The 57,958-nt window shown below is 37.1% G+C and overlaps 1 protein-coding gene across 1 annotated transcript; it reads left to right on the forward strand.

Moving 5' to 3' along the window:
• Positions 1 to 5,487: 5,487 nt before the first annotated feature.
• Positions 5,488 to 30,294, forward strand: LOC150102078 (uncharacterized protein CG3556-like). Its single transcript, XM_090400890.1, has 8 exons — positions 5,488 to 5,607; positions 14,698 to 14,881; positions 16,625 to 16,881; positions 18,032 to 18,261; positions 25,110 to 25,302; positions 25,427 to 25,601; positions 27,566 to 27,699; positions 30,149 to 30,294. Exons 1-8 carry the CDS (start codon positions 5,556 to 5,558, stop codon positions 30,211 to 30,213), a joined length of 1,290 nt encoding a protein of 429 aa, XP_090257016.1. The 5' UTR covers positions 5,488 to 5,555; the 3' UTR covers positions 30,214 to 30,294.
• The last annotated feature ends 27,664 nt before the right edge of the window (positions 30,295 to 57,958 follow it).

Below are 57,958 nucleotides of genomic sequence, written 5' to 3' on the forward strand. Positions count from 1 at the left end.
ATTGTGATTAGAAACAAATCTTATGTAAGAAAATTGTGATTAGAAACAAATCTTATGTAAGAAACACTTTTCTTGGTACTTGATTTGTAATAACATTGGATAATTTAATGAATTGTGGGTGGTTGAGAATTTATCTACATAATATGAGTCTCTTTAGCATTTTTTAAAAAGATTTGTTTTTAGAAAACTTGACTCTAATAAGGCTTCTAAATCTAAGGCGAAAAGGTCATGTCGGAATTATAGGTCGTGTCATCAGTTCAAGAAGAGTCAGTGGACTTTGCACTTAAAACTGAGGCAATGAAATATAGTCGACATCACATTCATCTTCTGAATCCCCAGAATCAGGAAGTAAGCCATGAAGAATTCAAGAAATATACAAAAGCAAACAAACAAAAATTGGAAGTTTCTCTTCCACCAGTAAACATACAGGGTGACGGATGCGCAGAGTGGCACCAGCACAAAGGAGCGGGTACCCCAGTCATATTACGAGCTAAACATAAACCGGACTGCAATCACGACTACCGTAGATCAGTAAGATTAGCTTTACTAAAGTCTAGAATACGGACGACAGGGCCCGCCTATAGATGGAAATGGTTACGGACCATCGTAGTCTTACAAAATCCATTGATGAAAGTATTTTAAAAATTATTGGTTGGGTGAAACACTCCCATTGGTTGGGCGATTTATTTTTTTAACGAATATTAATCATTAACCAATCTATGTGTTGATCGACAGCAAATACGCAAGTGCACTTTTTTCCACAACACCTCAGAGGTAGGGTATTTAGGCGCGCTTTTTTTTTTTAAGGTGGTATCCACAATAGGCCTAATCCACGGTTCTCATAAAACAAATTTGAGATTGTGGTGGGAAAAGGAGTCAATATTAAGAATTTCACGTTATTAAAAATTACCCTTTTACTAATCTGAAGCAATAAATAACATGTGCTATGATCCTAGAAACTTGGTTGTCAAGAACTTCATTATCAACCATCAAAAAAGCTCGAGCACACGTGATTCTGTCAGCAGCAGTGTTTTCACGATGTACGAATTTTGATCCTGTTTCATCTGATTAGCGATGAAATTTTCTTCATTAAATGTTCTTCTTCAAAGTCAGATGTGACCACATTTGATCTATTTCTTAGGTAAAATTATCTTTTGGTTAATATTGGGGTCATTAGAAGTTATTTTGGTTCTGAGCAGAGAACATTGCGCCTGTTTTGCCTTTTCCGCGTCATCTGAGTACTACATTAAAAATAGAACAATAAAAGAATCTGAGCTGAAATAATTATTTGAAATTGATTCCATATTTTCCCACATGGCTGTGTTACTATGGATGATTCAGCAAACTTAAAAATCGAGATTTTAAGCTCCCTCCTTTTTCTTCGTTTTCGATCTCCAGGGCCTTTTATGTCAGTGATGCCTAGAACACTGAAATGTAGGCATAAAGATGTAATGACTTCATTGTATAAAGCTTTATTCAGACCGCATATGGATTATTGTGCCAAGATTTCGTTACTTGATTTCAAATAGAGGAAGAATATGTTGTAAAAGATTCAAAGACGATTGACTAGGGCGGTTTCAAGTCTCTGGATGTTGAACATGAAGACAAATTGAGGGAATGTCATTGTAGGCTAGTGGATAGAAGAACGATGGGGATTAAGCCTTCAAGACATATAATGAGTATCGATATTTCATAGAATGGGTGGATACAGGAGGGAATAAGAGTCATACCTGGATGCTATATAAAAAGATCGTGGACAAATAGGTAAGAACTGATTTTTTTGCTTGTTGAGTTGAGGGTGGTTTAAATGCGTTGCCTGCAAGTGTAGTGGGTGCGAAGCGGGGAATACATTCAAGGCACTGTATGATGAGCTGTGTGTATGTAATGGAGGGCTTTTCACTCTGAGTTGTTGACTGCAGGGAGGTATAATAATAATAACACGTGCATGTCCGGTCGTACAACACGTTGGGTTACAGACCACCCGCCGCATAGCGAATTTCATCCTATAGTGAATCACTGACTTTTTTATCACTTGCAGAATGCATGTAATGGCTAAATAATGTTTTAAGTAGTCATATATGTGTGTGTAAAGACGTAAATAAAGCATTTATTTACGTCTTTACACACACATATATGACACATATATCGTCAGGCACGCAAAAGAAATATTTAGAATAATTTTAGAAAACCTAGAAATTATTTTGAATCGCATGGCTTAAAGGGAGGCGCCGATCTGTTACGTCATCTTTCATCCAATTGTAAAAAAAATGTGTGCTTTTTCTTTTAGAATATATATGGGACATAAAATTTACTGATCTTTATTATGGATATTCATCAGAACTTTCCACCCCCTCGTATAAATGCTTGCTACTTGTAATTAAAAGCTTCGTATAAGAGGATTGTCGTAAAGCGAAACGTCATAAGAATAATATTACAGTAATGATAATAATAACTTCAAGGTTTATTGGCCTCAAGGCACTAGCTTCCTGGTCTATAAATGCTTCTTGCGTTATTGTTAAATTAAAATATAATCACTAAAGGGTTTTGGCTTCGTCAGTTTAAAAAATAATACAAATAATAAATAAAAACTAATAAATAGCATTTTCGGCATAATGTCTTTCTAACAAGCAAACAAAAGGAGTTAGTCATTAGAAAATTTCCAAAGCAGGGAGAAATATTTATCAGTACAAACTATAAACGAAAACGGTAGTTTGACTTCTGCATTTAGTCTGCTTCTAATGGAAAGACGTTTTCCAGAATTGTATATAACTTACATCCTTTCAATCAAAAAGAAAATTCTAAATCCTCTCTTATCCAAAAATTGCAAATTTAAAATAAATTAATATTTTAAATGGTCACATTTAAAATATATTCTCTCTCTCTCTCTCTGTGTGTGTGTGTGTGTGTGTGTGGTAAGCAGATGATAGTGCCCAGTCTGCTAAGTGCTAGAGTTAGGGGAAGAAATAAAAAAAGAGATTGCCAATATTCTTCAAGGTAACTAAAGGATAAAATTTGGTAAATGATTCACAGGAGTATCGGCAGTTTTTACTTTAGAACTACTTAACTTCTTGTTCACTTTATTTCTGTGATGTTGATGTTTCCTTTTTTCTGGCTATCTCATCAAGGAGTTATTTGGGGTTCTTCCCTCCCTTCCCCCACCAAGTTGTCGGTATAAACAAATATTTTTTTTGAGCATTGCACTCTTATAAGAGTACTTCAAATTGTAAAATGGACTTCCTTCATACTCTGCAACGTATTCAGCATCCTGACTTAAGCAAGGTTCTTTGCCGATTTCTTTTAAAAATTAAGTGCTAGTTTAACAATAGTTAAACATGTTTGTTATTAATATGTAGTGCAGAGTTTAATTGCATGTCAACTTTTCAAGTCAAGTTACTGCAAAAAAAAGTTGCTTGCCAAATAAATCAATGTTCATCCTTCTTAACTAAATTATTTCATTAACATGTTTAGAAATAGAAATTAGAAACAGAAACGTTTTCCGATCAAGTCAAAGAGATATATTGTTATCCAGGGGTAGGAACGCTACAGTTGAGCCAGTGTCAAAAAGGGTTCTAGTAATATGATATTTTTCTGAACATGGAACACTGAAAGAAGGCGCCAGCTTCGAATTTGTGAAGAGTGACAATAACCAAGCTATGCTTCCGATACTTCGTTTTTAAAATATCTTAATTTTTATAATTTCTATATATCGCTGCAGATGAAAAACTGTCTTATCAATATTTGCTGATTTTTAGAGTATACTGCTTAAAATCATGTCGATGGATGCATAAACCACGCAAGTTATTTACGGTAATCACTATAAAAAAAATGTGTTTTTCTTCTTTTTTACTTCTGTTCCTTTCGTGCATCTGAAATGGTGGCGCGATTGCTCTGAATTGTCGTCACTTGAATGAATCCATATGATTTATCATACGTTGGGAGAAGAAAAAAACGAAAAATTGAAAAGCGCCTCCGTAGGGAAATTGGAATTACGTTGCGACCTTCGATTAGAAAAGGCCTAAGGTCGATTCTCGTTGTGACAGGCGGAATCTTTTTGTGGACTTTTTCAATCGAAGGTGAGTTAGTCGATCTCATACGGAAGTATCAGGGTTTTTTCTCCCCCCCCCCCCAACTCGGGTTTTTAATCCCGTACACAGGCAAATCGGCCCGTCAGAACACACGCAATTTACAGACAAAAAAAAAAAAAAATACTAGTTGTGGTGGTGTTGGGCGGTAAATGGCGTTGATGTAGAATGTAGACTCGACACGTGCTCGTCTATTAACGTGCATTGCAGTCGAACGGCATATCTCCTAGCTTATGTACGTGTACTGAAGGGTGTCGAAGTTTAGTAATGTTTTCTGCGCCATGCCGTAGAAAAAGGTGAAAGATGAGAATGCATTAATTGTCGTACAAAATCTCTCTCTCTCTCTGTCTCTCTGCGTATGTGTGTGTGCGCGTGTGTGTGTGTGTGTGTGTTCTTCATATACATATCCGTTATCTGTTAAGTTAATCTATTGACTTAAAGACTGAACAGTGTTGAAGAGAAATTTGGAAAAGGAAGTTATAACGTTGTATCAAAACTGTGAGAGGAACCACACGACATGATTAAATTACGGAAGAACGCTCTCTATGTCGTTCGGACGCCTTGACTGGCGCTGAACCTTTTTGTGACATTTCTTCTCCAAGGACATACAAAACTTCCTCATATACGATTAGAGAATTTCACAACCGTAAAAGGTTATCACGAAGAAACAGATACACGTGACGAGAATAATTAATCTCAAAAATGTTCTTAACATAAGAAAAGGCATTTACAAAGGAAAAACGAAAATCTTGAAGTTTAGGTAGGAGATCTTGAAGTGTTTATGCAGTCTGTATTACTAGCGAAGATGAGCTGCAATTGTTAGCGAAGGGAAACCGAAGTGTGAAATTATATTCGTAAATCCATCCCGCCTTGCAAAAAGTGCCGTTCATGTTGTTGACGTTATAAGCTAAAAAGTATGACAAAAGTTACATAATAATAAAACTTGGCTCCTTTGCATATTTCACGTTAGGTCTTCAGTTCTTGCTGTGTATGTGGATGGAAAGAATTATTGTGACACACACGTGACAAGCGTGTTTGCCTCTCAAATTATAATTTTTCTGATTATGTATGAAATGATCGCTTAGCCTTCGTGCGCTCGCATCGATTTCCGAGTATTTCAAATCCCTATTCCCCGTATCGAATCTATCACACGGATACTATAACCTTCCATTTTATTTTTCAAGTTGTCAAAGACACTTTCACTGCATCAAACGAAGCAAAAAAAGCTAAATTGAACACTTTTTTCTTATATTGAATTACATAACCGCCATTTTTCATGACAGCTTCATGTCTTCTCATATATCCCCACCAATATTATCCATGCCGTGCATTTCTCTCTCTCTCATTGGATCATTTACAGTCCGATGCGTGCTGCAGTCATGAAAACATTCTAGTAATGAAGGGGCAGGGATGTACTGAGGCGTATTAGTAAAGCCAGAGATTACAAGACATCGAAAGAAGAAAATCTCAACGATGAAGTTCTTGCTCGTGGTGGTGTTAAGCTTGAGTGTCCAGTATGTGTCTAGTAAGTACAAACTTTTAATATTTATGGAAGCGATTGCTCTTCTTGACCAACGTTTCTCATCAGCTTATTATTAACATGTCAGAGATGTAAACGAAAACCAAAATAAAGTTTTTGTTAAGTTCGTACGATTTGTTTTCACAGTTTTGTTTTCTTTTGTTTTGTTTTGTTTCCACTTAGAGACTTCGCACATTTCACTTTTCTGGCAGGAAACATCAAAAATAAAAATTTACTTGCAATATTGGAATAACAACTCAGCGATGCTCATTTGAGTTACTGGCCGTAGTTTTGTTGGATTTCAAATTTCTTTCCATACTCTGCACGAAAGAAGGTTAATCTCATGAAAATTAACTACTTCACACATCTCCGCAGCCTGTAGTGAGGTTACGAATAATTAAAAATAACGTCAAGACAACTGAAATGATGAGTAGGATGTCCTTTAACTGCCTTTATTATCAGCTGGTTTGCTGTTTCGCCGAGTGATTATCTGTTCTCCAAACCAACAGGCTGCAATTTTAAATTCCCCCCCCCCCTCATGTGATGCTTACATTCGTGTTAAGGAGGGAGGTGAATTTAATCTTCCTTTGAGAAACTTCGCACCACTTATCCGAAATCTTTAAGTAATTGAAAAAAAAAAATCCAAGTTTGTTCTGTAGAGCAGGGTTTCAGGATTACGTAAAAATAAATACAAATAGAAAACAATATAAAATTAATTTTAAAACAATCCTTACTCTGCGCACAGTTATAAAGTGTACTGCAAATTTACGAATCTTTGATGCATGGTCGTTTCTCTCTCTCTCTCTAAAGTAATATGTCGTTTTTATAAATATGCTCAATTCTCCTGCACGGTATACTAACTCTTAAGTATGAATTACTTTTTTATTTATTTAAATTATTTTAATCAATAGTTTTCACTCATTCCAACTTTATCATCCATACATACTAAACTGAAATCAAGGGCTAAGAATAAACAAAAAGATAGAATCATAATTCATTCAAATCCTTTACATGAAGCTCTTAAAAAGAAGTCGGAAAGAAATTAAAGAGTCTGGAGATGACAGGAAGAGAATTAGAAGAACTGTGGGAAGAAACAAAATATAAAGTCGTAGCAGCAGCAAAGAAAACTCTACGTTAAGCAACAAGAAAGAAAGATGGAAAAAAGAAGAAAATGAAACTTCAGAGAAACAAAGAAAGGGTTAACAACTGAGTGCAGATTTCTAGAGACAGGCTACGAAAGATAAGGAAAGACATCTAAACAAAACGTGCAAGGAAATTGGGTAGAACAAGAGATCCGTTTAGAAAAGTAAATGATGTTACAGGGAAGTTTATCCCTAGATTAGGAGTTGTGAAATGTAGTTCGGAAAAATGTCTGATGGAAGAATAAGCAGCAAAAAAAAAGATGGAAAGAGTATGTAGAGGATTTGTACAAGAAAGATAATAATTTTGAAGGAGAATTTAAAAGGGGAAAATTTGTTTAGGAACCCATGATAATGAAAAGTGAAGAGATATCAGTATCCACTGCTGACAAGCTCCTGGAGCTGAGTGGGGTATCACTGTCAGTGGAATTATTGAGAGCAGCTGGGAATGAAGTATGAAGTAGTCAATATATTAAGTGAAATCTGTCAATTCCAATTAAAAAAAAAATCAAATACCACAGATTGTGAGAATTATAGAACCATCCCTTTGATTTCACTTGTAAGTGATCCAACAAAGACTGGAGCAATGTGTGAATACAGAAATGCCACAAGAACAGATAGGCTTTATGAAAAGTAGAGACCAAATTAGCGAACATGAGATGGATTATGGAAAGAACCAGAGAATTTCAGAAGGAAGTATTCATCTGTTTTATTGATTATAAGAAAACTTTTGATTGTTTGGATTACAACAGACTGTGGAGTGTAATGGCAAGGATCATTGTAATTGTAGTGATGATTGAGAATACCTCAGCATTCTAATTCTGTTGATACGAGAGCTTAATGACAACCAAGAAGCTTCAGTAAAAACAGTCTTCGGAGAACCGGATTGTGTTCGAGTCATAAAAGGGATGCGACAGGGTTGTGTACTGTCGCCCTAATTTTTTAAAATATTTATATTAATACGTTATAAGAATGGCTGCTTTAGACAAAGACCCAACTGGAAGTAAGATTGACGGCAAAAAATGAATATCTAGGATATGCAGATGATATAACCCTAATAGCGGAAACTAAGGAAGATCTAAAGCCGTTGATTGCATTGGTTAAGACGGAAAGTAACAAAGCCAGGCTTAATTTAAACATCAGCAAAACAAAAGTGATGGCTTCTGGCAATTTAAATAAATTTATAATAGTGGGAGATAAAATATAAATAGTTGAAAGTTATGATTTACTGGGGTACAGAATAAATATGATAAATGTGAATATGAAATTGAAAGAAGGATAGTCAAGGGGAAAAAAGAGGATGTTAAACCTGACAAAAAAAGTTATGAAAGATAGAGGTATGATTAAGGTAATGAAAGTTAGAACTGTCAAAGCAAATGGTATTTCCAGTAGGGATGTATGGAAGCTGGATTATTAAGAAGAAAAACAGAAAGTGAATCGATTCATTTGAACTATTGGTGTGGAGGAGACTCTTAAGAATCTCACGGACTGCAAGAATGACCAATAAGTAGGTTTAAGAGAATATGAAGACAGAATGCTCCTTGGAAGCGATGATATCCAGACAGAAGTTGAGGTACTTTGGACATATTATGCGAGCTGATGAATCATTGGAAAAGGCAGTTATGTTGAAGAAGATTGGGGCACGAGAAGGAGAGGAAGGCCACAAAAGAGTTGGACGGACAACAGAAAATAACTTACCAACTTGAACTAAAGAAAGAACAAGAGGCCGAATGCGATGAAGTGTTCACAAGATCACCAAGAGCGAAAACGAAAGGATGACACATAACAACAACATGCATCGTCAAAACTTGCATTGAGGCTTATTATCAATAAAATCATTGTTTTATTCTATCTATCTCTGAGTATGTTCAGATATATTCTTATTACACTATAATAAACATGATGATAAGTAGGTGTGTGTGACACACACACACACGCACGCATGCACACACACACACGCACGCACACACACACACACACACACACACACACACACACACACACACACACACACACACACACACACACACACACACACACACACACACACACACACACACACACACACACAATGATACTTAGTGATGTGCTGATGCTTCACTTCCTAAATATCTTTTCCCCAACATGCAAATAAAGTTTACCCGTGAAGTATCTTCACAACTAAGCTACTTGTATATCGGATGACAAATGTGACTGAGAAAAATTGTTATAATTAAAAATTGGTAGGTGGGTGGATGCTTTTAGGCAGGGCACAGCGGGTGGATTTAGGTCAGTCTCCAAGGGCCAGAGGAGTTCGGTACTTGTTGGCCGCGTTTTTAGTATTTGTTTTTCGGTGAAAAACAAGCTACTTGTATATCGGATGACGAATGTGACCGAGAAAAATTGTTTAGGGAACCTATTGCTCATTTTTAGAGAAATATCCGTTCCTCTTAGTAAAAACGTTTGGTATGACTATACGGCGATAGCCTGCTTTCCGATTCTCCTACGCAAACGAAATCGCATCACGTGTTGGTTCGTACGATTCAAACGTCACCGGTATTACCTCATTATGGCGACCTGCAGTTCGCCTAGCGGTAGATTGGAAACCATCATGTGCCACCACACGAAAGAAGAGAAACTTCTATGCGAATAATTTCTTTTATAAAATTTAGAGGAGTATTTGGCTGGTTATTTGTTACATGCTTTTCTTAAGTGGAGTTTCTTTAAGTCACTTGGTTATAGTATTGTGTTTATTGTGCCCTTCTTTGTGGTGGTTGTTTTGCTGCTTTGTGTTCGCGCTATGTGAAGAATGAAGCTCATTTTTTATGATGAATGTGGCATGAGGAGGGCATGTGTGTGTGTTGGGGTTTTGTTGGGAAAGTGTTATGTTGGCGTTTGTGTGTTTTATGAGGGGACGGGAGGGTGGTTGGTTTTTAAGGGTAGGTGTGTCTTTTGGAGGTGGCAAGCAGTTTCTTTTTTTATTTAGGTGGCAGGTATTTTCTTTAGGTGGGGCACAGCGAGAGTGAGTGTTTCTTTGCTGGCGGGGATGTTTTTCGAGGTCGGTTTGAGCTGGCGAAGGTGGGTGAGTTTTTCATCATCATCATCGTCATACGTATCAAGGATTTAGGCCTAGTATGGCCTGTTCCGGCCTTAGAAGTCATCGTTGAATCGTTTAAGAGGACGTCCTGATTTTCTTTTCCCTAATGGCTTGTACTTCAAGGCTTGTTTTGGTAATCTTTCTGTTTTCATTCTTTGAACGTGTTCCATCCATTTATGTTTATATTTTTTAATTTTTTCTATTACTGGTTCTTGGTTCAATTCTTTCATAATATCTTCGTTTCTTTTGTGATCAAATAGGGTATACTTTGCAGTTTTTCTCATAAACTTCATTTCTGCTGTTGTTAATCTTTGTTTGTCTTTTTGTTTTATTGTCCAGATTTCGCTTCCATACATTAAGACCGGTAAGGCTAATGTATTGTATACTTTTAGCCTGGTTTGTTTTTGAACTAGGTTTGGTTTAAATATAGAGTTAATTACTCCTGTTATTTTTAAATATTTTGCAATTTTTATGTTTATATCTTTTTCATTTTCATAAGTGATCATACATCCTAGAAAGTTAAATGAATTCACCTGTTCTAAGATCTTGTTATCTAATACTATTTTAGTTCTTGCTGGATCCTTTAAAGGCCATAGTTTTTGATTTTTCCGTTGATATTATCATACCATAATCTTTGGATATCTCATTTAGATTTAAAATAGCTTTCTGTAAGTTATCTTCAGAATTTGTAATTATTATTTGGTCTCTGCAAAGAGGAGAGTGTTTTAGTTAACTGTAGGTGAAAGTTTAATTCCTTGATGTAAATGTTTACTCCATTTTATTATTATTTCATTTAAGTAGATATTAAAAAGAGTTGCTGAGAGGGGACATCCCTGTCGGACCCTTTGGTTTATCTCTCTTGTATATGATAGCTCATGATTTAATCTTATTTGTATTTGATTATTTTCATATATACTTGTGACAGCTTTTAGGATATTATTTGGTATTTGTCTTTCTTTTAATATATTAAATAATATGTTTCTTTTAACTTTGTCAAATGCTTTTTCAAAGTCAATAAATGCAATATGTGTTTCTAAATTATATTCTCTTCTTTTCTCTATTGTTAATTTTAGGCAGAAGGCTGGGTCTATACATGATCGTCCTTTTCTAAATCCATTTTGTACCTCTAGAATAAAGTTTTCGGAATATATCATTAGTTTGTTATTTAAGATTCTGCTGTATATTTTGTAACATGAATTTAGTATACTGATACCTCTATAGTTTTTAGGGTCATCTCTATTACCTTTCTTAAAGATAGGAATCACAATTGCGTTTTTCCATTCTATTTGGGGGATACTAGTTGAGTAAATTTTATTTAAAAATAATAAGAGTCTTCCTTTGAATCTTGTTCCTGCGTATTTATATAGTTCTGAACCTAGCTTATCTTCTCCAGGTGATTTTCCGTTTCTTGTTTCTTTCAGACTGATTTCTAATTCTTCTTCAGTTATTTCTTTTTCATTTTCGTTAATTGTTTGCCAGTTGTCTTTTTTAAAATATTTGTCTGTCCACAGTTCTGTAGTAATTTAGAAATTCTTCTAATTTCAATTCAGTGTTTCATTTTATGTTTTCTGTGGTATCTGCATTTAGGTGTTTCAAAATCTTATATACATTGGGTCTTATTTTATATAAATCATGTTCTAAATTAGAAACAAATTTATTCCATGATTCTCTATGTCTTTTTCTGACTTCTCTTTTAGCTATGGCTCTTATTCTTTTATATTCTATTTCATTTTATAATCTTTTACTGCTTAACCATTTGTGATAGGCTTCTTTTTTCTTTTTTATTATTTCTTTGATTGTATCATCCCAGATCTTCAGTTTTTTTCTTTTATTGAATTTTTTGGTCTTTCCTAAGTTTTCATTTGCTGCTGCATTTAGTATCGTTTTTATATTAAGCCATTCTATTTCTATTTCTTCATTTTGTTTTATTTTATCTAGATACTGGTTAATTCTTTGTTCATATAGCCATTGTACATTTGTGTCATTCAATAGTCTAGTTTTATAAACACATGTTTCAATTTTTCTTTCTGTTCTTGTTACTTGTAGCCATTTAGGTGGTAATCTTAATTTTATTTTAACAAGGAAGTGGTCACTGCTTATTTCATATCCTCTGTGAACTCTAACATCTAGTGAAAATTTTGATGTCTTTTCATTTAATATGAAGTAATCTAATATTGATTTCCATCCTCTTGCTGCCCAAGTATATTTATGTATGTCTTTATGTTTATAGAAGGAATTCATTATTTTTAGGTTATTATAAACTACAAAGTCAATCAATTTTTTACCATTTCTGTTTAGAGTGTGTTCTCCATGTATTCCTATATTATTATTAATTTTCGTGTTTCCAATTCTTGCATTTAAGTCTCCTGCTAAAATTATGTAATCATTTTTATTTATTTTGTTATATATGTTTTGTAGCTGATTATAAAAATCAATATTATCCTGTTCTCTTCCTTCTTCTGGGGCATATAAACCAATTATTGTTAAATAGCCTCTATCTATTTTTATTCTAGCTTCTATTATTCTTTCATTCCATAATTTATAATCTTTTAACTGTTTTGAAAGGGAGTTATGAATCCAAATCATGACTCCTGTTTGTGCTCTTTGGTCTCTGTCGACTCCACTGTATATCACATTAAAAGTTTCAGTTCTCATAGTTCCTTTTAATTTCTTTTTTGTTTCAGTGATTACTGCTATTTTAAAATTTCTTTTATTTAATAACTGGTCTAATTCTATTTCTTTATATGCTATTCCTCTTACATTCCAGTTTGCTATGTGTATTATATTTTGTCGTTTCCATTTTCGTTTTCCCTTTTCCATTCCAGGGTCGTTTCCCATAGATTCAATCCGATTATCTTTTTCTGTCAGCTTACAAGTATGGTTATGTTCTCCATGTCAGGAGACTAGCCTGACGATGGAATAGTTCAGTGGTAGGGCTGCTACCTTAAGGCTTCTGAACTCGCCTTCTTCCGAATTTAAACCCATAGGAGGAATAGGGTATATTGAAGGGGAAAGGGTAGATTATAGAAGAAATATAGTAAGGTTTATAGAGAGGACATAGTTGTAAGGCCAGAAATGAAAAGACCCCATGGCCCTCGAGTACTCTAATAGCACAAGGGTCATAAAGTAAGAAGAGTTGGCTGATAAGGCCTTACAGGAAAGATTAAAGTAAGTGGGTCTTCCTCAAAGTAGAAGAAGGAGAGGATAGATCCAGCTAGGGGTCCATGGGAGTGCCGCTTCCCTTACAATCAAGATGATTGCCCCTTATGGCCCTGTTGGTCCACGAGTCCTTATTCAGTATATTCGGACCACCCCACCATATATATATATATATACACACACGCACGCGCATGTACACACACACACATGGTGGGCTCCCCTATTCGCCACCCAGGGGACGCGCTCTCTAGGGGTTACAGGGTCCCCTGAGAGGGTGGGTTTTTTATGGGTTTTATGGGTGGAAAACCGCTGGTGGAGGTATTTTTGAAATACTATCAATGGGGTATTTTTTCAGGTTGAAATGGATATAGGAGGACAGCTTGGTGGCGCTGTGGTTGCTCAGTGATACAATTTCCACAAGTTTTGGGCTCAAGTGGTAGGTGGGTGGATGCTTTTAGACAGGGCACAGCGGGTGGATGTAGGTCTGTCTCCAAGGGCCAGAGGTGTTCGGTTCTTGTTGGCCGCGTTTTTAGTATTTGTTTTTTGGTGTTTTTTTTTCAGTGGTCAGGTTATTTTTTGAGGGCGGCTCTCGAAAAATAACCTGATCAATTGAAGTCATTAAAACGAAGAAATCAACACTTCAACATTCACCAAAAAACATGAAACAACAACAACAACAACAACAACAACAACAGAAATGCGGCCAACTACAAATTTGGTGTTTGGGTTCATTTGAGTAAGTTGTGTTTTCTTTCGTTGGTTTAGTTTTGTAGTTGTGAAACTAGTATTAATTTTAGTGGACTAACATCTGTATAAGCCGAAAATGCTTCTGCTCAGCTTTATACCCTTCATACTACATTAACTTAGTATTCAATTTAATTTGGAAGAAATAACAGCTGACATTTCCACATCAAGGGAAATCCGAGGGAATTGAACATTTTAATAAATTATATGTTAAGTTTCATTACTGGATGTGAATAAATACTGCCAGTGATATCTTCATCAATAACTGTATTTAAGATAACGGCCCTCACTAGGAATCCATCATCGTGTTCTCATTTCCTTGCCAAGACGAACTCTTTTCTCCACTCAGCAGCAATCTACACAGCTTCTCACTGCCACTCAAGTTGAGATGCAAGACATTTTTAACATCTCTCTTACCCTCAGTTTTATGCTGTAGAACAACAAACAGTTTATATACAAAATTATTCTATTTTGGTTTCTAAATTTTATTATTGGTCATAAGTTTTCATGGCTACCAAAGCCACCGATACTGAGGAAATAAATAAACGAATGTTGCTTCTAAATATTCCTCCATTACAGAACAAATTTCCAAAGGTAATATCGATCCTGAACCACGGATAATATCTAATAATGCTGGCTGAAAAACGTACATCAGTACAGATGTGTATTTAGAATAATGTTCTTAGTTTATTGAATTTGAAATTGAAAAGTACCAGTCGTTCCTTTTGGACTGACTTTTGTACAGTCGTGAAGAAGGTTGTCCTAGAGTAGGTTAGTGTTAGGTTACTAATGATTGTTCTACGGAACGACAAAGTTGCTGTATTATGATTCCTAAGGAAGAACTCAACATGACTGGTGCATACTTCGTGATGTGTGTATTGATATAAACTGCAATTTTTATTTATTTTTTTATTATTTCCTTTTATGGTATTTGTGCGGGTGGCTGTGCATATATCTTATTTTTATTAATTTTTACAGTGACTAGTCCACAGGAAATATCAGAGTGGTTGCTCAAACAACGACATCTGATCCGTGGATGGGGGAAAAATACACCAAGGATTATCGTCGCACTCTACCTAGAAAACAAAGAACACTTCGTCAGTAATAATATCGAAACATTAGGACATCTTGTGGAAGAGAACATTCTGGTGGACTTAGCAAAGTAAGAAGTCAACTCAGTTGCTTGTATTATATTTATCCAAGAATTGTAATTTCTGTAAAGTGTAAAACTGAGAATTTATTGAAATCGCGTTACCAAAAATTGGATAACTGCATTATGACAGTGCGGTACTGTATAGATCAACGTGGGGCGTACTCCCCACAGGGGGGCAATTTGAATATTTTGGGGGCAATTAGAAACTGATGTTGCATTCGTCACCTCATCACTGATATACTCAAAACACTCACCATTGTCGGCAAGGAGGGCCATCAAAATCTTCGAGGCGTTGAGGTGGGGCATGAAATTTTCCAAATTTTCCAAAAAAAGTTGGGAAATACTGGTAGAGAGACATTTTCTGTGGTTTATTCAAATAAAAAGTGGACGGCATCTATATCTTGTATATGATCGAGTAGAGCACAGGGAAGTAGGTGTATGAAGATAGGTGGGATACTCCGGAACACTAAAGTTATTCATAACATAGTTATGCAATTATTTGGATGTGGGATAAATTCAAGTTAGACCACTGCCGCGGAATTTATCGAACTTTAACGTACAGTAATTGGTTTCTGATGACGGAAATCATGGAAAGATAAACTCAATCTGATATTTAAATGGTTTGGAAGACAGAGTGAACTGAGGACTGTTTGGGAAACAATAGTGCATCCTCAATGCGCTAAATTCTGCAACATGTGACCAGTATTAAGAGCAAGTTGAAACGTAGTCGGTCTGAGCTACCGCTCTCAAAACAAAGCCAGTGATCGTTGACTATAAGTACCCTCGATTATTTGAGTCGTAGTGCAGATCCTGAGTGTGTATCAATGGAACAATAGCAAACTATATTTTTGTGAAAACTATTCGCAAAATTAGTGACAAGTTAACCAGCTGTGACACCAGAGCGTAAAATCATCTGGTACAATAATAACCACTTTCGCCTTACGATTGGCACCGATTCAAGCCTGCAATGAAAGTCAAGATATAAAGGTCTTTGGAGGAATGAGAAATAGAAATCAGAAATGCAAAGGAGAAAGGTTTTGTTTTCGGCATATTCAGCATCCATTACAGTATGTTCTGGCGCATGTCTCAACAGGTGTCGAATTTAACTGCTTATATTTTACAATAAATGTTTATATTTTACTTCCAACTTATTTACCGTTCAACCGAATGATCGTATAAATGCCACCAGCGGAAACGTTTAAAGGTCTTCAGAAGGCTCTGAAAGTACAGTATCATATGCCACTTAAGCTATCGACTCCCTTGTAATATGCACTAATAAATTTAGCTGCATTTCAAAGCATATCGTTTAATATATAGGGATAGATATTTCTGATAAAGCTCTGTAAAATTTCATACATTAACATATGAATATTCATAGCTCAGTTGGCTTCGACGGAGACTTCGAATGCCCGTCTTTTTCATCTTTGAAAAGCCCTGAGGGCGCGAAGGTCCTTTATCAGGGATTTTCAAAGATGAGTTAGCCGGGATCATACGGAACTGGAGGTATTCTCCTGGAAACTTGAATTTTTCATCCTCATCATAAACAAACAGTCCCGTGAACACATATCTGCACGCATAGAATAATATTTGACAAGGAAAAGGGAAACCATCTTGTTCTATAATAATTCCCTAGTAATGTAGCACTACACACACACACACACACACCGACCCACCCACACACACACACACAAAGTAGAAATTTAATTACAAAAAATAGAAGAAATTTGTGACTTGGTTTTCTATTGTTTTCAGAAGGGACGAAGATCCCCTGACTTCTGTGAGGTTGTCTCATCACATTCGAGCCCTGTTGGCCACTTGCCGTGATCCTCATCGTTTCCATGGATTCGACTTGGTGAAGGATCTGAAGAATTCTTCCGGGAGTGAAACCACTTTCTTCACAGCCCCGATGATAACCCTTACCCTTTGTATTGCAGGAGAAAAACCAAGCCCCAAACAAATGGACTTGCTTCTGAAAATACTAAATTCCGAAAACAAGGACTCTTTAATAGGTGACTATCACTACTTTAATCAGTTTTTAATGTATTTTTAACGCGGTGAACATTTATGTTAACGAGAATCAAGTGAACCATGAAAAACATCGTATGCGCGTCAAAGTACCGAAATAACTCTTGAAATTTATGGCATATAAAAATAAATTTCTACTTTTTTGAATATGTTTACTATTTGTGTTCTAAGAATAAATGAAAAGGTGTTTAAGTGTCCGAAATGCAAATGTCAGAAATGAAAAAAAAGAAAAAAGAAATGCAAGTCAAATCCACAAAGATGCAGTTTTTCCCTAGAATCAATAAATAGAAAGGGAGAGAGAGAGAGAGAGAGAGAGAATATAAGTAGCAAATATTTAAGAGGACAAGGTCATGAAGATCATTGGAAGAATTATAGGAAACAGGAAACTGTAATGAGGAAAGAAAACGAAACAAAAGTAATGAATTATTGGAAACAATTCGACATATAAAAAAAGATGGAGTGCTGGTAAAATGTGGCGGACTGTAAGTTAGGTTGTTCTGAATTATAGCTGAAGTAATAGCTAAGCGTTTCTTCTGTTTTTGGTATTATTCATATAATGTGATTGGTAGGATAGATTTAAGTGTTGTTTGAGGCAAAATCAGTAGAAGGCGCTTTGCTCTTCACAAACTTAGGATTTACAGGTTATTATTATTATTATTATTCCTGATACCTCCAAGGAGTCCGAAGACTCATCGCGGGAGGACACCTACAACTGTCTCAACTACTCAACCTCTACTACGAATCATCTCCATCAACGCCATCTACTGGCCACCTCCACCACCACCACCACAACTAGTATATTTTGTCTTCAATTGCGTGTGTTCTGAAGGGCCGATTTGTCTGTATGCGGGATGAAACACCAGAGTTTCTGGGGGAAAAAACCTTGCTACCTCCATATGAGATCGGCTAAGTCATCTTCGATTGAAATCGTCTAGATAAAGATTCCTCCCGTCGCTACGAGAATCGAACTTAGGCCTATGCCAATCGAAGGGCGCAATATACCGTTGTTCTTCCAATTGCGGTACGGAGGCTATCAACTGAAATAAAATAAAATAAATAAATAAATGCATAAACCGAACTGAACATCCCCACATATGTTTAGGGTAGTGTCATAATTATAACTGTTTCTTTCAGACTTGAAGCTGCTGGCGTTGTTGTCTTTGGCTTGCACCGCAGACAGGAAAATTATCACTAACAAGATACCGAGTGAGCCTTCATTAGCATTATGGTCAAAATTTCCTCGGGATCATACCAAGGAGGAGAGCCCAGAAGACATAATACTTCGAGCCCTTCCTTATGTTAGGGGATTACAAGAGATTGACGGAGGATTCAGGAATGTGTACACCACAGCAGTGGCAATGCAGGTGAGTTTCTGTATTGAAGGTAGATAGTTTCTGTATTAATTGGAGTTCGCTGGGAAACATTATAATGCTGAAACACGCGAAAAGCTAAAATCTTGGGATTGTCGAAAACAATAGCAAAATCACTCGGGGAAGATCATTAAGGTTAACTTTGATACACTCTTGCTATTTCATAGATCCATTTCCGATGTAAGCAATGCATCGAGTAACATAAATCGGACTCGATCGGTTAACTAGCTTGTATTTCATTTCAGCTGTTTTGTCATCGATAAGTTTGATATTCAGTATTGTTCAAGCCGAAAAATATTAACTGAAGGGAAAGTAACTGAGGTTAGATCAGTTTTAAATTAATTAATTTAATTATTTAAAAGAATAACACGAAATTCTTTTACATCATATAGTATGAGTCAGAGGCATAAACAGTAATAATTAAAAAGCCATTTATTAGAAGGTGATTTTTTATATCTCGAGTCCAATATAAATTAACTTTTGCACTTTCAGGATTGTATCATGGATCGTGTAGTAGGATAAATCTGACTTTGCGGGAGAAACCCTCCTGCAATCTGCATGTAAGTGCAACGGACTCGCCTTTTACTGAAAAATCTCTATAAGGAATCTTCGAATCTCAGACGGGGTTTGAACCAACGTCTTTTTTATCCTTTACAGAAGTGCTTATCGGCGAGACAACAACTGCGTGTGGATATTCGAACATGCAGCGATTAATATGAGCAATACCTGCATCAATTTGATCCACTCTTAGAGTTGTGAAGAATACCTCGTGGCTGGGAATAGGAGAATAAATATATAAATTATTTATGTGTAGTTGTATATGACGTTATAAAAGTATGTGTGTGTGTGTGTGTGTGTGTGTGTGTGTGTGTGTGTGTGTGTGTGTGTGTGTGTGTGTGTGTGTGTGTGTGTGTGTGTGTGTGTGTGTGTGTGTGTGTGTGTGTGGAGATTATAGAAGAGAAAAGTGATCAGCAAGTTCACAAGTACTACAGAGCTCAGACAAGAAAGGTAACCAACATAATAAGGAAGGCAAAATCAAATTATGAGAGGATCTTAGTCAAGCAGATAAAAGAAAATTGCAAAGAAATCTTTCGCTATGCAAGTAAAAGGAAGAAAGGCTTTCAAAAGGATAACATTAGTGGGTTCTGATAGCACCAGCGAGGACAGAGGCAAATGCATTAGTGGAATTACTATGCTCTGTTTTCGAGTGCATCCCCTCCTTTCCAACAACCAACAGAACAACTTGGTGTAATTCATTAACTTACATATCTCCGAGAAATCGAACCCAACGCCCCTCATGAAAAGACCGCAACAATTTGCAGTAACAGTAGTGTTATAAAGTCTATCATCCAAATGAAAATATTTCTGTGTCTGATGTTGCAGGAACTTATATGAGAATTGAGGTTAACGAATCAGTACTTTGAATAATGCAGAATCTCAATGCAAATATCGTCTTGGGTTTGGATGGAATATCAGTTCGAGTACTGCGTGAATGTGCAAAGGAAATTGTTAACACTTCTTATTGGGCTCTTTAATTTAAGTCTGAGCTCTGGTAAGTTCCCAAGGGTGTGGAAGGAGGATAAAATAGTTTTTTTTTTTTTTTTGTCTCAAGGAAGCTCTAAGACAGGGGTAGAAAATCATTATCTTGGGAGTGATGGGAAAGGTCTTGGAAAAGTTGGTCAAAGACAGAATTCTGGAATGAGCGGATAAATGATACTTTATGGGGCAGCATAGCTTTGTACAAGACCGGTCTTGCATTAGAAACTTATTAACTCTTTATACTAGCATGCCAGCTGAGTTTGATAAGTGGAATGGTACGATGCTGCCTGGAGTTTGGTAAGGCCTTTGACAGAATACCTCAGAATACTGTTAAGCAAATTGGGACAAATAGGGATAGGTAGGAAACTAGTGATACTGATACGAGAGTGGCTGATGGACATATGTCAAAAAGTAGTGTATGCAGAAGCGGAATCCAGGAGAAAGCAAGTAACAAGTGATGTGTAGCAAGGCTATGTGTCATCATTGTTTAATTTGTACATAAATGATGTAGGAAATGATTTAAGGAAGACATTCAGTTGTTTACTGAGGATACAAAGTTGGGTAGCGTAGTCAATTATAGAGATGGAAGTCTGCAGGATGTTTAAATAGGCTGACAGTATAGGGTCCGCGCGGTTAGCGTAGTGGCTATGCCCTTCGCAACCATATGCCTGGGGAAGGAGTGTCCTAGGTTCGATTCCCGTCGATGACTTCAGGAGCTTAAGGATCTTTCTCAGCCATAGCCAAGTTAGCCAGTCTTGGGCGTGGACAGCATGGTTTTTTCCTCCAGTTTATCTGGGGTTTTTCATCCCGCAAACAGGCAAATCGGCCCCGTGAACACACGCGAATTACAGTCATGAACCTTAGGTTCGCCACTCCTCTTCTGCATCGCCCTTAGGGGATGCAGAAAAGGAGTGGCGAACCGGCTCCATTAATACACCAGTAACCCCTCATTAGGAGGGGACTCAACCCGTCCTAAGACGGACGAGAGGGATAGGACAGTATAGGAAATGATAATGGATATCATTTTAAAAGTGCAAAGTTACGCATTTGGGGAGTAAAAGATTAACGCTGTGTTGCACATTGATGGAACTGTATGTATGCCAGGAAACTGATGAAGCGAGAGACTTGACCTTGGTAGAGAGAGAGAGAGAGAGAGAGAGAGAGAGAGAGAGAAAGAGAGAGAGGGAGAAGTTCAGACGGCATATTGGTATTCATGGTAGCTCACAGGATCATTTGGTTATTGAAAAATTGAAGATTGCGCAAACATGCATAGACAAAGAGGTTATCATTCATCTTTGTAGGGCCTTGATACATCCACATCTGGATTACTTTGCTGGATTTCTGGAGGATGAGAAAGTGTTGGAGAAAAGATTCAGTCCTCTCCTCCATAATGATGATAGACTTTCTGTGTTGAAAAACTTGGTTGATATGCGGAAAAGAGAGACAAGAATTTTTCTCCCAACACAACTTTTCAGTTGGACAAATTCAACGCAAATTTTCGGTTGGAGAGAGTGGTGAACGAGTTGAATGCGTCGCCAGAGTCAGATATGAATGCTTGGTCAGTCAGAGAGTTCAAAGAGGGGCATAATAGATATTGAAAAGATAGTTTGGGTCTCCTGCGATGAATTTTCGAACTCGATGCATGAGCAAGAAAAATAATTTTTAATAATAACAATATTTTATTATTATATTACATATTCATATATTACATAGCAATACTCAAATTACTCAAATATTACATGAATATTATAACATTATTACATTATGTGTTCATATATTATTGGTACTAATACTATTATATTACATTCAATAATTCAATTATAGTATTAATATCATTAAGTTTGAAGTAATAATACTTCATTTTTGTTCATTTTAAATAAGATTTATAAAAGATTAAGAACTTTATTTAAATAATTAAGTGTGTGTGTGCACGTGTGTTTGTAACTCAAGTTTACGACAAAGTAAAGTAACGGAAATGATATATTTAAGAAAATGAGTTGGTGGTAATATTCGCAGTAAATGGATGATAAAGCGTTGTAATCCCACTGACTTCGAAGCTAGCTTTAGCTCTTCTGAAACTCGATTACCTTAACTGTTTTTTAGAGTTTGTTGCTGTGGTTACCCTGTTTTAAGTGACACAAATAGCAACTTTCCGTACTAAGTGTGTTGATACAATTCCCACAATTCGTCCTTTAATGTTCTGTAATAACTGTTTTAATATTTTAGATTGTATGAGAGCTCGTTGAGTGTTGTGTTATGAGATGCTCACTCACGACCGTTCCATACAAGATGTTATGATTTCTTGTTGTGTTTAGTCTTGTTGTGCGATATGTTTCTCTGTTATAGTGTCTTAGTAACAGTACGTAGTGTCGTAGGTGATTTTTGCTCAGGAGTTTGTGTTGTTTTGCCATTAATGGGTAGGTTAATTCCTGGTGTATGTTGAGTCTCCAAAGCACCGGCAAAAATGATTCTTCAGCGAAGTTTTTCTAAATTTGATAAATGTTTGCTATGTTTGCGTAGACAGTTTTACCGTACCTTAATAAACCTTGAGTTTATTATATTAAAGAATTTATTATATTATATCCTTGATTTTAATCGTTTTCCCAAGGAAGCAAAACAGTGTTGTGCTGCCTTGAAATATATTCACATCTGAGCTACTTGTATACAGAGGCTAATGCCTTCACATCATTTGACTTAAAATATATATCCCATAATGCAAAGCACACCCCCTTTCAGGCGTGTATAATGCAATGCATAATAGGAAGGGCCACTACCCAGACCGGTTTCGACCTTTCTTGAGATCTCATCAGTGGGAGCCAGATCCAGGAGAGATACCACGGTCGAAGTAATGCCGAAGTCATATACACCCCCATATACAAATAGACAAAAGGTGCGAAAGGGAGGGGTCTGTTTTCCTCAGCTCAGATGTGAATATATTTCATGCGCAAAACATGGTGTTTTGCTTCCTTGGGAGAAGGATTAAAACCAACTATATAATTTTTATTATATCTACATAACTATATAAAAAGGATTAAAACCAACTATATAAATCTTTAACAAATTACATGATATATATATATGAGTTTTTTTTTTTTTTTAGTTTGGTCGGCTCGCATATTTTGCTTCGAAGAGTTTTACAGGAATAGTGCTTAGTTTGTCATAAATGTCATAATATTCTATATGTTTAGTCTTTTTAAGGTGTTTTCAATGTATATAAACCGAGCCATTTAGCGCATGTTACGGGTATGGTTTCGGAACAGTGGCAGCTTCCATGGTTAATGCAATGGTATATGTGACTGGTAGTGGTGCAGGTTGCATAATTCTAGGATTCTTTATTATTAGTATTTGCGTTTTAGTGTTGTTTACTATAAATGAATTGTAGTAGAGGTAGGTGGTTATTGTGCTCTGGAGAGAGAGAGCAGTGCTTACGTCTGTGTGAACTGTTAGTAGTGCTGTGATGTCTGGGTATTGATATATTTGACTTTGTATGGTCAAGTTTTGAATGTCATTTATATATATGTTGAACAGTGTGGGCGATAATATTACCGTTGAAGGACTCCGTGCTGCATTTCTATTTTCTGGCTGTGTTATATGCCTATTTTTGTTACTTGCGTTCTGTCTGTGAGATAATTCCTAAACCAGGTATGTAATGTCCCTCTTGTTCCGACTGAGTATAGGTTGGTCAGCAGTAGTTCATGGTCAGGTGTATCAAAAGCTTTGTTTAGGTCAAGAAGTATGATGATGATAACAGATTTGTTTTTATCATGAGAGTATTTAGCTTGTTATGGCCTGTAGCAGTGCTTTTCGTTTTCTGGAATGTCTTGTTCACAAGTTTAAAAAGCACAGGATTTAGTTTTTCAAAATGTGTTACGAAGTCATCTATGACTCTGGCATTGTCAACTACTGGCAAAATTTTGCCGTTCGGTTTATTTGTGAGAGCATCTTTCACATGCAATTTGGATACGGAAGAAAAGCAAATCATTTGCTGTTGGCTTTGGGTTAACAGTTTTATGTTGGACCTAATGGGAAAAGTATCTTTTTTTTAATTATCTGATATTGTTTGTAAAGAGATACAGTAGTTAAATCATTCTGCGAATTCTTTCTGGTTCATCCTTTGACCAACGTTTATGGTGATAAAATGTTACAGGTGGTGGTTTTCCTTTTCGGATTCATTAAGTTCATTAAGTGCAGACCATAATTTGCTTCCTATTGGCACTGTATTCCTGGAATTTCTATAGTACTCGTACTGGTATCTTTTTGCTCAACTAATTTTAGGTATTAGTTTTTCTTGTGTTTTTGAATAATGTTTGTAGGTGAATGTTGTTGGGTGACTTTACTTCTTCCGTAGAATGTCTTTTAAAATTGCAATATAATGATTATCCCCCATTTATCGATGAAATATTTTGCGCGTGTCTCCTAGCTGCTTCGTTTGTTTTGTTGCATTTCTGTATATTTCTCTAAACGGGAGTTTGAGGCTGTCGTATAAAGTTAGCGGATCATTTATATTAAGTAGGCTGTTTCAGTTTGTGCTTTATAATGTTACCAGCGATGTTTTTTACTATGATAGTATATCGAGGTTTATCTGGTGGGGGTTTTACAGTATATGGGGGGGATGCAAAGGTGGTATATTGTGAAATAAAGTTGCGATAATAAAGTGGTCAGCGATTTTAGTGATGATTACTGATGCCTAATATAATATGCTCGTCAGGATTTATTTTAGCCATGTTAGTGTGAGAAATGGCCTAAACTTTGCTCTCTCTAGAATGTGGGGGATAGATTAAGTCTGCACTCGGAGATCGCTTAGATCGGATTCACATCAAATTACACGAATGCTGATATTTTCATCTTTTTGCATAAAGACCTGAGAATCTTGGTCCACAGAAACTTATAGTTTTATTTTTCCTGTTCTCTTCGCCTGGTAAAATAAGATTTTGTAATATGGGGCCCGGTGTTCTGTTATGTAGGTTGGAGTTGGGGGTTGCAGTTACTGAGGACTGGCGTTGTTCGCTTTGTATTGTTGTTGGCAGTTAGGATGTAATCTCTCAGGCTTTGATGAAACGAGCGATCACTAGTGGTGGTGGTGGTGGTGGTGGTCTCTTTTTATTTCCTTGTGGTCCTCGACTTACGGAGGCATATCAGTGGTTGTGACCGGTGCGCCGATCGATTGTTTTTGTTCTTTCCGCAAGACATTTGCCATTTGAGATTTGAGGTTTTCCCTTATTTTCTCAGGCTCTTCATTCTCACGCTTAAGAGTTTGCTGATTACTACTACTACTACTAATATATATTTTTTTCCTTTTTCAGTTCCTTTTTGCAGTTGGCAATTCGGAATTTGGATGGAGTAAGTCTTCAGCAAAATCGTATCTCTTACTCAACCGGAATTCAGATGGATATTATGAACAGCCTCATGCCATTTACTTCGTACTACCAGCCCTTTACGAATCCAGTTTGCTTGACCTCGCGGAGGTCGACTGTTCCAGGTTCGTCTCATATGCACGTAAGTTGCTGTGGTGTATGCGATAATCATCTCGCAATATGATTATGAGATAGAAGTGTTTTTTATTTATTTATTTCTGATTATTCTGATCCTCCTCCGAAGTAAATGAATGTCTTTCTTGCAGCTGATGAAAAGTTAGAAGATCTGCAGAAAAAAGGACCGAAGGCCCACGTGGAATACGTCATCAGAGTTGGGGAGAATGTGGACAGTGCTTACAGACAGGCACTTCTTGTTTCAACTGATACCTCATCAGTCTTTGAGTTAATGAAGACTGCTGCCGAAATGGATTTAACATTCAGGTACGAAATAATTTTTTTCTTTAGCAGTTTTCGCGGATTAAGCAAAAATTAAAACTGAGAAAAACGAATCCTTTCATCTACACAATGACTGAATTCAAATTCTTCGTTTACTTACGATAATACCAAAAAGTCCTGAATAAACAATTTAGACTTTAACTTTGCGCAGGCTTCCTCTCTTAAGCAGATCAAAGCCCTTTCATTCCATTCTAATTCGAACTATCAAAATAACTCTCTGAAGGCATTCCATAATTGGAAAAAAAAAATGAAGAACGTCATCAGTGGCTTGTGACTGACATTCAGTTTTTGTATGTGCTCATGTGGAAGCACTCATGACAGCCAGAAAATAACCAGAAACACAACGAAATTCAGATTCAAAATTATTCATATACAAAACACTTGCCTTATGTTCCAACAATAATCTACTCTTCCATTTTCTTAGGTAATGCCAACTTTAGATTCATATTTAAAAATAACGTTACTTGCCTTAATTGTCATATACGGTATGGCGCAAAAATAAAAAAATAAAAAATAAAAATAAATAAAAATAAAATAACAGCGCTGAACTTCAACATTCCCTTCAGTACACGCGGTATGAAATATGCTGTTCCACTGCATGTCCAATAATAGAAGAGCACGTGTAGAGTCTACGCCGTTACATTTAATTACTCGCAATGGTGTTGGCGTTGGAAGAAAACACGTTCATTGTTGAGCATCATTTTCCCAAGCAATAGTGTCATCATTGCCTTAATCGCGAGGTTATGATTAAGGCCATATCGGGCGTTTTCCGCCCAATGCAAAGGGCATTCTGGGAGACCGCGAACTGTTAACACAAATGAGAATAACGGGAATGTGCTGAAGCTAGTGTTACAGTCTCCGAAACGCAATCAACGCCGAACAGCAGTAAATTTTGGAATACCGAGGCGGTCACTACAGAGAATCCTTAAGGACCTTAAGGAGGTGGATACCTTTTCGTACGTCATTCTGTGTTTAACAGCAACGGATTACGGCGGGAATATTCTGCATGCGTGCGGGCCAATGTCTATGAAGATCTGTCATTCTCCCATAATGTCTGGTTCTCGGACAAAGTGCATTTCCATCTAAGTAATGTAAACAGACGAACCTTCAGGTTTCTTGGTTTCTCCAGCCCTGAAATTTTCCAAGAGGAACCTCTGCATAGCGAGAGGGTCACCGCATGTTGTGCGGTTTCCGCCATGCCATAACTGGGTCCTACTTCGTTGACGAGGGCTGTGTAACCGTGACTTTGAATAGCGAACGCAGTAAGGAGAATGTGTTGCTTCCGTTCACCCAAGAATTGCATGAGATGAGTCGTGCAACAAACCTCCCATTTTGTGCACAGGTATTCCAACAGGACGGAGCAACCTGTCACACATCTCGTGGCTCTAGTGGCTATTTATCAGAACACTCCTCCTGGAGGCTTATTTCGAGGTTCACGGAATTCCCGTAGCCTTCACGTTCTCCTGATCTCGCATCACTCAATGCTTTCGTTTGGGGTATGTTGAAGGAACGGGTAGTCCATCATGAGGCGCCTTCAAACCTCGACGAACTAAACGATAAAATTACACGATATGTCCAGCAGATGTCCCAACCGTTGTTCTTCAAGATCACAGAGAACATTCGCATGCGCTACGAAACCTGTCTTGAAAGACAAGGTGCCCATTTCGAGCACGTAATCTGCAATTCTTAATGCTTTATTTGACCAAGATTCCACCGATAGTTGTTGACGTACATGTCGTGCGTAAACAAATATTTCTTTGTTTATAAGCCCACATATTCAAATCAGTTCTAACACGGCTTTAAATGACTTCTCTGCTCTGCTTTGCAATTTTTTATTGAAATGACTTTTAGCAAATGTATAATTTAGCTTAATAATAAATCGTATAGTATTTTAAGTAATTGATAGTTATCAGTGAATCAAGCAGGTGCATTCACTTCATTGGTTTCAGGTTCCAGTTCAGGGGAGGAGAAACCAATCCTTACATCTACTCCATTTCGGGAATTCAGAATGATCCAGAACACGGTGTTGGGTGGATTCTCTGCAGAAAACCCAAGGGATCATCTTCGGAAAATTGCAAGAAAGGTGAGTCCATAAAAAACATGTAATGCGTGCGTGCGTGCGTTAGTGAGTGAATGTAGTGCATGTGTTAAATGATAAACAGATATTAGAACACACAGTTGGGAAAATGCACGCGACTGCGGTAAACAAATAAATTGCGGTTTTTCGTGAATTGGACGTTCGAATGTGATTGTTCTTGTGAGAAATCAGTGCATCGGCGATGCATTAATTCGGCGGAAGAATCTTAAAACTTGTGGAAGAATTAATCCTGGATAGTTTTAAAATAGAAGTCGAGACGTGAGTTTTAATAATAAGAAATGACCATTCAATATTTTATGCTTATGAATGAAAATAGGCAGGAACATGGGAAATATTGGTTGCAATGTTAAAACTCTTTAGGCACAATTAGGCGCGAAAAGATTGAGCCAAACAGGAAATAAAAGATGGATGAAGTAACAATTCTTCTTGAATAAACTTTAATTTTTATAGCATTATATTAGGAAAAACGTTTCTAATTTGGAAATGGATGACGGAATAAATAAAGATGGTATGGAGAGGAGTCAGCGGAATTGAAATAAAGAGATGTGTTCGTCGAAACACTAAGTTAGCCGTACTCAAGCGGGGTTCAAGCCGATTTTATCTTACGGATGCGAGAGCTGTGTTAGAAAAACAATATTAAATGGAAGAGAAGACCGGAGACAACGGATGAGATATGAGAATTCTGGGAACATTAAGGGACTGAAGGAATTATATTAAAAATGAAGACATCAGAAGAGAACTTGACATCGTTAGCATTCAAAAATGTGTGAGCAGAGCGAATCTCATGCAGTATGGTCACTTAAACAAGAAGGGGAAGGAAAAGTTAGCAAAACAAGTGTTTGATGGAAGGGTGAAAGAAAAAAAAAGCCGCGATGAACACCAAGATCTAGGTGGATCGATGCAGTAAGAACCTTAAAAGATCTGAGAGTGCTTATGAATGACAGACTAAATCGGAGGCAAATGTGGAAGAGGAATTAGTAATAATGTAAACCGATCATGTGTTACTGTCATAGCATCTGCACACTTATTGAGGATGCATATACCAGGAAATTATTAATGATCATGATGAATACTAGCAAGCTAAATGAGTGAAAAATGAATACATTACTCAAATGGAGGTGCGTACGCATAGGAGAAGAGGTTTAAAAGCGAATGAACATAATAATGCGTGAGACTACTGTAATCTGTATATACACTTTAGTTTTCGCTAATTTATTTGTAACAAAAACTAACATGAACGAAGTGTGCGTGTGCTTTGCGATTAACTTTTAGCTAACTTCTTTTCATGGAGATAGAATTTACGTTTTCACTAACAAAATCCTTAGAAAGCCTTGTTAGTCGAGTGGAGAATGCAGCCGCTTTCTCACCAGCAGGCAGTGGGTTCGAGTCTCGCTCTGGATACAGTGTTTTGAATGAGCTTGTAGATGAAGCTCTTTGAGTTTATAAAGGCTCATCTTCATTAAAAAAAAAACACAGATTTCATTTGTTTTAAGTTATCCTTTTTTGATTTGTATATAACAGATTCACAAAACCGGACAAAACACGTGTGTATCAGGAGGGAATTGATATTGTAAAGATGCAAGATGAGGCCCGCAGAGTGGAATTTTCCCATTTCTCGTGAGAGGATGATGCAACGCAATGGAAAGCAAAACCAGATTCTTTATTGGAGATGGTGTAGAGATCATTGAGACATCACTGCACCATATACAGATAATATGACTTGATATTGGGCTTTTCCCGTGAAATGGAAACAAGCACTAAAGCCAAAAGCTTGTCGCTACTTGCTTCCACTAGAACCTCCAAACCCAACCGAACTTATCATTGATCTGGAGTTCCTTCTATGAAAGAAGAAGAAACTGAACGTCCCTTTCAACAATTATCGGATTCGCAGATAAGAAAGAAGTGTGGGATAAGCATTTACTAATAAAGATTAAAAGATGGTTTTATTTCATAAATGTTTTCCAAATCCAGTGAAGATCATCGTGATGATTCCCACCACAGTTGCTATTAGAGCTGAAAAAAACTCGAATGGCTTAGAATTTTGCTTATAACGTGAAAAACTCTTACAAGATTTTTGCAACTGCAGGTGAGTTCTGCGACTTAAAGATTTTTCCTCTGAAAATTCCCCCCCCGCCTTTCCATGAAATGAAAACTGTTCCGAGAATATTGATCCGGCCTCGTAGCCTGGGTTTTTTCGATCATGATTATGGTTACACCCAAACCAATTTCTATTCAGGAGATGTTTTAATATAAAACTAGTCTCCTTGTTCAACTTATTTATTTTTTAAATGCATTAGTAGATGCTTACTTCACTTGTTTTTCGGTCATAGTCTCTGAAATAGGTGTAATTAAAAGTGTTGACAATCTAACATCAGTTTATTTTTAAGCTGAATTTTCCATTCGGTTTAATATATTATCGTTTTTTCGCACACAGGGATTCAGGACGTAAAAATTGAAGATGGAGACCAAATCGTGATGTGGTACACAAGAATGATATGAAGCGACATGGTGTGAAGGGATGCCTCCGGGACAGCAAGAAATTTACATCGATGATATGCAGTCTTGTTTTATTGAGTGGCATAAAATACGAATTTCATTTTTCCTTTCAATAAACTATAGAACTGGTAGTGGTCAGCACATTTAATTACATCAAATAGTGAATAATGATATTTTGCCTGTTTACACACACACCAACAAAAGCAGAGAGAGAGAGAGAGAGAGAGAGAGAGGCATACGAGTGTACAATTATCCTATCAAGCGAGTTTACATCTAAGAGGTTGGCCATTGGACCATCTTGCTTTCTCTCTAGTTTAGTTTCAGTCAATCCTTTATGGTTTTTGAACCACGTTCGTCCCTGCGTTTCTTTAATTCTTCTCTTAAATCTTTTTAAGTCTTGCAATATGACAGAAAGACACATACTAGTCACTGAATTAGAAACTTTTATTCAATACCGTGTTGGATCTCCTCAGCAACTGACAGTATCAATCCTTTTCCATTCCGTGCGCGTAGTTCGGCGAGATATGGATCAGGAACAGCTGTCATTAAATGCTTTGGTCAATTGCTGCACACAAGAAGTTCTGTTTGCTTGTACAGTATAAGTCTTCTCAGAGGACGGCGATTTGCTCCTGACAGCTGTTTTACGACCACAGTTAAGCCTCTGAGACAAGCAATGTGAATTATTTTTCCACTGATTAAACACTTTGGATATCTTACCTTTTGAGAAACCAGTCAGCTCTGCTGTTTTCAAAATCGTGGCTGCAGCTAGACGGGTACCTACAATGAGCCCTTTATCGAACTCCGAAAGATCCTTTTTTTTTCACATTATGATGAACACTATTGGCGATTAGGTGCAGAATTCTTAAATAGTTGCCTAGAACACATGACCAAGTATTTTGAATATACGCTGTCTACGTACATCTACGTAAAGGTTTCTAATTTAGTGGTCCATGTGTGTGTGTGTTAAGAAAATTTCTGACAATTCAGTGTTGACTTTTATGCGTGCAGTTTGGTTGCAATATTATAGAATATCATTCTTATGTTATTCTTGCCTATTCTTTTCTTTATTAATGTTTTTATTAATTTCTTATGGTGAACACTATCTAATGCTTTATTATAATCTGCGGAACCAATGGTACACAGCATTCTGCATTACGAATTTTTTTTTTTTTCCCTAGTATAACTCGGATATGACTATTCTGTTTCTTTTTTTCATAAATCCATTTTTGAACATCCTTCATTTCATTTGCTGTTTTTGATTTTCCCCCATCGTAATAGTAGTTTTATTACGTGGTTTATTAGGCGCAATGATCTGCATTCTTTATTTGAAATGCTATAATCTTTTTTCAGCCTGTTTGCAAGAGAGAATTCTCCATGCGTGCTATGCTTGCTGCGCAAGCTCATTAATTGGGAAACAAGTAATATTTACTTGTTAATAAAGCATGCATTTATAATTTAGGCTTTTATTTTTGTAAACGGAAGACGTCTTAAGCTTACGCGGCAATATTTGAGCTTTGCATTATGTATCGAAGGCCGATGCTTGCTCGTCTAGTCAAAGCTGCCTTGGCTTGCTCGGTTGCAGGCGCTTCCAAGTCCTCGCTGCGGCACTGTGATTTCATGCGCGCGCATAACCATTTCCGCTCCCTTCACGTCGTCTTAAACACAGACCATACGCAGTCAAAGTAGCTCTAGCCAGTGAACTTCAGCAGCCTTTATAAGTGTGCGTGTTGCTTGGGAAAATTAAGTTACAACCAACTTTTTATGACGATGTTATTGACCAGGTCATAAAGAAGAACTGTAGGGTAGAATTTGTATTCAAGTAGCTAAATTGAAAAAGATAGAATATCATTTGTAAAATAAATGTTGTATTTGTATGACTAAATGTACATAAATTTCTAAATATATAGTTTTAAATGGTCAGCAAGTTATTATTCCGCTAATCAGACTTCAATCACACCTCTCACTCCCTGAAAGATAAGAAGAGCAAGCGTGAATTTCAAGACCAGTATTCGCCCCTACTTGTTTATGAAGATGGAATTCCTGAGTTGATCAGGATCATATCCTCTTTCACATATGTGATCACATAGTTCTCCGAGCTGTTTTATGCCATTTTATTCTGAGTCTTTTAAGCATTTCTGTATGAATGTTATAATGACCTCATGCGTTTTTAATTTTCATTTGCTATATAGTTTTTAATTTTGATATACTCTTTCCTCATCTCTAAAATACATTCGACCTAGCTTTTCTTAAGTACAGTACTTCAGTTGAAATTACGATTTTGCCATCTCTTCATTCAACAAGTTCTATGGATCGTTCACTTTTATATTTGGTCTACCTCTCGAGTTTGTAGTATTATTTCTAATTCTCCTGTTTTCTTTCACCTCTTATTAAGCGACGTTTCTTTTACCTTTCTGTATGCTTACTTTATTATTTTGTTTGAAGGTGGTTTATTCTGGTTTATTTCCTGCTTGTCTTCAATTAGTTCAACTGATTTTCTTCTTTGAGTGTACTTCGGAAACAATCGTTATATAGCATCTCTAACGATTTCTTTGAAACATTTCTATCATTTTTCTAACTTCAGTTTCTTCCAATTTCCACTTCACGTTTTAAATAACACCTGATATTTTCCAAATAATCTCTAATTTTGTTGCCTATTTTTTTCCTTTCTGTATTAAATGAAACGAAGTATTCTTCAGAATAACAGCAAAATTCTGATTTGTAACTAACAGGTTAAATTCCTTTTGGTAAAGGCATACATTTTTATAACATTGTTTCGCTTAATAAACAGGGAGGGAGGCTATCCGGGTACATTGGTGTGTTTACGAGTAAGCAAGGTCAAATTGTTCAGCATCTGCTTCATTACAAAGATATTCTAGATTTTCAGTCTGTGTTTGGACAACGAAAGATCTTTCTTGACAGATGAAGCTGAGGAGAAACCTGCTGGAATTACAATACATTTAAGGTACTTATCTGATTGAGGTTTCTCCTCGATTTTCACTTAAATGAGTTTGTCTCCAAATATCTTTGTTGCCGAGAAAACCAGACTTTTGTGTCTTTTGGACTTAAGGATAGAATCGATGGATAAGTAACTCAAAATTATATTAGTGGTAAATCCATTCAACATGACTTACGCCTGCACTTAGGCTCATTAACTGCACCACGCGAACATTCAAAACTAATTTCGATGGAACAAGATGGCTACCCCTTATTCCATAGTCTGTTATGCCTGTTAACTGCGTATGTTCTCTGAGGGTTTGCCTGTTTTCGGGAATGAGGTGTCCAAGTTTCCATAAGACTGACTAACTCACTACAGTTGAAATGTCAAAGGTTCGATGGAATTCAACCCCAACTATTTCCAACCGAATTGCAGACCAAATTGGAAGCACTAAGAGTATTTTGCGAGGTATGTTGAGTAGGCTTTCTAACTTAGACGAACATTGATGGATGGGTAGAAGAAGAAACGCTTCGTATTATGTTCTGCCAAAAGAGATTGTCTGGTGAAAGAGAGTAATATTAGTAGAGTAATAATAAGTAATATAATTTTTATTATATTAAGCGTGGATCACTTCGATTACCCGTAATATTTAGCACGATTTCCAACAGACAAGAAGTATTCGAGTCGATCACTAAGTGAGACAATTCAATGATACATTTTACATAACTCAAAAATTCGGGTTTTCCATATAAAAACACAAAGCTTTAAAATTATGATTTTATTCAAAAATGAGATATCGAGTGAATGACCGAAAGGATGGAGTACAAGCAACGCAGCATATTATCAGAGAGCATTCACATAACCATTTGAAATGCAGCACGTCTCGATCTCTCACCTTGTAGTTTACTTGAGTTATTATCGGCACAAATAAGGTTTACAATTAAATAATAACATTGTGGATTACGAAAGATTACTTGTCTTTCAATTCCATATCAATAATAATTACTTGCTGACGAAGAAGAAACGAAAACGCGATCTTCACAATATGAGACTTGCACCCATGAATTTAATTTGCTTCTACTTCAGATGTAGCTCACATCCTCAATCATCGCCAAACGTGATTTACATTTTTCTTAATCGCATTTTCACTCTTAGGTGAACACAAATAGTTTCTCAAGATGAGACAAGTGGTCCGTGGTGTTCACGTCGTATGTTGTTGTTATGTTAGGCGTCTGTACATTCACTGCACTGCTGTGATTCGCAACCTTGTGTGTGTGTGTAGCGCTGATATAAAAATAATAATTAGGCTATAATTGGAATATAGTCTATTTTAATGTTGCACTTGCTTTAGGTTTCTGAGGAAAAATTCCCTTTCCGGAGTTCGGACACCATCAGTACCAAACCGTCATCTGCCTTCGGTTCAAATGAAAATCTCTTTCGTTCTGGATAAAATTTGAATTCTGGATTTCCAGCGAAATGACACATCTTTTCACAGACCGTGCATTTGTTTTATTCCTTTCGGAACACCATTGGTTACAGAGATCTGAGTGTTATGTCGACTCATCGTCCCCACGCTCTGATAACGGTACAGTCCTTAAAGTTCCTATTCGAACATTCAGGATCAGTTTAATGGATTCGTCAACCTTCCAAAAAAAGATTGTGGAAGCTCAATTAGTATTCTGACTTCCGAGATAGTCACATACGTAAGGAGAAATTAAAAGATTTTCCAACAACTTACTGGGAATCTTCGTAAACGTCTCAAAAATGAATCAGTTAAGTATTGTTTCTTCGTATCTAGAAATCGGAGGCAGGTCAAATAAATTCGACTATTTCTCTGGAAGTTTGTGTAAAACTTCAGAAGTCTAGACTGCTCATTCCGTCACCAAAAATTAGTTTGCCAGGACGGCTAATTCTGATTCTCTGATTTACTACAAAATCAATGTCTGGCAGCACCTGTATACTTTGGCGAGATCCCAAATTGAAAGCAGTGTAAGATACGTTAAACACAACCTGGTTGGTTGATTGTCTGTGTAGTTTGCCCATTCTCAGACAGAGTATCGTTCTCCAATAAACAAGTTGCGGATTTGAATCTCTCCGTGGACATGGATGTCTGTGATTCTGTTCTGGTGGGAGATGATGATTTTCATTGGCTAGTGAAGACCACTTCTCCACTTATGGGAGTTCTGAAGTGGTTTGACAAAGTTTCATTTTGGCTTCTAGAGCAAAGTTTCAGGATTATGAAAAAGAAAATAAAAATACATAAAGTATAAAAATAATAAAAATAGAAATAAACACTTCATTTATTCATCATACTAAGGTAATATACGATAATTAAAAAGGTGGATGAATTTGATGATATCAGTCATACCTTAGTTTAGCTGCATCACGCAATGTTATTTGAAGTTTATGCAAAAATAAAATTTATCTCATTACAGATTTTTTTTTGTTAAACAAAACCCTTCCGTTCCAAAGAAGAGATGATTACTTACTATTAAAATACGAAGTCAGTCACATGCTCGTAATGATGATAGGTGCAGAGAATGTCTGTGAATATGTCTAAACAGGTTAATCAGTAGACTGATATACGCTCTGTTCCCTCACTAAACAAGTTTCCAGAGTGCAGTTGATGTTGGCGATAAGCTGTGGTTGGGAATATCTGAGTTGGAATCCCTCTAAAACGCCAAGAGCCTTGTAAGAACTTTATCAAGTGAAGATTCTTAATTCGTAACAATTCCACAAAACATTGTGTGTTTTCCCTTAAGTTTACTTTTGGAAATTAAAAACCAAGTTAGTGAAACGTGTAACATAGTAAAAAATGCTTAAAAATTTTAACACACAGATAAAGAGCTAAAAGAGCCAATCAAATTAATAAAGCATTAACAGAAGTCACCAAGACAACAAATACTTATCAGCCCAACCGTCTCCGGGAAGATATTATGAATCTAATCAGGGAAAAGAACAAAGCCAGGAAAATATATCACAACACACGTACTCCACAAGATAGAAAACTCCTTATGAAATTGAACAGTCTAGTTAGAGACTTATTTTTGTTGAACAAGCCTGCAATGGTTGAATGAACCCTATTTGGAAGTACGTGCCACATGGTCAATCGTTTCACCAGTGCATTGAAGTTTACGATTCTGTCTATCCTTCTTGTGCCTTTTACATCACTATTTCCTTTTATCGTAATCGCCCCCCTCCCCATGCAAATAATTGGTGTAGCGACATCTCTCTCCCTCTCCACCAATTTGCTACCTGTAATGATAATACGAAGGTTGCACGCCATCGATGAAAATCTGTGGTCTGCCGAGAACTTAAGGCTGAAGATGATGTTGTTTGATTTTAAGAAAATACGTGATAATTTCGGCTAATTTATTGTTTTCACTGGGAATCATCAATATTAAACCACATCCCAAGGCGTTGCAACATTTGTGGGTTGTGCTGTCATCCAAAATGCGGTCTGAAGTGCTTCTGCTTTATGATGTGAAGTTTCACACTCATACGTCGCCTGTATGATTAAATAACATCGCGAGGGGAACGCTTCGTCACTCGTCTTGTAAAGAAGCGTCTATCATCAAATGTCGCTTAATGTGACTAAACTTTCAAACACTTTTTGAATCCTCCAGCTTAAACAAGGGGCGAGGAGGGGATGTCATTAATGGAATCCTCTTTGCAGCCGATGCAGCGTCATCGCCTGCCGAAAAGAGCAAAAAATTAACGATTCATCCTTCATAGGAATATGTCAAACAGAAGATGTCGGCAATTTTTTTTTATTTTTTTTAATTTTTTTTATGTATCCTTTTATCGGATGAAGATGCAATGATTAACTTTGCTTGAACATGCACCCGGCGTTTAGAAGACTGAAATGTTTGTAAACAGAACATCTCGAAACACATGGAGAGGAAGTAATGAAGGTGTTACGTAAAAAAAGACAGAATGATGTTCAGTCCTGAGAATGTCACCCCTTTGGGGCCCTGTAGTTATTTTTAGCTGCAATTATTTTACAGGAAAATTCACCACGAAGGTTTCCAACACTTGTTTCAATGTTCAACTAAGTGGTTGCAACACTGATTTTGGATAAATGAAAGGAAGTGACTTAAGGCCCGCCGTGTTCATACATATTAAACATTTTATATTTTAATTTTTTCTATGGTGGGCCTTTAATGGAATGGAATGATTTACTTTTCATCCTTACGGATGGTAGGGGTAGCACTAGGGAAGTGACTATTTTGTATTTATTGTTCAAGTTTGATGCTCTAATTTTATATTTAAAATAAATAAAGTAGTCGAGAAATAAAACTATTTTTCGTTATTATGATCAGTGTAACAGTGTTATTTTTACACAGTTGACATCGAAGTGACATGGAAAGTTTTCAGACATTTCTATGACCAAGTAGTAAGGCTGTTCAGAACTAACTCGAGATAGCTAAAACCATGGACAGTGTATTATGTCTGCTAATTGGGTGTGTTCTGCTGTCCAGTCTGCTTGTTTTATATAAAATATTATCCACTTTAAAAAAATAAATTGGAATAAAAGCGGAACTGAAAATTCTTTTAAAAGTCTGTTAGGAAAATCGAAAAAAAATCAGCATCTAAACAGAATTCACTTATCAACTTATCATATGATTTTAAAATATAACCGTGTGTATATTATAAAATAAATATAGAACTAAATAATAATCATGCAATGCATTCTGTTCTCCAAAGGATTTATGAATTTTTTAGTCCTAACTTTTTTTATAATAAATAAATAAATAAAAGTGTATTCACATGCCACACGAGGCAATCTTTCTCAACCCCAACTCCTATTTATTCTTATACTGTATATTCGATTTTGAGTAGAATCCGAAAGCGTAGTATGGCCAATGAAAGTATTGGAAGAATCAAAAATCGCAGCTGGGCATTGAATCTGTTAGCAATTGACATCTCTATCTGAAAAAAAAAATGATCGCTCTTTCAGAAACAACAAAAGTCCTCAATGCGTCATCTCAAAAAGGTGATTTCTGGAATTCTGGACAAAGAATTTTAAGCAAAAAAATATAAATTGCGTCTTAATTTGTTTCACGATTATGTTAAACAGCATATCAAAAGCTGAATGCTACTACTCGACCCTGATTCTTCAAAAAGAAGAAAAACTACTGTCCAACAGAATTCATACATACATCCTGATGACGGTTCTTAAAACAGCTAAAATCCTCTGCTTTCCTAACACGAGATTAAATGCGTTTTATTTTGCAGTGTAAAACCCAAATTACAACCGAATGATTAAATTTTATTATATACTCCTAGGAAAGAATTCAAGGGAAAATATAATGTGAGGAACAAGCAACCATGGCGCATACCTTAATAAGATGTTGGACGTCCTTTAACTGCGACGACGCAGTAATCCTACGGGCATATTTACCACAAGCGGAAGATAGGCGACGAATGGCAATTTTGAACCATTTTCCCTGTACCGTTGTGGGGCGAACGTTCCTTAATCCCACGCGACGCTCCCACAGTTCATTCCACAGATACTATAGGGGTGAGACCAGGGCCCCTGTTGAGGCCAGACAAGGTGGTGACGTTCATTTCCTGAAACCACGCAATTACAGCAGCAGCTTTATGAAACGGTGCATTGCCTTGATGAAAGAGACAAGATCATTCCACGGAAACGCCAGAAAGTAGGAGATATTGAATTGTCTAGATTAGATGTTCGGATATCTAAAAGAGTCCAATGTTTTTGTGTCACTACAAACAGACATCTGAGCCCAAACTTGGAAAAACAGGACCATACCATTATACTCCCAACTCCAAACTCACAGTTGGGGTTACGCACTCTGGTAAGAGACGTTCACTGAGTATCGGGAACGAACACACCCGTTCGTCTGCTTGGTAGAGGGCGTAGCGTGATTCGTTGCTCCATAACACAGCTTTACAAACGTCACACTGTACACGCTCTTTGCACCACTGAAATCGAAACTGCATGTTTGTTTGAATAATGTAGATCATGCATATTGCGGTCCTATAATGGAAACCAATGTTGGGAGTCTGGTTTCCACAATTTTCCTCCAAATACTTTAAAGTGTGTCTGCTCACCTTTTGTCCTGATTATATTTTCCTCTACCAGGCTAGATATACTTTCCACTTACGTGTGATAATATAAGTAGATATTTCTTACCATTCTTCTTTCATTATAACAATCAGTCCATGCACCGTTCTTGGACAACTAATTTGTCCAAGAACGGTGCAAGAATTTGTAATCGCGCGATTACAAATTTATTTCCTTCGGATCATGGAACAATACATCTATAGCATGAAAGGTAGTGGTTGTGCAATCTCTTTTTCAAGGAGACATGGAATATGATCTCTAAATGAGACACAATGTAGAAGTGCTCATGTCGTTTAGCATATATTTTAAGAACTGTACCCAAAGTTTTAGGGAGTTTATAAAGCAGATGATTTCTTCCCCGCCACAAAAGGCACCAAAGTTTACAGTTCAAATGCTGCATTCAAAATAAAACTCTTCTCAAGACGACTGCCATATCTTCACTCGACCACCAGACAGGAGAACAATCAACATAGTTTTATAATTGTGCGTGTTTAGCGAAGAATTAGTGTGTTCGTAATTGAATTAATAGGCTGATGGTTCGAAATGAACAGTGGGATTGCCAAATGTCTCCGACGACAAATGAATTTAACCGCCCGATGGAATGCAACTTTCCTGTTTATAACAGGCAGACTGCCCAGAGTATCGCAATACATTTCACGAAGTGTAATGGTGGTTTGGGCAAGTTTAGTTTCTAGACTAAATAGGCAAAAACGTATGATATATACAAATAGGCCAAAAAATAGAAAATATTTTTTTCACTTTTTAGGTTAATAAGAAACCTTTCCTAATTTGGAAAAAAAAAATAAAAACTGAAATTATGAAACTACAGAGGATGTGATCTCATTAAATATTTTTATTAATCCATAATCTTAGATTAATCCGTAAATATCCTGTATGAAATTATCTCTTTTCTCTTTTTAGCCCACCAGCGCACCCCAAAGAAAATAGATTGTACTTCCTTTGACTCGTAGAATGATTGAAGAAATACAGAACGCAGAAACTTGGAGCCACTGCCGCACCACACCTCCCAACGAACAGCTGGCTGTTTGCCTCAGCCATTAATCATACATATTATTATTTTTACGGGCTTACGTGGTTACCACTCTGCATCAAAGCGTCAACTCATTTCAGACAGACTGGAAAAAGGCCGAGGTGAAGTGCAAAGACGGCCCCGCACTACACAGACTTCAAACGGTCCTTTTTATTAGACCTCGGAAATCTAATTCTCGCTTCTCCACGCTGTAGCAAACAAACTGCCAACGTCCTGACACTCAGACTTCTACTGCAACAACGAGGACAATTAGTTCACCTGGTGACCAACTGTCCCTGGAACCATAACCGTCTTGCAATATCGAAAGTGTAATCACGCGGGCCACGTAATAACAATCCCGCCTTTCGTTGAAACATCGAAAATAAACATTTTTTTTGCAAACATTCAACGGGCTTAGTTTGGGTAGACGTGAAGGTAATTATGATGTTTCAAAGATAGGAAGTCAGAAATATCACCGACTCAGTTCTAGCAAAACTGTATGAGCGACCCTCATAAACAGTCGTCAGCATGTAAGTGTCAGAAATAACCCCTGCTTCACTATCACCAAAAACTATACGAGAGACGCTTATAGTATAGAGAGTCCTCTTCAGTAGGTGTCAAGATAACCCCTACATCAGTATGAACAAAACTGTATGAGTGACCCTTGTAAAGAGTCGTCTGATTTCGCATTCTTTTCCACTCCAAACTCGAACACCAAGAGAGAGAGAGAGTTCCTCCATAACAGAAAAGCATCTCTTTACAGCATTCTTCCCGGAGGGAAACACAGAACGAACCCCAATATTTACAGCGAGAATTATAATAGTGACGTAATAATGTGATTGATATAATAATAGTGTGTTTATTTTTTTATGAATTTCGCCATTCCAGTTGCATTACAATTGCCAAGGCGTGAATTTATGACTTCACGCGTTAATTGTTTCATTTACAAAAAGAGTAAACTAAGACAGCCCCTCATCCACGAGATACATAACGTAAAACTAAAATAAAATCCAGAAGGCTTCAGTTCGGCGATGTAAAATTAAATACGCAAAGAGGATAAGAGATTCATCATTATTTCAAGGCCGAATGCACAAACTATGAATAATGCTGGATCTAATATCCACTTTGCCTATGTGATTTTGCATCGCCAAACTGAAGCCTTTGGCTCTTTATTTTAGTAATTACTTTTACCAGCCGACCGAGTGTTCGCTTACGGAAAATATATTTCTCTGACCTTCCAAGTTCTTAGTGCTGAACGAGAGTTTCTGCTCTCTTACGTTTTTCCTTAAGAGGGCAATTTGAGTCTCTGGGGGTTGGTGTTTTCCGGCATGGTTTCTATCAGGGTCGTGTCGATAAATGCTTTCCCCTGGAATATGAGCTGTTCTGCTCAGTGGTAGAATGAGCCTGTCACCGAGTAGGACAACCGCTCACTTGGACGATCCTTGTGTGTGTGTGGGGGGGGGGGGGGATCGCGTAATGTTTACAGAGGGCTTTACTTAAATAGTCGTGGTCTCTACAAAGAACCAACTAGTTCGAAACAGCCGTCAGACCATCATACAATTTTTATTAAATGGACTAATAAACGGCGAATATATGGATGCTTGGGAATCGTGCATGTCTTTTAAGTAATGTCTTTTAATTGAATGTGGCATTAGTGCTGTAAATGACTTGCTACTGAAAAAAAGAAATCATCTGCATATCACAAACCACGGGGATTTGAGATTGAAAATGACTAAATTAGTACCTCAAATAAAAATTCTTTGCAGCAGACGTCAAGCTTGGATTTTATTTTCCCGAGTTGAGTTCGATTTATGTTTTATAATATACAAAGTATAACATAAAAGTTATATTCATTGAAGAATGTCAAACGAAAAACAGTTTTTACCTGTGTTCCTTTTTTATTTAAAGTACTTATTTATATTGTACTTTTATGAGCCGACTATTATGCTAGAGGTGGGAGGGGGCATCAAAATCTTTGAAGCGTTGAGGTGGGGCATGGTCCAAAAAACGTTGGGAAACACTGACATATTAGATTGTTAGAATCAATGTTGAGAGGAGACAACAGTGTGAATGATGATAAAAATAAGCGGGACATTTTACGATGACCGTTTCCTAAGTAATGTGTTTGCACATTTCAACTGGAGGGTAAGTGACTCTCAAACGTGTCGTCTTGTTTTGCTCCTTCATCCCCAGGTGCCGCTCGATGAATGATTGGAGGGCATTTCTCGTAATGTCGCTTTCACAATGGACGACACTTTCACAAATTTTTTGATTTACAAATTAAATCAGCGACATCGGCAAAATAAGCAAGCGATCGCTAATGCTGAAAGTACACTTTGTATTACCTGATCAACCAGATCGTTACAGAATTCGGATGGATTATTTTGAGAAGCAAGGACTTTTGTTATTTCCTGAACTGAAGAAATATCTGAAGAGAATCCATTTTAAAAATGATGAATAGGCGAAAGCACGGGGATTTATTTCTATTCGATGGCCCTTAGCCGTGCAAATTGGTTTGGATGATGATGACTAAATCAACTATGCTATAAAGCTGTTTAAAACTTGATTTCCTACAAAATAATCTAACACAGTAGTTATTTTTCTTGATGATTTTAATCCCACAACTCCAGCTGATTCCAATATTCCAGTTCCACAGACAAAGCTGGAAGTGGTTGGGAGTTCTTTGCTAAAAATTACATAAAGCAAACTATTCATCCACTAAAATACCCAACAATACTTTCAAATCGCCCATTACTTTGTATTTTTTCTTAATCAATTATTCTTCTTGTAGGTATCCTATTATATCAGATCAAAATCTCATCCAACTTTTATCCCTAGTGTAACGTCTACATTACAGTTATTCAGAACTTGGTATCATTTAACACTAAAACCGCCAAGCCGGAAGCTCTCTCCGAAACGTTTACTCTTTTCCATAAAATATTGGGAAAACGTGGGTCCAGGGCCTCGTCTGTAAGTTGCAGCATTCATGGTTCCACTAGGAAGCCCATACGGTCGGTGCGTCAAACCAACGAGCTGCTTCCCAAATGTCGCTGGCTCCACCATAAGTGTCCCTTTCACGGATATTAGCGAGATGACAACGTGTTCCCGGTTCTCTCCAAATCACAGCACGTCTAACATCACTTTGTAGAGGAAATCGGGAATTGTCGGTAAACAATAGCGAATCCCATTGGTCTATGGTCCTGTTGACGTGGAGCCTACCCATTGAAATGTTCTCTCCTGTGGTGCGGACCAGGAACATGCAAAGTACCAGTGGATTACCACACAGACCACCTTGTGAAATCTTCTTCGATACCAATGTTCTTGTAGCCAAAGCGAGGTCAGATCAAGCTGATTCGGGTAACACTCCTGTTTTGGCGAGTAGATAATCGGAGATATCGAATCACGTATCGCGGTTGTAGCCCATGGCCTTCTTTCATTCTTGAAATGATGTCTTGCAGCCAACCAAAAATTTTGGCATGACGAAAGTTTTTGTGGTAGCAAAAGTTTAGCAGGAAATCAAATTGAAACCACTACTACAAACGTCCTCTTTTATGCCGTAGCTCATTTGCACATACCGCTGCCATCGCTACTCATTTATATAAATAATCTCACTCAGCACCATTATTTACAGAGTGTACTGTCTGACCAGAGATGCGAGATCCTTCGAAATTTCTGCGCATGTCAAAAGAAGGAGAATTCATTCGAATGTTTGGGTAATCAATGCGTTTCGTGGGATGAGTGTTGATTATTGTACGTCGGAAAATTAGCTTTTCTTTTATGAAAATTCTAGTTCTTAAAATGGTAACAATTTTGCTTGTACAACAGTTGTAAACTTTATGTATAAAGTACGTAACTTGCGTTTTGTTGTCAATTCATGCATCCTCTATTTTTTTCTCCCTTTCAGCATGAATTGATTATTCTTGGCACAAAGCCAAGATCGGTTCTACGAAGTGTGGGTACAACACCTAACTTTCAGTCTTGTAAAAAGGACTTGTAAAAACCCAAAGAATTACTGCATAAGACAGTATAAACAAAAATAGATAGAACATTTAAATCGATGGACAAAAGAAGACTACCGAAAATATTATATAAATATAAAATAAGTGGAAAAAGAAGAATCGGAAGACCAAGAAAGGGATCGAACAGGCCACTTGGCTTAAAAACCATGTTAATAAGAAGAAGACATACCTTTCAGATGTTTCCCCCCCCCTCCCGCTTTTTCTCCCGAGTTATGGTGATTTTCCTCTTTGCTCCTTAATTTACAGAAACCAGTTTACAACTCCATACTATTCTTCGATGAAGTGATAAAACCAAGCCACTTTTAATGTTTCCGAATCCTACTAACGTTGCCATTTTCCCTTATAACAAACGGATTAAGTTGTATCACCCTGCACTTCCTAGCACTGCAGACCAAATTTCTGTTCTCGGACATGATTTCTGTTACCTCCTCTTTCTTCTTTTTCTAGCACATGAGTGACTGCTCTTTGGGGATTCATGTTTAGGGATAAAACGGACTCGGTGAGATCTGAATTCCTTAAAACATGAAATTAATATTTTACTTCACAGTATTTTACTTCCGTTTATCAACTATCATTTCCTAATTATAATTTTGATACTTAAAATTTTCATATTCGCTATTTGGTTTACTTAAAAGATCGTGCGATTCTGGAAGATGCAGAACATTAGAATTCGAACCAGTGTAATGGACACAACCCTAAATAAGACTGACCATCATTATTAAAGGTGCTTCCGTGGTTCAGTCAGTAGAGACGAAATCCTTTGATTGGAAAAACCTGGGTTCGATTCTCGTCAGTGACGTGAGGAATCTTTATCTGGTCTTTTTGACTAAAGGTGAGTTAGCCGGTTCATACACAAGTAGAGGGTTTTTTATCTGGGAAAATCGGGTTTTTCGTCCTCGGAACAGACAAACCGGCCAGTAGAACAAGTGTACTTAGAGACATAGGGGTAACTGCCTTATTCTGGTATTACGGTTAGGAAACCCAAGGATGCATGTTGCCGCTTAAGTTCCTGTTAAAGCCACTGATGTATGTGAATGAATGAATCCTTATTAAAAAATGTAAATAGGAACAAAATTAAAAAAAAATTAAATTTCATTTTAAATTTAACTGACATTTACTTTTATTTAATTATTAATTGCTTTATTAATTTAACTTTGTTTTTCTACAAAGCTCCCAAATTAATGAATTCCAAAAATATAGAAATTAATTTATATTTTTTTCCAAATTAACACCTCTTGTACTGCACATCGCACAAAGTCTTAATGTTTGCAAGTGAATTTGAATTTGAGATGTAAAAAGTAAAATGAATTTGAGAATGAGAGTGATAATTTACCGAGGTAGAAATCGCTGTTTTCAGAGCTCAGTACTTTCAGAAGGAGATCCTTTTCACTGGAAGCAGGTTTTTCTCCAGCCAGGCAAAGAGAAAGAACTACCGTTGGGGCTATGAAAATGGTTACTTGATTTTTGAACGAAGTCTTCAGAAAGTCCACCAACTCGTGCCCTTGGAAATTTCTTGGATCATGGCACGTGGCCAACAGAGCCCGGATGTAGTCATCCAACTGCACAGCACTTAGAGGATCTTCGTTTCTACTGGAAAGGGAAATCTCTTCACCGGTTACTTACGGTTTTCTCCTTAAAATCAATATTGATTTTTTTATAATCACCATAAAGGTATACGTGACGTAAAGTGAAAGAAATTGTTGGCGAAAAAGACTAAAGAGTATAATAATACACACGCACGTACTTAGTAAACGAAGAATAACTAGTAAACAGAATCGAACATAAATTAACTTGCAATAATTGAATATTTGAAAGAGGAAAATTATTGTGAAGCTCTTTTGAAATTCTGTGAATTACTGCACGTGTAACTGAATGCTCTTTGGAAACAAATATGAATTTGCAGGACAGGTTAATGGCTGAATTTCATGCTGTTAACTGTAATTATGGCAGGCGCAACGACTCAGGCCAGAAGGAAAATGCTCTTTTATAAAATTTTGTTTTCGTTCTGGTCTAGAATTCAAAGCAAGTCTTTTAAACTAACGCAGCAATATCTCGTCTTACCAGAACATAAAGGTAATTTTCATAATCTGCAGTGAAGCAAGCATTCATTGGATGGGGTCGCTCCGTTCATTGCACCCTTTCGCATTTTTGATTTTGTTGATTTCGATAAACGGACTTGTTTTGTTAATATGTTTGTGAAACATGAATGAAAGACATGGCTGTCAACATAAACAACTAAATACCGGACAGAATGAGCAAAGCTCACCGCAAAATAGCGAGCAAAATGTTAGATATCAGGCCACAAAACAAAGAAAATATTTAAGACCTAAGAAAAGCTTCATATACAGGTGAGAGGAGTTTCAAAATGAAAACCGTCGGGATATATAGCACGGAAGAAATACGATAGATAGATGAAAAAAGAAAATCATCCAGTAACATCTATATGAAGGAAGAACAAATGCCTACATGACGAGAGAGAACACGGAAGGACGACCCAGTGGAGATGATTGGAGAATGCTGACATTTGGGAGCTTCGAACAAAGAAAGATGGAAACAAATGAAAGAGGCTTATAAACCAAACATAATTATGAAAATGGCTTAAAAGGTTAAACTTAACCCTGTGGGCTACTGAAAAGAATTTTTTAGAAAAGATTATAAACGGATAGAGATGTCCAAAAGATTTTCATTTCCAGTTCTGACTGACTTGCAACGCGATTCAGAAAATTTAATATAACTGAATAACTTTTTAGGTAGCATTTTCTTCCTCACGACTTCGAGTTTGTCCTTCACCCAGACATATCCTCGAGATTTTGATGTCCTGTTTTCAAATTCTGCATCTTATGCAAGGCGAATTCTTAATCGAAGTTTCTCAGAAATCAGTAAAATATGAAATTTTAAATGTATCTCGAGGAATTTATTCTCAAGGTCTCGCTTTAGGAGTACTGGAGTGATGGGGCCTGACGCTGAACTGTTTTATTATCCATGGACTGGTCTTGACTTTCTTTTCTTTCTTTCTGTCTTTTCTTATTGTCCATTCTTCCCAATGCTGTTAAGGTATTCGAAGGCTGGGGGTTAATTATTTGTTTTCCATTTTACCATATTTTCAACTCATAGAATAAGAGTCCCACCTATTCGCCTTACCTAAAAAGCTGAATTACCAGACTTCAGGTCAATGTGAGATGGCTTACGGTATACCCCCGATTCGGTCTGTGATATCTACCTGCGAGAATAATTATCGAACTGATTCAAACCAGGATTGGTAGTCATTCCTGAGTATTTCATCTGAGAAAAACGCTATGATATGGAGATTGAACAAATGTACTTTAATGTCAGAAGTTTGAAAAGAGAAAGAGAAGACGAGATGCGTAATGATTCCTGATGAATAAATTGCAGTATACTTAGGAAATAGAAGAAAAACATTACTGAAACAAGCAAGTACATTTTACATACCTTTAAGGGAGGTTTAGATCAAGGAGGAATTGGAAGTATGCTCCACAAAGGCTGGAAAAATAATATCATTGAATTTAAATCAGTCTTCCAGAAAAATACATACTTAGATCTCTAGATTACATATCTCAGATCAAGAAGCGGTTTGATTTGAGTGTAACAAAAATATATGAAAAAACTTCCAGTGATTAATATAAAAAAGACAATTCCTATGAGAATCTTGCTAATACTCACAGAGAATACTTATGTCTGGGAAAATTATAATCGGAGACGTTAAAAATAGGCAAGGCACAACAAGGAGAAAGTGTGTGTGTGTGTGTGTGTGTGTGTGTGTGTGTGTGTGTGTGTGTGTGTGTGTGTGTGTGTGTGTGTGTGTGTGTGTGTGTGTGTGTGTGTGTGTGTGTCTAACGTGGGTAAAAGAAATGAAGAAAGACAAAGATATTGAATTTTCAAAGGATTTTCACTAGTAATAATTTAGAAAAGAAACAAAGGAACGTGGATCGGGAGATCATCAAATGGACAATTTTAATGATTATATTACTTGATGGTCAACTACACTGAAATATTAGAAAATGCGTCGTCTGCCAGTAAGGATAAAAATAAACGTCAAGAGAGAGAGAGAGAGAGAGAGAGAATGACTAAAATTAACCACGAAGAATCCATAATAGAAGGTGAAGATATAATTTAATATATAATATATTAATAATATAATATATAAAAATATATATTATGTAGTTTGTATATAATTTATATAATATATAATATAAATGTATATATTTATATAATTTTATTAGAAAATGAGATCCTTAGTACTTTCAGTTCATTTTCAATTCTTAAACCTGTCAATGCGATATCCATATCGGTGTAATGCTCCCTCGCAAATGGGATCATTCAGTAATTCAGCCGTTCCTCCTTCTGCTTCTGTTACCCCATTTTTACTATCAGCATCCATTAAAGTGGTCCCACTGCAATTACGTTTTTCTTTGACTCGTCACACGGTAAAAGTGCTCGTTGGGATTTCCTTTGGCCTGCTCGAATACTTTCTTCCCATAAGCTGTTTTCGCCTTCCTCACCATGCTGGGTTTATTTCTTGCAATTGTTTTCTACCCTCATTACTCAACCGCTCCTTCTCCGTGTTGAGGATCTCAGTTACGTTGGTACGGGCATCTGGTCAGAATGCCACAAGAGAGGCTCCCTCAGCAGGCCATCTTTGCCAAGCCAGAGGGTGGAAGGCCACGTGGAAGTCCAAGGACTCGTTGGGTAGATTATATCCAAAACCTTGGGTGGACACTTTTGGGAGTCCCACTCGAACACCTGAGCTTATTGGCGGAGGATCGTGACTATTGGAAGTTCCTCTTGCAGCTGCTGCCCCACAACCCAATTAGGAAAGGTGAACCTTGAAGATGAATGAATGAATTGTTTTCTACTGTTCATGACTTTGCCGGTCACATTTCTCTACATGTACCCTCATCAATATCATACGAATCATACAAAAGATCGCTCACTTCCTAAAGAAATGAAGTCTTCTTACTAATTATATGAAGAGCCAAAGGCTTCAATTCAGCGACATGAACTTATTTAAGTTAAGGGATATTTCTTATTCGGCTAAGAAACAATATCCCATATTGTTTCTTAGCCGAATAAGAAACTCAAAGGGTACATACTGTGGTTTCATGCCGAATATAGAAACTATATAAAGTTCGGCGATTCCAAGCGTAAGCAAATACCTGGATAGAGCAGCAACTGACCCTTGAAGGTAGTATGAGTTACCTCAGCCTGAACTACCTTCAAGGGTCAGTTGCTGCTCTATCCAGGTATTTGCTTACGCTTGGAATCGCCGAACTTTATATAGTTTCTGTATTCGGCATGAAACTCTTTGAGTTTCCTATTCGGCTAAGAAACAATATGGGATATAATATCCCTTAACTTAAATGAAGTCTTCTTCTCTCAGATGAAAATTCATGGCATTGGAAATCAGAGTAAACAGAAAAAATGAAAAAAAAAATGCTAATAAGAAATTAGAGAAAATGGACGTGTTGTGCCATCTGGTTGCTAACAAGCGAATTATTATTATTATTATTTATTATTATTACGGGCAACTCCAGGGAGTCATTAGACTCATCGAGGGAGGCCCCAAATCATTTTCATCACAACTGTTCGACATTCATACAGTATCTATCATACCTCGCCTTAAACTCATTCACTGTCACAGCATCCACCACAGACTCAGGGAGCGCATTCCACTCATTCACTACTCTAAAAGTAAAGAACCCAGCTCTAACACCTTTACTAACCACACTTTTGCCTAGTTTCCATGGATGTCCCCTAGTCCTCCCACAACCAGCCCTGTTCTCAAAAATATCTTCTGAATTAATTTTATAGAAACCCTTCAGTAATTTGAATGTCTCAATCATATCTCCCCTCCTCCGCCTATCAACCAATTTTTGCAACCCACAAATCCTCAACCTGTTCTCATACGGTTCATTCCACAGACCTGCTATCATCTTGGTCACTCGCCTCTGGATCCTCTCCACCTCCTCCCCATCAAGAAGAAACCTAGGTGACCAAATCTGAGCACAGTAGTCGAGATGAGGTCTTATCAAGGCTCGATACAGAGGAACAATAACCTGCTTGTCTCTGCTTGTCAACGTATTCTTCAGCAACCAAGTGATTTGATGAGCTGATTTGGCCACTTTTGCAATGTGTCCCCTAAATTTCAATTCCTTATCCACCAACACTCCTAAATCTCGTGCCTCATCAATTTCCTGGAGCACGGTTCCACCAATGCAGTAAACTGCCTCCCATCTTTTCACCCCAAAATGCATAACCTTACATTTTGCCACATTAAATTGACATCCATTCTCCCTAGCCCAGACCTCCAATCTATCCAAATCATCCTGCAAAATTTTGACGTCATCTGCATTCACTATTGCCCTACCCAACTTCGCATCATCCGCAAACAAATGAACTGTTCCTCTCAGATCCTTTCCTATATCATTTATGAACAAATTAAACAGCAGTGGTCCAAGAACAGATCCTTGTGGTACACCACTAGTCACAGGCCGTCTTGTGGACTCTACTCCTGAGTAAACCACTCTCTGATATCTCTCCGTCAACCACCCTCCTATCCATCTCACCAACCCTATGTCCATTCCCATATGCTGCAATTTACTGATTAGAATTCCATGTGGTATCCTGTCAAAGGCCTTAGCAAGGTCCAGCAGAATCACTGTAAACCCATTACCCTTATCCAGTTCAGCCGTCACTGTGTTATAATACGTGAGCAAGTTACTGAGGCATGACCTACCCTTCACAAAACCATGCTGTCCCCGATGCAGTATCCCATTTTCTTCTATCCAATCTTGTATTTTCCTCTTGACTATTTTCTCTAAGACCTTGATAATGATTCCTGTTATGCTGATTGGCCGGTAATTTTCAACAGCAGCCTTGGAACCACCTTTGTGCAGTGGAACTATTTTCCCCTCTTTCCACCCCCTTGGGACTGACCCAGTCCTGAGGCTCAAATTAAACATAATGGTCAAGGGCACTGACAATTCTTTGGCCGCTTCACGTACGACACGAGCTGGTATACCATCCAATCCCACAGATGTATTGACATTGAGGTTCTGTAATAGACTAGCTACCTCTACCTCATTCATCACAATTCCAGTATAAGCTGTTGGTTCCTCCATTTCCGCAAAGCCACCACCTGGATGATATACTCTTGCAAAGTGTTCGCTCAGTAATTCCACAACATCGACTGATTCAGTTACCTCCCTACCCTCAGCATTTTTTAAGATCATTCTACCATGAGCATTTTTCCTTTTACTTGCAACATATTGAAAAAACTGTTTGGGATTCTCTTTAGCCTGCATGGCCAATTTCCTTTCGTAATCTGCTTTTGCTTTTCTTACCACCCTTGTTACCATCCTGGCCTGAGCTTTATACTGTTCATGCACCTGATGGTCACCCTTCTCCTTAAATTCCCTCCACAATTGTTTCTTTTTTTGCAGCTCAAGCTTAATAGTGTTATTCATCCATTTAACCCCTACCTGATTTATTATTCGGACTCTTGGTATACAGCCAACCATTGCCTCCTGCAAACAGTTCTTGACCACCTCCCATGCACCATCAACATCCAGCCCTTGCAGTTTTACATGCCATGGCATTGAGCCAAGCACACACCTAAGCTTGTCATACTTACCAGCCCGGTAATTCCACATATACCCTGTCTTAATTGTAAATTCGACTCCTTTAGCCACCTCCCAAGTCATGACCTTATGGTCACTCTCACCAATTGGTGGCAACAAGGTCATGTTCGTTACAGCCACATTCTCAGTTGCAATTACTAGGTCCAGCACTCTCTGCCCCCTGGTGTTTTCCAATACATGTTGCCGTAGATAGTTGTCCCTTAATAACTGCATAAAATCCAATTCCTTCCTCCCATGTGCCCTCTCCTCTTTCCAGTCAATATTACCATAATTGAAATCACCCATAATAATTACCCTCCTTCCATTCATTTCTTCTATTTGCTTATGCATACTATTCCCACCATCCACTCCATCACCCGGTCTATAGCAGCACCCAATTGTATATTTTGTTCTGCTAGATTGTATCTCACACCAAACAGCCTCAAATGTGCTTTTTTCCCCATCCTGCAGTTCAACTTCTATACTCCTTGGCTGAAGCTCATCAGCTATCATCAATAACACTCCTCCCCCCTTTTTATTCACCCTGTCACTCCTGAACACGCTATACTCATCGCATTCAATCCCACTAGCTTTATCATCTTCTGTCAGCCATGTTTCACTAATACCGACAACCTGTGGCCTGGAAGTGCCAACCATGGCCAAAAACTCTTCCTTCTTGTTCCTAATACTCCTGGCATTAGTGTACATGAATCGCAGAAGCCCATTTGTCCCATCCCTACTTTGATTCCTTATACTAATTGTCCCATTCTGATTTGTTGTCCGTCGTACTCGCCCGGGCATAATATACTCATTCATACACTTAACTTCCCCCCCTAAAGTCTGCATATCTACTCCCCCCCTCTTAATAAATCTAGTTTCCCTGAGTCTGTACATCCACTTCCACATCATTCATCAACACTCTTTCAAGTCTCCGTACACCAACTCCATTCAAATGTAACCCATCCATCTTATATAAGTCCTTTCGCCCATCGAACTCATTCCACACATCCACAAATTCCACACCACTCTCCATACATAACCCACGCATAAAGTCATTGGCAATTATGGCCCTCCTTCTAAACACTTCGCTGTCATACTGCGGTAAGATACTCACCATCCTAACTCTCTCACTCTTCTCTTTTGCTACCTCAAACAACTCCCTCACATCCTCTATCATTTCCATTTTGTCCTCTTTCAAATCATTCGTTCCTGCCACGATTATCATCTCTTTCACCCTCTGTTTTTGCAGTCGAATAGATTCGCTGACGTCCTTTATGTTCGCACCCGGCTGGTACGACTTCGTTAAACTCTCAATTATTACGCCTCTTAATAGCGAATCCCCATACAGCACTCGCTCCTTCATTTTATTGACGTTTACGTACATTCTATTATTTGCCGTCACAGACTTCCGCCGGTTATTTGTCGGTACGTTCAACACACATTTTTGCATACGCTCCAGTTGTCGTTTGGCTCTGTGTATCGCGCCATTTAAACGGGCAATTTCGCTACTCGCACTTATCTCACCATTTTCGTTATCGATCAAATCATCCATTCCTTCGGTGTTTCTACCTTCATTTACACTTTCAGCGACGCTCTCACACCTATCTGGCACTACCACGCAATTCTCTAGTACACCGCCATTTTCTGCATTCTGACTACCGTTAACGATATCAGTCTCGATACACGAAACACGCTTGAAGTCCTCATTATCTTTACACTTTCTACACATATTAACTCCACTATCACTTTCTAAACAGACTCCTACCGCTCTTCGCAAGGCATACATCTCACAGACAGCACACTGCATAAATTCTTTTACATCAAAACTCTTAAGCAAGCATGGCGACCTGGCCGCCATTTTTTTCTTTATCGGTGCCATGTGTACGCTATCTTTTCTTAAAAATAATAATTAAAATAACAGAAAACACGCAAAAATTGCACAGACACACCAAGAAACAAAAAGCAAACAATACTACTTCGATATACTTCGAATTATACTTATTTTAATAACACTTGAAACTATCCCGAAGTGCCAAGAACTTACCTTTCTTATAGATGCATTTTTATGTTATTGCGTTCGACGTACTGTAATATTCTCGATGTTAAAGTAATTTTCGAAACTAAGTTCATGTCCCTCCTTTTTAATATAAATTAATCAATAGCGAAGCTTTTAGATTCTGAGATTATAAAGATCACAATTAAATTAAGAAAACTAAACATTTTATGAGAAATTGTACTGCGGAATACGCTCACTCATAAGCCTTCGAAACCCTTCGATTTGAACGGTCGAGCAAGATGCGGGAAGGTTTTTTCCCGATTGCTTACGATTGTTTTGGCGCATGTAACAGAAATTGTCCGCTTCGACCGGCTGATTGCTGAAATTTTCCAGCGATTCGATCGAAGCTGAATATCTCAAAAACACATCCGAATCCGCTGAATACTGAAGCAGAACATCGAATATTCGGCGCATCCCCAGTTGAAACATCAATAAAATATGTCTGCTCTCAATTATGTGGATTGTCCAGAATATTAGTGGCCAGCTTACCGACTAATCTTGGCCCAACAAGAATCGGAACCTTTCTTGTTCTCCCTCCTTTCCTCCTTGCTTAGTGATATGTCAGTCTATGAATTATACCCAGGTGATGTTATTTTAATGAGTGGGGAATGCTCACCTCATAAAATATTAATACCATTCAATATTCAAATTTCTTTGCAGATTAAAATTCAACAGGATGAAAAAGATGAATCCGTAGCCCCCCAAGGTATTAATTTTCCTTATAAAATATCGCCCACATACGTATTTGTAAGCGTAAGAAGGTGTACCATAAACCGAAAAACATGGGATATCATTTGCGTTTCTATTCTTATCACAACTATGTAACCCCTCCCCCCATTCTTTTAAGGAAATTAAATTACACACCAAAAGAGCATTCTTCAAAACCCACAACATTCGCAGCACGTTCTAACGAAATGTGCAATCCATGCAACCAAAAACTGGAAAACCTCTGCCCTAAAACAAATATTTCATGCGACCAAAAAAATTATTATTATTATTAATAATAAAATTATTATTATTTTATTCACATAATTGATACACAGTCAAAACAAGATATCATATAAATAAAATTTTGACTGGTGATACAGAATAATTCAGATTCTACCCAAGAATCTAAGTCCGTCAGGTAGCGTCGTAAACTATGGACTGTTCCGAGTAATGCGGTTTTTGCAGGTCAAATGGGATCACTTCGTTGGTGTTTAATTGCTGTAAATAGTTGGACAGCTTCTTTGAAGTTGCACCAAGTGCATCGATAACTATTGGGATGACTTTGGTGTGGTTAAGCCACAGTCGGCCAACTTCGATTGTCAGATCTCGATATTTAGTCATTTTTTCCAGTTCTTTGTTGTTAATGTTGTTATCACTGGTTACTACGATATCAATAATCAAAACCTGTCAATGTTCGGTAATTGTGATGTCAGGGCTATTGTGTTCTACATGCCGATCAGTTTGTATTCTAAAGTCCCAGAGAATTTTTGCTGTTTCGTTTTCCAATACTGTCTCTATTTTATGCTGGCACCAGTTATCAGAAGTAGGAAAGCCATACTTTTTGCATACATGCCAATGAGCTATTTTGGCCACTTCATCATGGCGGTATTTATAGTCAATTTGAGCTAATTTTGCTGCAGGCACTGATTAGATGTTCTACAGTCTCATCTTTATGATCGCATAATCTGCATTTGCTGTTATTATTGATGTTCAAAATTTGAACATCAATAATAACAGCAAATAATTACAGCCCAATTAATTACAAACAATAACTAACTAATTACAAACAATTACAAACTAATGCAATCAAAGCAAATAATAATTTGCTTTGATTGCATTGATTTGCTTTGATTGGTAGAGGCCGCTGTGTAGGAACACGAACGGGCGTACGGTGATATCGCTGCCCCCGTTTTTTATAGTTTTAAAGTGGTTCCAACTCCTGTTTTTAATGATAAAAATGATAAAATGAAAACAAATGCATATTTACGTATTATTTATGAGAACTATGCGTAGTGAAAAGAAAATGTGATAGTATCACTCAAATTGTATACTTGTAAATATTCTGTATACGCCAAGAGGATAATAAACTTTTTCCATTTAAAAAAAAAATATATTATCTGAGACCTCCAGGAAGTCAAGGACTCATCCACGGAGGCTGTAAATTTCTCAACCCAGCTAGCATACCTTCCTTTAAATTCATTTTCACTAGATGCATTCACTACCCCCTAAGGGCAAATTATTCCACTCATTCACTGTTCCCCCGGAGAAAAACCAAGCTCTTACCCCTTTCTTGACCGTGAACAAACTTAACCTCCATGGATGTCTCCGTGTTCTCTCCCCGCCTTTCGTATAACGAAAAAAAAAATTTTTTTTAAAATATTATATTCGAATGCTTTGATCTTCCATACTTGTCCCATTAGTATATCGGTTATTTTATTTTATTTTTTTTGAATAGTGAATACTGAATTTTGAATTAAATTTAATGTGTTAATTGAAAACTTTAAATTTAAAATTTTAAAATAACGTTCGTTATTTAATTTTAATTTTATTATAATTTTAGGTTTATAATTATTTCGTTATTTGTATATACTACCTCTGTCTTCTTTTCTGTCTCATACATTTACATCTGCCAAAGGATTACACCTGCCATAGTTTCTACAGCACGTTAGTAATGTGCTACAAGCTATCAAGCCAAACTTTACAAGGAAATAGGTATTTGAACACTCAAATACCATGTTCAAATTATTTTATCTTAATTGTGCTGGCGTCTTAATTTGAAGAATGGTTTGAGAATGGAGATTCCCAAAGCTTTGCTAACGAATTATTAATATTCCTATTGCTGTCTCAAGTGTGAGACAGGGTTATTATGTCTGCTAATTGGAGTGTTTTTTTAAGCTGGTTTACCTATTTTGCATGAACTAATTAAGTTTTATAGCTTCCGAATTAATTACGTACCTTTCTTGGTTGCTTGGATGGCATGTTCGGTTATTGTTTGCTGCGAATGTTGTCGAAGTGTCCTCTTTAGGCGTAATTTCACTGATTCGGCGACCTTCTCTGAAACCAAAGATCTTCACGACTTTATGCATTTCACTCCGAAATGCGAAAGCAGTTACAACATACAGAAACATGTCCAAGGTAAATTCTCATTTTGCTCATTATGCAATTAGATTCGCATTTAGTGTCGAAGATGGTCGGTTAATCGCCAAAGTATTATTCCTGAAATCAACTGTGTATCGAATATTTAATACTCATATCCGACGGAAAATGCCTGCACTCTCTAATGATGTAATCGCAGAGATTACCGTACGCGGAATAACATTTATATACAAAGTTCTGACGAATTTTAAGAAAAAATTCAATCGATTGTTCGTCCATTTATTCACTTAAAAAAAAAAAAAAAAACTGTTGCTCCTGTGACGAGTGCTTCTCTGTATTTACTCCTTGTAAGGTACCAAAGTTGCTATCGTCAAGTGTAAGATTAAAAATTTTAAATTTCATCGAACATCATCAATAAAAATATTAAACACCACTGAAATAGTATGAAATTTCAGGTTACTTAAGTTTCTTTTAATTGTAGTTATAACACAAGAGAGAAAGGGGTGATCTACAAAGGTTTGATAGGGGATTGTGGACTAGGGCTAAAGACAGACGGAATTAGAAATTTAAGGGGGAGGGAGGGAGTTGTCCTATATCCTGCAGTGCATGGAGGGGAGGCTGAAGAAGTAGAAGGACAATAGTACTGTGCATTAGCAGAAAATTGAAAAGAAAGCTGGAAGTCATCAACATCAGTTCATTACTATTATTTCAGGCTTTAAGATATCAAGAATGCAAAGAACAGAAGGAACGCATTACAACGCCTTTTTGTCTTCTGTCTGGTAACACTAAAATCATTTGAGACACATATACGAGCGTAATTCTTAACGACAATTTCGTTGATGCTTTTCCGGTTTCATCGTAATCAGCCATTTTTTTAAGGACAAGCCTTTGTAAAC

Source organism: Typopeltis vanoorti, chromosome 11 (assembly GCF_054136105.1).
Source record: "Typopeltis vanoorti isolate ZY-2024b chromosome 11, IOZ_Tvanoo_1.0, whole genome shotgun sequence".
Taxonomy (NCBI): Eukaryota; Metazoa; Arthropoda; class Arachnida; order Uropygi; family Thelyphonidae; genus Typopeltis; species Typopeltis vanoorti.

Excerpts from the sequence above, each read along its gene's own strand:
- LOC150102078 (XM_090400890.1), top strand. The coding sequence starts at position 5,556 with ATGAAGTTCTTGCTCGTGGTGGTGTTAAGCTTGAGTGTCCAGTATGTG. Across the intron at positions 5,608-14,697 it reads GAGTGTCCAGTATGTGTCTA|TGACTAGTCCACAGGAAATA; the intron begins GTAAGTACAAAC and ends TAATTTTTACAG. Across the intron at positions 27,700-30,148 it reads TTCGGAAAATTGCAAGAAAG|GGATTCAGGACGTAAAAATT; the intron begins GTGAGTCCATAA and ends TTTCGCACACAG.